This window comes from Entelurus aequoreus, linkage group LG13 (assembly GCF_033978785.1).
Source record: "Entelurus aequoreus isolate RoL-2023_Sb linkage group LG13, RoL_Eaeq_v1.1, whole genome shotgun sequence".
Taxonomy (NCBI): domain Eukaryota; kingdom Metazoa; phylum Chordata; class Actinopteri; order Syngnathiformes; family Syngnathidae; genus Entelurus; species Entelurus aequoreus.
The window spans coordinates 66,671,326-66,736,413 of record NC_084743.1 but is presented as its reverse complement, the minus strand read 5'-3'; the positions used below and the strand labels follow the sequence as shown (position 1 = coordinate 66,736,413).

The following is a 65,088-nucleotide window of genomic DNA, read 5'->3' as shown; positions in this document are numbered from 1 at the left end:
GATTGTCACACACACACTAGGTGTGGTGAAATTTGTCCTCTGCATTCGACCCATCCCCTTGTTCACCCCCTGGGAGGTGAGGGGAGCAGTGAGCAGCAGCGGTGGCCGCGGCCGGGGAATCATTTTTGGTGATTCAACCCCCAATTCCAACCCTTGATGCTGAGTGCCAAGCAGGGAGGTAATGGCTCCCATTTTTATAGTCTTTGGTATGACCTACCGATCTTAGGGCAGACACTCTAACCACTAGGCCACTGAGTTAAGAGCTCCGTCACAGGACCAAGGAAGCCCGTCAATTTAGGGTACTACTGTATGTTTAGCCTCAATATCCTTGAGCCTATATCCTTTTATCTGCTCATTGAGTATTATTTACACTTTTTTTCCAACATTGTCTTTTCTTTTGGACTTGAAGTGTGAACTAAACTGAACGTTTTGGTGTGACTGAATTATCTGCAAATACGCGCTTTGAATATAAGCTTTGCATCTTCCTACTTCTTTTCGGTATGTCAAATTGGGTAAATGTAACTATGTGATCTTATATAAATAAATTAATTAATTACTTAATGTAACATGTTAAACAGCTTGAAAACACATACATCATTAGTATAACCATAACCATGTTTTGCATTTTCATTGTTTACTTATGGGAATAATTATTTTCATACAATTAAATTGTTAACAGAACCTTTGAAATGGATTAATTAGAAAAAACGTAGTACCCCTGTATCTACGATATATTTTATTAAAGGAGAACTGCACTTTTCCTGGAATTTTGCCTATCATTCACAATCCCTATATAAGACAAGAACACATTTTGTTTCATGTATTTTATGTCGTAAAATACGGCTCCTTCGAGGTAATGCAACTAGTGGGAGTACACTCTTCCACCTATAAAGCCCTCTAAAACAACTATCGTAACAATACTGTAACTACATCTCGTGACCTAATTATTAACAACGTATTAGCGATATTGTTATTATAAGCGCTAACGCAGGTGATTTATTTTTAGTGGCACCGTGGTCACAGACAGCTAACTAGCACACCGGCTTGACATATTGAGCCGGTGAGCTGCTGCATCGCCTCTGAGTTGGTGAAAGTTAATTCAAGAATATAAATCCGGCCTGTCACCTGGATAGTAGAAGGATGTGGCAACAAACCGAGAAGTTGGTCAACTTTGAAATCCAACTTATACCCGGAGATGGCGAGAAAGCACTTTTTTTTCAGCCTGCGTGAGGATTATGATTAATTCTTCATCTAAACGGGAAGATATGAACATCTCATCAGTCGACATCCAAGTGAGAGCAGACATTGTACAGTAAGTGATCATTTTATTATGTTCGTAGTATGTGTTTCTTGTTTAGCACTTAGCAATACTGCTACACAATGCTTGTGTTTTTCACTAAAGCTGGAGCTGCTTAACACACAGCTTGTAAAACTCAAAAATATAATGTTGTGGATCATCATTTGTCCGGAAGGAGTCTTTGTTGTCTCACATTAAGTCTGCATGATTAGTAGTAGGGCTGGGAATCTTTGGGTGTCCCACGATTCGATTCAAAATCGATTCTTGGGGTCACGATTCGATTCAGAATCGATTTTTTTTCAATTCAAGACGATTCTCGATTTAAAAACGATTTTTTTTATTTTTTATTATTATTATTATTATTTTTTTTTTTTTTTAATGAAAACAATACATAACAATACCATAATAATGCAATACAATTTCAAAACAAAACCCGACCCAGCAACATTCAGAATAGCAATAAACAGAGCAATTGAGAGCAATTGAGGACACACAAACATGACACGGAACAATCTAAAAGTAGTGAGACAAAAATGAATATTATCAACAACAGTATCAATATTAGTAACAATTTCAACATAGCAGTGATTAAAAATCCCTCATTGATATTATCATTACAAACATTAATAAAAAAAAAATATACAAAAAATGAACAATAGTGTCCCAGTGGCTTACACTTGCATCGCATCTCATAAACTAAATGTCTAATGATAATGTCAATGAGGGATTTTTAATCACTGCTATGTTGAAATTGTAACTAATATTGATACTGTTGTTGATAATATTCATTTTTGTTTCACTACTTTTAGTTTGCTCTGTGTCGTGTTTGTGTCTCCTCTCAATTGCTCTGTTTATTGCAGTTCTGAGTGTTGCTGGGTCGGGTTTGGTTTTGGAATTGGATTGCATTGTTATGGTATTGCTGTGTATTGTTTTGTTGGATTGATTAATTTAAAAAATATATATATATTTATAAAAAAAAAATATATAAAAAAAAAAAAATCGATTTTAAAAAAATGAGAATCGATTCTGAATCGCACAACGTGAGAATCGCGATTCGAATTCGAATCGATTTTTTCCCACACCCCTAATTAGTAGTGTTGTTTTTATTGAAGGGAAAAGTGAACATTAATTAATACGCCACCGTATACTTCAGTTTTAGTTTATTTCGAACATGCATACAATACAATGTAATTCATCACATATTTCCAGTTGTTTCGTTACAGCACGTCCGAAAAAGAGTAGGAAGAAGCTGAGCTTATTTAATCCTACCCCTTTTCATACCATAGCAATTTTATCCTATGTCCTTGTTCTCTGTAACATATCAGTGAACAAATAAATAATAAACAAATAATATACCATAGTAAGTAAACAAATATTACATACATGAATAGAGACATCAGGCTGCCGATATCATCGGCCTATAAATGCTTTAAAATGAAATATCGGAAATAGTCTGTATCGGATCTGAAATTATCGGTATCGGTTTCAAAAAGTAAAATGTATGAGTTTTTAAAACGCCGCTGTACGGAGTGGTACACGGACGTAGGGAGAAGTACAGAGCGCCAATAAACCTTAAAGGCACTTCCTTTGCGTGCCGGCCCAATCACATAATATCTACGGCTTTCCACACACACAAGTGAATGCAAGGCAGACTTGGTCAACAGCCATACAGGTCACACTGAGGGTGGGCATAAAAACAACTTTAATACTGTTACAAATATGCGCCACACTGTGAAGCCACACCAAACAAAAATGACAAACACATTTTGGGACAACATCTGCACCGTAACACAACATAAACACAACAGAACAAATACCCAGAACCCCTTGCAGCACTGACTCTTCCGGGACGCTACAATATACACCCCCCCCCCACCTCAACCCCGCCCACCTCAACCTCCTCATGTCCCAAATTCCAAGCTGCTGTTTTGAGGCCTGTTAAAAAAAATAATGCACTTTGTGACTTCAATAATAAATATGGCAGTGCCATGTTGGCATTTTTTTCCATAACTTGAGTTGATTTATTTTGGAAAACCTTGTTACATTGTTTAATGCATCCAGCGGGGCATCACAACAAAATTAGGCATAATAATGGGTTAATTCCACGACTGTATGTATCGGTATCGGTTGATATCGGAATCGGTAATTAAGAGTTGGACAATATCGGAATATCGGATATCGGCAAAAAAGCCATTATCGGACATCTCTATACATAAATAATCTTTGTCTCAATTTTAAAAAAAAAGGGGTTCAAGATGTTCATCATAATTGTTGTTCTGTGTACTTTGTGAACACCTGTGGTTTGAACAGTCTCTTAAACCGAATCATATTGGTGCTTTGTTTGATTTCTTTGGTTAATCCATTCCATAATTTAATTCCACATACTGATATGCTAAAGGTTTTAAGTGTTGTACGAGCATACACATGTTTTAAATTACATTTTCCTCTACATGAGAAAAATATGTAAAGATAACATGTTATTAAGAATGTGCCTGTTACTACATTACATATATACTTACAGCACATATATAAACAATGATGGAGGCTTTTGGATGTTTTTTGGAGCGATTTATAGGCAGCATAGATCGAATCCTATTACCTCCATTGTGAGCTGACCTTTGCTAGCGTTTATTTAAGAGTTAGAATGCATAAAAAACAAAAAAATATATGTGTTCTTGTCTTACATAGAAAATACGAATTTCCCCCAGAAAAGTCCAGTTCCCCTTTAAGCTGCTGGTACTGTGAATTGAACTATGATTTTCTCTATCACAATAGCATTGAAAGATATAAACGCGGCCCAGAGGATCACTGCATGTCCTCTTACATATCTAGAGGACCTGTATAAGAGACACTGCAACAGGAGCGCAAACAGCATCCTCAGGGACTCATCCCACCCAGGTCACCACTGGCTTGAACTCTTGCCCTCAGGGAGGCGCTATAAGACCATCAAAGCAAGGACAAATAGACTGAAAAACGGTTTCTATCCTAGAGCTGTTATTGCCCTAAACTCCGCACTTACCTGAACACTCACCACTTTATTACTTGCTTACCTCTGATAGAGATCTTCTGTGCGATATTTTTAACATTTGATTATGTTTTTACATTTTGAAATTGTTTTATTATTGTTGTTGTCTTAAGACTATTTTATGTAGGTTTGTTTTAAAAGCACTGAGCTGGATTGCTGTCCAATTTCGTTGTTTCCATACAATGACAATAAAGGTATTCTCATTCTGAACGCAAGAAACAGCATTGCTGCTAGTTTGAGTGCAACGTCATCATGGAGGCGGCGGCGGCGGCATCCCCCCAGGGGCGGGGAGCTCCGGGCTTTACGAGGTGCACATAAACGCATCACGGGGAGGTGTTTCCGCTGAAGCGTCGCCAGTCTGATGATCCGCGGAGCCGGATTTCTACCGTGTCCCTCCCTCCCTTACACCGCCCACTCCTCCTGCTCTTATTTCTCGCCGCATCCCTCTCGACTGCGGGGATGGAGAAGTGCTACAAACTAGAAGGGGAACACTGACGACCCGAGTCGCAAGAAGAACGCGAAGGGGAGAGGACCGTGAAGCGGCCGTGAAGCGGAAGCACAGCAACCATATGCTCGGTGTAAAAAAAAAAAAAGCGGCTGCTGACATTTAACTGAAACTTGTTTCCGACTAAACCACACCTTCGATTCATTCATCGTTTTTTTAAAATTATTATTATTTATTTTTTTAACGGCGTGCCTTCACCTGTTTGGCCAGTTAGTCGCTGACTGCAGCAGCCTGAAGACGCATCACGTGACGCGCTGCAGGTTGGGAGCACAATTCAATTACATTGTCAACTTGTTCAAACAGAAGAACCGCAGTACCGACCTTTTTCCCCACCCCCGGTACTCAGCCATGTCTGGACGGACCGTGACCATCCCGGACGACCGGGCGTTCGCCAGCTTCAAGTCGGAGTGTCTGTGCGAGGAGGGCTGGAGTGGGACCTACGACAAGTCGGGCATCACCGTGTGGACCCAGGCGCTGGAGGAGGGCAAGTCGGTGCACAAAATAAAAGTCAGTATTCACAACTTAAACATACAATGCCAGAATGTAGTAGTTAATTCATTATGATCTGTAATGAATTAATCTCGCCTAAAAATGCTAAGCAAAGATAGATACATAAGCCAATGGCGGGCCGTGCGTTTCCCACCTAGGCCTTCAGAGATGTCCGACTTCAATGCTTACCTCTCAAAATATCATTTATGTCACCACATGACCATTGCTGGAGAAATACTACACAACAGTGGTCCCCAACCTTTTTTACACCACGGACCGGTTTAATGTAGGCATTATTTTCAGGAACCGGCTTGCCGCTTGTGCTAGATCAGGGGTCAGCACCAAAAATGTTGAAAGAGCCATATTGGACCAAAAATAAAAAAATAAAAAATCTGTCCGGAGCCTTAAAAAAATTAAAAGCCTTATATAAGTGTTATAATGAAGACAACACATGATGTACGTGTCTATATTAGCTACCGTATTTCCTTGAATTGCCGCCGGGTATATAGTATGCGGCTGCCTAGAATTACCGCCGGGTCAAACTCGTTTCGCAAAATCATTAGCGCATGCTTATCATTACCGCCGGGTCAGAATTACCGCCGGGTCAAACTCGTTTCGCAAAATATTATTTTTATTAGCGCATGTCTAGAATTACCGCGGGGTCAAACTCGTTTTGCAAAATAATTAGCATATGCCTAGAATTTCCGCCGGGTCAAACTCGTCACGTCACGAGTGACACTTCACCTGTCATCATTTTCAAAATGGAGGAGGCTGATTTCAATAATTATAATCGCATAAAGGGAATGAATATGCTAAAAAGAACAGTAAGCAGCTATGTTTTATTAATATACCGTAGCTGCGTGTGTCCAATATGAGTCATTAATTGACTCCCGACTCCTGGTGGTAGGGGGCGCTAGTGATCCTTCTTGCGACTACTCGGCTGCAGAAGAAGTGACAACAAGCAGCAACAGTTAGCAGCGATCGTTTAATTTTTCCTCTCGCTTGCACTTTTAACATGGAGGATTACATATCTAAAATAAAACAGTTTTCTAAACTGGACTTTCAATCGAAGCAGGAGGTAATAATTAAAGGAAGATCTCCATCGAGACAGAGAGACTTTTAAAACTGAAGAAAGATAAGGAAGACTTCTATAAACAAGTTATCGATGCTTTTGTTCAGAAGGAGCTGCGCATGGACTTCATTTATAAGTAAAGGTAAGACCATAATAACGTTTTTTTTATTAAATGTGCTTTTCATGATGGTATCCTTACATCGCACTCAAATTTATAAGCGCAGGCCTAAATTTACCGCATGCTTTTGGTAAGCGCCGGAGTGAGAAGAGGGTTTTAAAATAATTAGCGCATGCTTACATTTACCGCATGCATTTGGTAAGCGCCGGAGTGAGAGGAGGTTTTAAATTAATTACCGCCCCGGCGCTAATTCAAGGAAATACGGTGTATTAGCCTACTATCAAAGGCTGACGCAAATCTTCGTTCACAGAAATGTTGTATTGTAATTTTTATGCTACACATTTTTGCAACATTGGAAATCATTAGTGAAATGGAGGCTTCTCACAGGATGAGATAACTCCTGGAAATGACTGGCTCAGAATGGCCAAAAGGTATAGATGTGTGTGTCAAGTTAAAGGAAACGGCAGGCTGTCTTCTTCTAATGGATTTATTACAATCTTTGCAAGCTGGGTAACGTTTGCTGTGGTCTGGAACAACATGGCACACAAACATGATGATGCAATGTGTACATACAACTAGCATAAACAGCATGTGAGCATTGATTAGCTTGCAGTCATGGACTGACCAAATATGCCTGATAAGCACTCCAGCAAATAAACAAAGCTCACCTTTGTGCATTCACGCACAGTATAAAAAGTTTGGTGGACAAAATGAGACAAAGAAGGAGTGGCATAAAACGCGTCTTTCTGTGGTGGCGTCGGAGAACGTTGTACATGTAAACAAACTACGATGAGTTCAAGGATCGCTGAAATTAGTAAGACAAAACGGTGCTTGCCAAATACTCTCATTAGGGAAGCATGTATAACATAAAAAGTGGGATTTCTAACAACTAGGAAAGTTTGTGTCATGTGTCATTCCTTACAGAAAATATATTAAAACAAAAAATATATTTTTTTCTTCATCTTTTTCCATTTTCACACATCTCTTAAAGAGGTCCAGTGAGCCACTACGGCGGCGCTAAAGAGCCGCATGCGGCTCTAGAGCCGCAGGTTGCTGACCCCCGTGCTAGATAAATACAGCAAAAATAAGTGCATGAAAAATGCAACTCACTTCCGGGATTCCGACTCGGGAGATGACCTGAAACAGTGCTTACGCTACACTCTTTGCGGCGATGGAGCGCAGCGGCATCGCTTCGGGATAACGAGTTGCGTAATCCACCAGGACTTGCACACAATGATATCCCCCGTGTGCTCGAGTGGAATGGTCCAATTAGGTCCATACCAATTCATTCGAAGGGGGCCTCCATGAGTGGTAATGGGCGAAAGGGCGCCTTGGGGGTGGCCGCCGGATTGACCAGCTGGCAGTCCGGGCAGGCAGCACACCAGCGGCGCACCTCTGCCCGGATGCCCGGCCAATAGAATCGGACCATTACCCGATTGAGTGTCTTATCTTACCCCATGTGGCCAGCCATGGTATTGATGTGCGCCGCCTGGAAAACCATTTCCCGACGGCGTTTCGGCACCAACAACTGGGTGATCTCCTCTCCTGTCTGAGTGTCACGGCTCACTCGGTATAATCTATCCCTAATGATTGCAAAATGAGGGAATACCCGCGCTGTTCCCGGGCGCACCAGCTGACCATCGATGGAAACCACCTGGTCCCAGGTCGCGCGCAGAGTGTTATCCCGGCACTGCTCGAGGGGAAAATCCTCAGTGGGGGCCAGGGGGGCTTCCCGTGAAGCCCCCTCCGTTTCCCCCTCGGCAGTGTCGGATGAACCAGCGTCGCCACTGAGAACTGCGCGGATGTTCCCCTTTCCTACAGGCCGTGAACGCACCCCTACACATTGTGTCACTAAATGGTTAAACCCCGTAATTAGTGGGAGCCCAGGGCTTGTTTCTTTTGCAATGAGATGCAGATGGAAATCAGCTTTTGGCTACAATCTGTCACATTTATATTTGATATGTTCATTAATGTGCATTTTATCATGTCACAACGTTATATCAAATATAACAAATGGCAACTTACTATGAGGAGTGTTATTGTACATCTATAAACAAGCTTATTGGTGTGTCTAGTGGGACAGGCAAAAGTTAAGTCGGAGAAAATGCAGTCTTTATAAATTATTTCATGTTTCTCTGCGGCCCGGTAGCAAATGCGTCACGGACCGGTACCGGTCCCCGGACCGGTGGTTGGGGACCACTGCTATACACAAACACATTTACGCACTACTGGGCATTGTACAAATCAGGTTATTTTCTGGCGAATTTAAAAACCAATAAACCCGCATTAGCAAATTAAAACATATCTTATGTGGTACTGTCAAAATCAAAATTGCAAAAAAACATTTTAAACGTTAAAAAATAAAGAAATAAAATATCTGAACTCACATTTCATGGACAGATGCGCTAGCTTCCGGGGTTGGCCGAGATGGTCTCACAAGATGTAGTTTCTCTTTAAATATCCTTCTTGAAAATGGCCTTGCAAATATATGCGTTGTCTTGTCTGATTATAAAAGATGCAGACGAGGAAAGTTGGCTGAGTTTTTAAAGTTTACTTCACAGTGTGCTCATCAAACACATCCCGCTGCTGGCATGTCTGCATTAAACAACCTAAACGGGGCTACTGCGCATGCTCTTTACTGCTGTGGCATGCTGGGTAATGGAGTTCTTATGTTACCTGGCTCATAACATCACTATATATCTGCCTTAGGCCATCTAGAAGGCCTTACTGACAACAACACGTGATCTGACTGGCTATTGCAACTGTCTATCACTGTTTGTCTTGCTGAATCTAAAGGCTTCTGGCAGATTTGGTACAGCATGGCAACATAAGCGAGCTGAATTCTGATTGCATAAAAACTATGAACTAAAAACAACAGCGCTGGAAGGAGCATAATATGACATGAAGAGAATATGAATACCTTTAGATATTTATTTATTTTTATTATTTTAAAAATTACTTTTATATTTAATTATGATCATGATTTCTTGTTATGTTAGGCCAGCACAGAAGGACTTGCAAAACTAAATTATATACAAAGAGCATGAAAGTAAATTATATTAAATGTACTCAAATATACTTACAAATGAGGCATAATGATGCAATATGTACATACAGCTAGCCTAAATAGCATGTTATCATATATTAGCCTAGTCATGCACTGACAAAATATGCCTGATTAGCACTCCAACAAGTCAATAACATCCACAAAGCGCACCTTTGTGCATTCACGCACAGCATAAAACATTTGGTGGACAAAATGAGACAAAGACAGAGTGGAAGATTTTACATGGAAACAAACTTTTGCGTCACAGTCCACACTACGGTGAGATCAAGAACCGCCAAAATTAGTAGGACAAGACGATGTTCACCAAATACTGTCATCATTGAAGCATACACACAAACATAATAAACAGTGGGCTTTCTAACAATTGGGAAGGTTTGTGTCATGTCTGTCCTCAAACAAAAAAACATACTAAAACAAAACAAAACATTTCCCCCCATCTTTTTCCATTTTCAATCCTTTTTTAGAAATGCTCAAGGGAGCCACTGCGGTGGCATTAAAAAGCCGCATGCAGCTCGAGAGCCATGAGTTGCTGACCCCCCGATCTTGCCATACTTTGATTGGTCAAAATCCCCTCACGTGACCAAAGGGCGCCATTTTGAGGTCAACTTTAAAACCGAGTTGGCACTACTCTCTCTACAGTATACAGGACTTTGTATCTGGAGCTAGAGTCATAGAGAAGTTTCTTAAGCGCAAAAATTGTGACTAAATTGGTGAAGTTGTATTTTAATTTGCACTTTAATTTTATTTAGGTTTATTTAAGAAACATATCCGCCCGTGTGCAGCCGTAAGGGACAAGCGGTAGAAAATGGATGGATGGATGTAACATATGTATTGTTATTTATTATTAATTTAGCTGTTTAGTTTACTTATTTATACATTCATTCATTTATTTTTGCACAAAATATTTGTATGTAAAGAAAAAAAATTGACATTTATTTATGAATCCCTTCTTATACAATATATTTAGTTAGTACTTATTTTTCTAATCATCCTGACCTAAGTCTAAAGTTTATGTGTTAAATAAATATTAATATTTGTGATTAACTCATGCTTTCATATTATTTCACAAGAGTGTAACTGTAAGTAGGTTAGATATAGTAATTTAAAAAAATTTACAGTAAGAGTAAGATTTCTAATTTAGTATCAATATTTGAGTGGGCCCCGGATTCCTCTGTAATGGAAAAGTTGGGCCCCAAGGTCAAAACGGTTAAGAACCCCTTCCCTAGACCAGGCGTCCGCAACCCGCGGCTCTGGAGCCACGTGTGGCTCTTCTGCCTCCTTGTTGTGACTCCCTCAGATTTTTTTTAACCCCAGAGCGAGAAAAGGTTGCATTTTTAAAAAGAGTTCTATAATTTCTGACTGACTGTGAGGCCGTGAAATCGCACAAATGAGTCCTCAGGCGCAAGAAAGGGAGGTGTTGGTTCTGCTTTTCGAGTGTGCAACCCCTCGGACAAGCTAACAATGAATACTTGCCAAAAAAGAATAAAGAAAACGAAAGTTAAGTTTCACATGGACAGATGTTTTTTCCTGTAAAATAAAAAATTAAAAAGTTGTAAACTTTTAACAGTTTATAAGCTGTGTTACGTTTCGCGGCTCTATACTATTCTTCTTTAGTGGAAATTGTGGCAAAATGTCCGTCTCTTTTGACAGTAAAGGTTGCAGACCCCTGCTATAAACAGATACTTAACAAGTTTTTATTACCGTGAACGGACAAGCAGTTTGCTTTATTTAAATGTTTTTAAACGTTATGCTTTTTTAAACAACTCAACACTAAAAGGACATGAACACGCTTTTAATGACAATAGAAAAAAATTACCTGCAGTGCGTTGGTGTCTTGCCAGATTTTGTATTTTGTAGGAATAGAGAATTGTTATTCTTGCTGTAGGAGCACTTGCATTTACAGGAGAGGCACTCTTCCATGCACACCTGTGAAGTGAAAACCATTTCAGGTGACTATCTCTTGAAGCTCACCGAGAGAATGCAGAGAGTGTGCAAAACAGTAATCAGAGCAAAGGGTGGCTATTTTGAAGAAACTAGAATATAAAACATGTTTTCAGTTATTTCAATTAGTACATAACTCCAGATGTGTTCATTCATAGTTTTGATGCCTTCAGTGACAATCTACAATGTAAATAGTCATGAAAATAAAGAAAACGCATTGAATGAGAAGGTGTGTCCCAAATATCAGTCTAACCACACTAGTATCTACTGATACCATACTTAGTATTATTACTGTTGACATTTGTATAGATCCGCCCACCTTTGTTTACATTCAAGAGTGCTTGGCTAGTGGTGAAAATATCCTCCTACGGTGTATATTGTTGTGTGTTTCGCTATTATTCGTCCTCCAGTGAGAATGATACTTGTAAGAAACGTAGTTTATTTGCAGAGGATTACAGACTCAGAAATGGCTTAGAACTGTAGAGGGACATTAGCCAAGAACGCTATGTTGAGGTGAAGGACGCATTCGTTTGCTTGTGGCTGTCAAATTTGCAGACACAGCTAGAATGTGTCATCAACATGCATTATCACCATATAATGATAGTATTAAAAGCTCTATTTTCGGCCACAATTATATCGTCTATATTGCGCAACCCAAGTATAAAGTTAGTTTAATGTGGGTCACGACACACTTGGAAGTGACGCCATTTCTCTACAGCTTGTTTAATAGATAATCGTCAAATCGTACACACCTCTAAAATGTCTTTTAAGTCTATTATACACTCACATTCACCCTATCCCCACTACTTAAAGCTGCTAACATCAGTCTCGTGACAGAGTGAGACCTCCTTTTCACCGTGGCTACGTATGATCTTTGTGCCGCATGACGGTACTGTTGTTGCTCTCAGTCAAGCACAAACAGTGACATTTACTATTTACTGTAGCCTGGCAAGGTGGGGCAGGGTTATTTATAGAGCACAATTGGTACGCGCGGCAATTCAAAGTGCTTTACAGATGCATTAAATTACAAAAAGGGGAATACAAATAAAATAATAAACAAAATCATGAATTAGTTCAACTAAAATCAAAGAGTGTCGATAAATACTAGAATGTGCTCAGAAAGAACCTTTATACACACTTAAGAGCTTTATCGAATAAATAGACATACAATATACTTTCCCTGAGGAGACATTAAATATTGTTCTTACTTGATGTAAATTGTGTTACAAAATGAGGACAGGAAGTGATTATGTGCTACTAAATTGCTATGAATTGGAAAATGGGGAGCAGTGTTTCCCATAAACTGCCAAGATACCTGTGGAGGTGGGGCCGTGGCTATGGGCGCGTCTATGGGCGTGGTCACCATGACATCATCGAGTAATTTGCATAATTTACTACAATGATATGATTTTCCCCAAAAAGGCTAAAAAAATGTATACTTACTAATTAATAATAACAGTTTTGTTTTAAACGTCCATCCATCCATCCATCCATTTTACAATATAAATACAACACTTTATGTACATATTTATATACAGATTCGAACAATAAGTTATTCACTGAAATATATTTATTAATTGTGGTTCTTACAAAAAATATATCTTATAAAATATAAAAGCTTAAATGTCTCTTAAAGCTCTGCCCCTTTAATTAGTGCATACTAAATAATTTAACTTTAGCCTACTACTACAACTATATTATTTACCAGCAACATAAAGTGAAACAGAGGCAGAGGTGTCCTGCCACAGTCAGTAACAAATAAACAGAAAACAGTAGTGGTCAAATACAAATAAGGCAACAAGAGAAGTATCCTACACTTCTCTTTTGTAAAGTAAATCTGAACAGCCTATATGGGCATCTACATCAACTACACTACCGTTCAAAAGTTTGGGGTCACATTGAAATGTCCTTATTTTTGAAGGAAAAGCACTGTACTTTTCAATGAAGATAACTTTAAACTAGTCTTAACTTTAAAGAAATACACTCTATACATTGCTAATGTGGTAAATGACTATTCTAGCTGCAAATGTCTGGTTTTTGGTGCAATATCTACATAGGTGTATAGAGGCCCATTTCCAGCAACTATCACTCCAGTGTTCTAATGGTACAATGTGTTTGCTCATTGGCTCAGAAGGCTAATTGATGATTAGAAAACCCATGTGCAATCATGTTCACACATCTGAAAACAGTTTAGCTCATTACAGAAGCTACAAAACTGACCTTCCTTTGAGCAGATTGAGTTTCTGGAGCATCACATTTGTGGGGTCAATTAAACGCTCAAAATTACCAGAAAAAGAGAACTTTCATCTGAAACTCGACAGTCTATATTTGTTCTTAGAAATCAAGGCTATTCCACAAAATTGTTTGGGTGACCCCAAACTTTTGAACGGTAGTGTATATAATTTGCCTGAGAAGCTGGACAGGACAAAAAAAAAAAGAGATATATATATTTTAAAAAAAATTTTTTTTTTGTGGCGGACGTAATTCTTTCGTGGCGGGCCGCCACAAATAAATGAATGTGTGGGAAACACTGCGTGTTAAAAACAAAGTCACAACAAACACACAGGGCGGCACAGTTTTAATGACCATGATCTTCCATAGTAAGGAAATGATGTAACAATCCGACCTAATAAATAAATCCTCTTATCTGGTAAAAGAAGTGAGTTGTGATGTGTCTAAAGCGCAAACGTTTGTCTTGGGAGGCGATGTGAAGAAGTGTGATGCCACTCCAAACGATTGTAGCAACTGTAACGCGCCATCTGACACATTATTTTAGAACTCACTTGTTACCATTTTGTTCTAAGAGAACAACCCAATTGATGCAAAATAGATGGAGATAGAGCTGTGAACAGGTTAGACAGGACTCACATACTGGCTTACCTGATTAAAAATGTCACACACTCATATTAAAGTTGGATTTAAGGTTAAACACTGCGTGCACTTTCTTATGGGTGTATCCGGGTGTGAACTCGTTTACCTTGTTAAATAAAGTGTGTGTGCACGCAGGGGCGTGTGTCTGTGTGCAAGGGTGTTATCTATGTGTGCGAGGCCAGCAATAGCAGGATTTTCTCAGCGTCCTCCCTTCTAGAATCTGCAGTGTAAGAGCCAGTCAGGGTTGTATAGTGTTCTCATTAGCCTTGATGATTCCTCCAGGTACTGTACATCCTGATGGTGCTTCAGCTGAATCTTGTTTGCATCAGGACTGTGTGTGTGTGAGAGAGCGCACTGTAAGGTGCTATTTATTCATGCTTTTATACAGGACAGGCTCAGCAAACAAAGAGAAGCATAAAGTACATAAAAAGTGCAAACAAACGCACATGGTCAGTGCTTCTATTGTTAACTGGCACTTTAATGTAAATGTCAGCGTAACGGAAGCTTGCATTTTTCATGATCAGTCAATCTGCTGTTTGTTTTGCCATCACAAAGATGAGCTTAGCTCCGTCGCTGGTTGTATTGTTTACCTTACATTTATACACAATCCATTGTGTGATGCTACTGTTAGTTGTCTTCCAGTAGGAACGGATGTACAAGTAAATGTGAATTCATTTGTTCCAGGCTGTGGTCAGGGTAATCGTTAGGGCTGCAACGATTAATTGATTCAATCGATTAATTTTATTACAAAAAGCTTTGATTTATATTTTGTTGCGATTATTAATCGTTAAATGAGTGTAGCTAGAAAAATAAAAAATAAAATCACGACCGCATTAAGGAGAGTAAAACAAGCTAATGGAAGGTAAGAGATGGTAAAACCATGTCCAAAGTAGATAGAAGGTTAAATAACTGTAAAAGAAGATAACAATGAAAATACAAGGTCATTAAAATGGAAATAGAAGGTGAAGAAAAGGTAAAAGTAAGTACCAAAAAGTAAAATAGAAGATACAAAGGTAAAACTATATTGGATGTAAAAAAAAAAAAGGTTAAGAGAAGGTAAATACACGGTGAAATAAGGTAAAATGTAAATAGAAAGTAAATAAAATGTAAAAGGAGGTAAAACAACTTAAATAGTGGGTAAACAAGTTAAATAAAAGGTCAATAAGGCAAAAAAAAAAGAAGGTAAAATCAAGTTAAATAGAAGGTAAAATAAGGTAAATGAGATAAATACAGGCACAACAATTCAAATATAAGTTAATAAAAGCTAGAGGATGGTAAACAAAAGGTAAAAGAAGTTAAAACAAGTTAAAAAGAAGGTAAATGAAAGTAAACGGTAAAATAAGGTAAATAGAAGGTAATGAAGGTTAAGGCAAAGAGAAAAATATTTGTATTTCAAGTTTTCCCCCTAAATACACATTGAGGCTATATAATATGTTTTTTCCGATTACCCGTTTAATCGAACAATTAATTAGTTAGATTAGATAAGTCGATTACTAAAAAAATCGATAGTAGCAGCTCGGGTTGTACGGTATACCGGTATTAGTATAGTACCGCGATCCTAAAGAATTATTATCATCACCGTCTCTGAAACGTACACAAGTTGTCTTGTATGTTCACTATTTTATTTAAGGACTTAACTGCAATAAAAAAACGTATGTTTAATGTACCCTAAGATTTGTTGTTAAAATAAAGCCAATAATGCAATTTTTTTGTGGTCCCCTTTATTTAGAAAAGTACCGAAATAATTTTAGTACCGGTACCGGTACCAAAATATTGGTAGCGTTACAACACTAGTAGCAGCCCTACATATCGTAAATAATCATATTCACCATGTTTAACGTTGTACTGTGTTTATTTTCTGAGATTCCAGTGTGTAGTTAAAGTTGTTGGCAAACTACAAAGAAAAATGTGACAAGAAAAAAAAAAGTTTTTAGTTACAGTGCATCTGGATAGTATTCACAGCGCTTTAGTTTTCCCACATTTTATGATACAGTCTTATTTCAAAGTGGAATACATTCATTTTTGTCTTTAACATTCTACAGACAATACCATGTAATGACAATGTGAAAAGTTGTCTTTTTTTTTCTACTTAAAAATGTTTTTAAGCAGTAGGAACTGGGAGACTAGCCAGGATAGAGGGAAAGATGAATGCAGCCATGTACAGAGACATTTTGGATGAAACCCAACGTTTCCCATCCAACCTGATGTATCTTGAGAAGTGCTGCAAAGAGGAATGGGCGTAACTGCCCAAAGATAGGTGTGCCAAGCTTGTGGCATCGTATTCAAAAAGACTTGAGGCTGTAATTGCTGACAAAGGTGCATCAACAAAGTACTGAGCAAAAGCTGTGAATACTTATGTACATGTGATTTTGTTAAAATTGTATTATTTTTAATAAATTAGCAAACATTTAAACTTTTCACATTGTCATTATGGGGTATTGTCTGTACACTTTTGAGGACAAAAAAATATTCTTTCCATTTTGGAAAAAGACAAAACAAAATGTGAAAAAAGTGAAGCGCTGTGATTACTTCTTGTATAATAGTATTTTGCTGCAACAATATATCGATTGACGGTGACTGAGATCTTTTTGCACCTAAAAAGCAAATTTGAACAATATTAAGATTATAAATACAACTTTTAGTTAAAAATGTTTCATATGTTTCATCTATATTGCTAAGTAAAGTAAAAGTGAAGAAAGTATACAGCGATAGTGACTTTGTAGGTACTACTTGAATGAAGAAGCCTTGAATTATGACTAAAGACTCGCACCGAAACTACCATAAATACAAAGTACCGTAAGGGCAGAAATGCTGACATAAAAATGAGATATAGTCACCACTGGATTACTCTGGATGTTAATTACCGGCACATAATTCCATGAAGATAAAAAAGGAACACTTTTGGACAACATTTGTAAGTTTTCTTTTTTTTTTTTTTTAAATAACAGTTCAGTCAACATTCAAGCCCTGGTGCTGTTTCAAAATAATATGTAAATGATACCCAACCCTAGTGATGACAACCCTAACATTTATTTGACTTTTAAGGCTGGTTTTCCACAGAAAATTTGTTTTGAACATTAAATTGGTGAACTTTTTGGTCATTCAAGGATGAGGCTCCACTGTATGCATCAGTTTTAGCTTGCAACACCACACCCATAGTGTTTATGTGTAAGCATAAAGGTGGCTTAAAAGGACTAGGGGTGTTGTCATGACCTATAGCGCCCAGGTCATGCCTTGTGTTGGTTTTGTGGGTGTTTTCCATAAGTTTAGTGTTAGGTCCTGTCCAGCGATCTTATTTCAATCAAGTCTATTAAGGTTCAGCTGTTGCAAACATTATTCTGCTTCTGAGATGTAAACGGTTGGCTGACTGCTAACATTCTGTTTGACTTTACTTTGTTGCCTGTTTTAGTTTTGTAATCACATAGTGCACTCTCAGCTGCACTAGCTCTTTGTTTTTGTAATTGAATTCTTGCCTGCTTGCTGTCTCCTGCTGTCCTCTGCATTTTCGATCACGACAACTACCGCTACCATGTGGCCCAGGCGTCACAGAAGTAATGATATGACAATTTAATACCGCAGTAATCAAAATGACCACAGTAGTCATTATTATCGTGGGTTTTGTTGAATGTGCTCAAAAAGTACTTAAACACACATCTTTTGACCCAGTTTTTTTTCAAATAACTAAAATAAATAGACACACTGTTAGAAAACTTACTGTTTTGCATGGTTTGTGTTTCTTATGTTTCACTGATAGTGTTTTAGTCTTAGTATTTTATCTGTTTTAACGGCTAAGCTTTTATAGTTTTAAACATTAGTTTGTACTTAAGCACTGTAATATGTATTTAAAGGCCTACTGAAATGATTTTTTTAAATTTAAACGGGGATAGCAGATCCATTCTATGTGTCATACTTGATCATTTCGCGATGTTGCCAGAGAGCGATTCGGACAGAGAAAGCGACGATTACCCCATTAATTTGAGCGAGGATGTAAGATTCGTGGATGAGGAACGTGAGAGTGAAAGATTAGAGTGCAGTGCAGGACGCATCTTTTTTCGCTCTGACCGTAACTTAGGTAAAAGGGCTCATTGGATTCCACACTTTCTCCTTTTTCTATTGTGGATCACGGATTTGTATTTTAAACCACCTCAGATACTATATCCTCTTGAAAATGAGAGTCGAGAACGCGAAGTGGACATTCACAGTGACTTTTATCTCCACGACAATACATCGGCGAAGCACTTTAGCTACGGAGCTAACGTGATAGCATCGGGCTTAACTGCAGATAGAAACAAAATAAATAAACCCCTGACTGGAAGGATAGACAGAAAATCAACAATACTATTAAACCATGGACCTGTAACTACACGGTTAATGCTTTCCAGCCTGGCGAAGCTTAACAATGCTGTTGCTAACGACGCCATTGAAGCTAACTTAGCTACGGGACCTCACAGAGCTATGATAAAAACATTAGCGCTCCACCTACGCCAGCCAGCCCTCATCTGCTCATCAACACCCGTGCTCACCTGCGTTCCAGCGATCGACGGAAGGACGAAGGACTTCACCCGATCATCCATGCGGTCGGCGGCTAGCGTCGGCTAGCGCGTCTGCTATCCAAGTCAAAGTCCTCCTGGTTGTGTTGCTACAGCCAGCCGCTAATACACCGATCCCACCTACAACTTTCTTCTTTGCAGTCTTCATTGTTCATTAAACAAATTGCAAAAGATTCACCAACACAGATGTCCAGAATACTGTGGAATTTTGAGATGAAAACAGAGCTTTTTTGTATTGGATTCAATGGTGTCCGAATACTTCCGTTTAACTAGTGACGTCACGCGCATACGTCATCATACATAGACGTTTTCAACCAGAAGTTTAGCGGGAAATTTAAAATTGCACTTTATAAGTTAACCCGGCCGTATTGGCATGTGTTGCAATGTTAAGATTTCATCATTGATATATAAACTATCAGACTGCGTGTTCAGGAGTAGTGGGTTACAGTAGGCCTTCAACTACTGTATTAAGCTGTTGCATCTGGTGATTCTTTAATGATTGACGTGTCGATGCAAATTTTTATTTAACCTGCCCAAAAAAAAAAACTTGAGTATTCCTGTGTGGACAGGGCCTTAGTGTCAGGAAACCGACTTGTCACTTGTCTCACCTCCCTGGCACACAAACAGGAGACTCCCAGACTTGTCCCCGCTGACACAGAGGGGAGCCTCTGATTTACTCGCTGGCTGACTCAATATTTTTTCTCTCCCTGTTTTGTTTTTGCTCACAAGTGTGTTATCAGCACCCAAGGGAGCAAGTGATGAGAGATGACAGCTTGGAGAGAGGGAAAGAAGAACATGTGGTTGTGATGGCCCATGAGCCGACTGGAGTGGATGTGCAAGGGTCAAATGTCGTTTGATATAATGTCTGTGGGTAGTGGGTGAACAAAGGGGCCATGTTATCAAAAACCAACTATTTTTACCTGTTGGTGCCTGTTTTTAAATATGTGGGATTCCGATAAGTCCTGAACTTGTAAAATCAAACCATGGAGGGATGGTGGAGATATTTGTAAAACAATCTTGCCATGTTCCATACTTGCTCAAAATGAGCCAAATTTGAGAAAGTTGTGACGTATTTTGCCTTGTTACATCAGCAGATATCTCCATATATGGAAGAGGTTTATCCGAAGAGTTTGTGCGAGTCCGCCATTTTTATTCAGTTGTAATCAATTAGTTCCTTATTTTTCTCTATCCTCTTGTTGTGGAGCAGACTGGCTTGTACATGGACATGCATGCTAAAATCCTCTGCTGTAGCGTATAGGAACATATAGTTCTAACTACCGATGTAACGCTAAACAGTATTTACGATACCTGCGTTAAAACTACCCACAGTTAGTATTACCATTTTAATTTAAGATGATCGAAAATCCATGATAGACAACTGCACTTTGATAAACATACGGACTGACTGGATCCAGCTCAGTTGCTTAAATGCTAACATGATAATTAAAGCTGCAAGCAGCGTTGAATGGGCCCTCGCTTCCTCGTGCAGGAATGCTGAACGCATGCAGTCACGTCATTCCAAATTTCACGACCCAACATAAAACATTCAGGAAGATTGGAGCATGTGGAAAGAAGTTGTGACTGTTATAATTTGCCACCAAAAGGCGGAGATATTGTTGTCAATATAGATGTCTAGTTATAATCAGTTCCCGACCTTAAAGCCTCAAATCGGTTTGGAAGTACAGTTGACCATTTGACGTCAAGTAATGACAGTTTGATGGCAAGGAACAGTTTCTTTCCACCAGGCTGCACCTATTTACAAATGGTTACGAATAGGTACTGATCCATCCAGAAATTCAAGGTGTCATCATCATTATTTTAACCAATTGTTACCGTGATCTGACTTTGTGGAACCGAGTTACAAATGTGAAAAGCTTTGTGGCGAACCATCAAATCAAAGTTTGGCGCCATGCCACACCCACATTTTATGGCCTGGGCAAAATTCCTTCTCAATTTATCATCTTCCATCTAACTAGTATCTGTCATTTTAACCATGGTTCATTTGGGCAAAGTCCCAAAGAGGAGTTCGTTAAAGTACGACCCCTGTTTTTGGTCTAAAAACGGACAACGGAAACCAAGATAGCTAACTTCCTGTTTGTTTTCAATTATGGGTTCTTAAGATTTTTACGCGTTTAATGTCATGATAGACGTTTACAGCAATTTTCGTGGCGATACGTGAAACTAGTGGCAGGGTCTAATTTTTTCTAAATTTCAATTTTTGACATTTCGTGTTCAGGACCTTGGAAAAAAATTTTTTTTTGGCAGGACCGGACGCGGCTTGCAAAATTTGGTGAGTTTTTGTGCATATGATTTTTATTTTTATTTAATCCTCTTGGCCCCCTTGGGAGCATAGGGCGTCTACCATGGATCTCCACCTCACTCTCTTCTGTGCGATGGTCTTCGCTTCTTGCCAGGAGATCCCCATCTTGGTCAGTTCATCAAGAGTGGACCGCCTCCAGTTGAGTTTTGGTCTCCCTGGCTTATTTTTGCCTTGAGGGTTATAGTCCAGGGCTTGTCTTGCTATGTTTCTCGGATCCTTCCTAAGTGTTTCTGCTTTTGATTTCATTTTGAATTTGCTCTTGGTTCATGCGTCTCCACAGGTCTACATTTGATATCTTGTTGGGCCACCAAATCCTCAGTATGTACCTGAGACAGTTGTTAATAAACACTTGTAGTTTATTGATGATTGATTTGGTGGTTTTCCAGGTTTCACAGCCATAAAGAAGGACAGATTTTACATTTGTATTGAAGATACTGATTTTGGTGTTTCTGGAGAGCTGGGAAGAGAGCCATACAGGTTGGAGAGTTCCAAAGGCATGTCTTGTTTTGCTGATGCGCAGCTCGACATCTTTATCTGCTCCTCCATCTGTGCTGATGTTGCTTCCCAGGTAGACAAACTCGACCACATCTTCCAGGGGGTGCTCCTCGATTGTGATAGGTTGATAGGATTTGGTGTTGAGCCTCATGACCTTGGTCTTCCCAGTGTTTATCCTGAGGCCTAACTGTTTACTGTGTTCATGCAATCTGGTGATCTTGCGTTGAATGTGTGTGTGTGTTCCTGAGATCAGAGCCAGGTTGTCAGCAAAATCAAGGTCTTCTAGTTGTTCAAAAGGGTTCCACTGTAATCCTGTCCTCTGGCCATCCACTGAAATTTTCATTGTCCAGTCGTTGGAGATAAGGAAGAGGAGGGGTGACAGTAGACAGCCTTGCCGTACTCCTGTTTTTATAAGGAGGGTGTCCGAGAGCTTACCATTTGAGATGACTTGACCTATATATCCATCATTTGTGCATATGAAGTGCCTCTAAAAGGCGATCCAAGTGGGAGAATCATGTTAAAGGAAGCAATTCAAATTCCTTGTCCCATTAAGAAACAACATACCCTATACTGATATAAACACATTTCTGCCAGAGCAACTAAGCTATTTAGTTGTGCACATTGAACCTACAGGCTGTGCTCTCTTAGGATAGAATGATCGTTCTATGCTCAGAGGAATAGAGACGCAGTGTTTTTACACTGCGTTCAAGGACAGCAGCACAGAGAAGGACGCCACAACGCCCGGCAGAAATAATACATAGTAACAATTACAGATTTTATTTGTTCTGCACTTTTCATTTAAATAAATCTTAAAGTGCTACAGTACAAACTATTATTTTAAACAATAAAAGCTTAGCCATTAAAACATCAAATACAAAAGACTAAAACACTATCAGTGAAGCATAAGAAACACAAAACATGCAAAATAGTGGCTTTTCTAACAGTGTCTATTTATTTTAGTTATTTAAAAAAAACTTGGTCAAAAGATTTCAATGTGTAAGATCCATCCATCCATTTTCTACCGCTTGTCCCTTTCGGGGTCGCGGGAGTGGGGGTGGAGGGGTGGGGTGGGGTGTCGTTGGAGCCTATCTCAGCCGCATTCGAGCGGTAGGCGGGGTACACCCTGGACAAGATGGTCTATAAAACACAATCTATGCACAATTTTAACCAAAGCACCACCATTACATAGTTAGTGTTTCCCATAAACTGCCAAGATACCTGTGGCGGTGGGGGCGTGGCTATGATCGTGGTCACCATGACATCATCGAGTAATTTGCATAATTTACTACAATGATATGATTTTCTCTAAAAAGGCTCAAAAAATGTATACTTACTAATTAATAATAACAGTTTTGTTTTAAACGTCCATCCATCCATCCATTTTACAATATAATTACAACACTTTATGTACATATTTATTTACAGATTTGAACAATAAATTATTCACTGAAATATATTTATTAATTGTGGTTCTTACAAAAAATATATCTTATAAAATATAAAAGCTAAAATGTCTCTTAAAGCTCTGCCCCTTTAATTAGTGCATACTAAATAATTTAACTTTAGCCTACTACTACAACCACATTATTTACCAGCAACATAAAGTGAAACAGAGGTAGAGGTGTCCTGCCACAGTCAGTAACAAATAAACAGAAAACAGTAGTGGTCAAATACAAATAAGGCAACAAGAGAAGTATCCTACACTTCTCTTTTGTAAAGTAAATCTGAACAGCCTATATGGGCATCTACATCAACTATATGATTTGCCTGAGAAGCTGGACAGGACAAAAAACTAAATAATAAAATATTATTATTATTATTTTTTTAAAATTTGTGTCGGACGTAATTCTTTCGTGGCGGGCCGCCACAAATAAATGAATGTGTGGGAAACACTGACATAGACGACAAGGATGTGTTTTAAATGTAGAAAAAAATCATATTATGACCCCTTTAACATACCTTTTTTTTTTTTACCTGGGCAAATAATATTGTTTATTAAATGCCAATAACTGCTGTACAGGTTTACTGATACAGTATCAACAAATATGGAAGCAGTCTTCCATCCATCCATCCATTTTCTACCGCTTTTCCCTGTTTAAGACTTGACAACCCTAAACACATGTTGTTTTTCTGTCCGTCTATCTTTTGGTTTGTCTTACTTCAACTTTCTCCTCGGCTTCTCTATTTCCTACTTGTTGTTCCAGCCGTGGAGTTAACTGAATTAAAATGTAACGAAATTAAGCTGGTGTACTTGGCGGGCTGTTTGTCTCCACTTTGACCAGGATTCTCTCAAGCTCCTCCTGTTTCATTGAGCCTGTGAAGCGAATTTTTCAATACAGTCAATACAGCTGTAGCCCCTCTTGTTTTGAATAAACAACTGACTACACTAATAAGGAAAAAAGCTTTACTCTTGCATTCGAAATGATACGCCCAGATACTTTTTTTTTGCGTGACTTCACAGCATAAAATGCCTGAATTTGCGACAGTTTATTCTGAAAGTTGTGGCAAAAGTCGCGACGTTTTGAGGTTTAGTTTTCTTTCAATAAAACAAAAACGATATTCCAGGTATACTGTCTATACCAGAGGTCTTTAACAGTAGGTCTGCGACACCCAGGGGGTCTGCAGAGGTAGTGCAGATTTATAATAAAAACACAAATAAATAATTACATAATTTATGTCAGTATTTAACATAGCTAGCAATTACTGCTTTTGTTATCACCTAGCAATTAGCACACCTGTTGTCAGCCAGCGATTTACGTACCAGTTGTCAGCTAGTGATTAGCTCTAGTGATGGGTTCCATTCACTTGTGAACTGATACGGTACCATTTATCTGGTAAAAGATACTGGTGGTCAATGGTATATATTTTCTTTGTTAATACTGTAAATATTTATTGTTTTTGAAAATAAAATCTAATTTTGTAAAACAGCGTTTAAAATGAGCTGATTAGGATAACTGCTCTGCAGCTGTTATATCTTGTTTTATTTCGAAAATTTTGAGTCTCAATTACAGTTACAAGTCAAGACGTTAGATAACAGTAGTGAATAGTTTATGGTGTATTGGCGAGTCACTTCAGTCTTTGCTAGTTAGTCTTTTGTTGTGCCCTAAAAAGTGTTAATACAGTAAATATTGTACTTATCACGCACCGTCTGTTTGATTGTGACGTGCATCTTCGTTGTAGTTTTCATTAACAAATTTGGAGGTGTTGACATCGCCATGTAAAATCGCCAATGCTAATCAGTAACATATCAATAGCAAAGCCAATATACATTAAGATCAAGTTAGCACATTTTTGGAAAAGTGGAACCTACCTTTTAACTTACATTGGAGCGTGTGGAAGTTGCCTCCCAGTTGTCAAGACTTGGTCTGTGGCGTGGTTTGTTCTCCCGTGGTGCAAAGGAATTGGACCAAACGTGGCGTGCAGGTGAGGACATGTTTAATATATTAACTCAAAAAAGGCTCAAAAGGGGATAAACAAAAAGCGCTCACAGCGGGGGGAAAAAAACTTGACTATGAAAACAAAAGGCGCGCACAATGGCGGAAGTACAAAACTAGACTATGAAAACAAAACACTAGCACAAAGGCAAAAAACTATGAACAATAACAAAACTTACTTGACATGACAAGAGGGGCAAAAGGAAGAGCAGCATGGATCATGAGGGTGAACAGAGTGATGTCGCCACGCCGACTGCCTGGCAACAATGGCCTTAAATACTGGTGACATGATTAGTGAAAATGTGAGACAGGTGCGTGACATGAGGATGTGAAACAGGTACGTGACAAGACAGGTGAAAACTAATGGGTGACCATGGAAACCAAACCAAACAAGGAAGTGCAACCAGGAACTAAAAAAAGAGCCCAAAACCCAAGCAAAACAAAAACATGATTAACACAGACATGACACCAGTGGGTTCTGCTGATCACACACATGATCTGGAGACCGGCGTTCCGGGTTTAACAAGGTTTTATTTGTCATCAAGTTTATCGCACGATATTCGACTTTTCAGTCCAACTCCTCCGTGTTCCGCGTGCTTCCGTCTCTCCAAGCCCCTCCTCCTGCTCCCGGCCGCTACTGATAAGAATAACAGGTGATTAGACTACTAGCCCCAGCTGGGCAATCTAATCACCTGTCAGCTGTGTTCCAAAGCCGGCCCTGGCACACCCCGCTCCTGCAGCAGGCGCGCCAACCACGCCCCCTTCCACAGAGCGTTTTTGAGCCATTTACTTTATTGGCATTGAAAATTGCAACATTACCTACAGGTAGTTTGGCTGAGTCCGCTCTCAGTGCTGCTGGAGTGATTGCCTAGTGCCGAAGCGCGATACACTGACTGAGTCGGCCACCAGGCGTGACCGAGGTACCATTACATGGCACCATTGGATTTTACGTGAAACGGTGCCCCGTAGTACTGGCGGGATTCGGTCGTTGCCAAAAATGTACCAGATTCAGTACTCATCCCTAATTAGTAGTGGTTAGCTAGTCATTAGCGGCGCTACACTTATTATTTATCAATAACTATTAGGAGCAGTTTAATTTAAAACAAATGTTTACATGATATATAAGTAGGGGTCCCTGGCCTGGAAAACACAGAAGACACCTGGTCTTTACCTAACAGGTGTTTTCTATTCAGCTACAGTTTTAATGAATGGGAATGCAGAAAATCTCAATTTCAAATAACTTAATTGTAGAATATAATGATTGAAATTTGAGACATTTTTTTCTCGCTTTAATCCACCAAGGAGACAAATGAGAGTTGAATGTTCTTCAAACCCCTCTGGGCTGGTTTTTAATTATGTCACTTGGCAGTTAAAAGTGCCCTTAATCCATTTTCCTATTTGTTCTTTACAATGTTTCACTTACCTCCTCTTCTACTCTCCTTTTACTTCTTGGACTCTTGATATACTATATATCCTTGTCTTAAGTGTGTCTTTGCCTTTTGTTTTGCCTATTATTAACATGAAATCCCTCTGGTGCTTGTAACTGTGGTAACAGCTCCACTCTTAGCTTGTGTTTGTATTTATTGCATGTGTTCTAAGGTAGAACTCCCCAGTGGTTTTCAGACACACCCTGCCAGACATGTTCTGCATGTAGCTTTTCAGATGTGACTCCTACTACACAGTGTTTAATGTTCTAAGGTTTGATGAGGTTCATAGTCAGGAAATCTTTTGTTGCATTGACTTATTAAGACCTTAAGACATCAGTAACTCAGCTCATTAGGTTGTCGCTGTTTACCCATCTGGACAATCCCTTATGGTCCAAAATATTAACTTGGGTTTTGTTGTCCAAGAGCCATGGTGCTGCCAGAATGGTGGCTATAACCAGTGATGAGCAAGCTACCGTATTTTTCGGAGTATAAGTCACTCCGGAGTATAAATCACACCGGCCGAAAATGCATAATAAAGAAGGAAAAAAACATATATAAGTCGCACTGGAGTATAAGTCGCATTTTTTGGGGAAATGTATTTGATAAAACCCAACACCAAGAATAGACATTTGAAAGGCAATTTAAAATAAATAAAGAATAGGGAACCACAGGCTGAATAAGTGTACGTTATATGACGCATAAATAACCAACTGAGAACGTGCCTGGTATGTTAACGTGAAATATTATGGTAAGAGTCATTCAAATAACTATAACATATAGAACATGCTATACGTTTACCAAACAATCTGTCACTCCTAATCGCTAAATCCCATGAAATCTTATACGTCTAGTCTCTTACGTGAATGAGCTAAATAATATTATTTGATATTTTACGGTAATCTGTTAATAATTTCACACATAAGTCGCTCCTGAGTATAAGTCGCACCCCCGGCCAAACTATGAAAAAAAACAGCGACTTATAGTCCGAAAAATACGGTACTTGGAAAATGTAGCAAGCTAAGCTACAAGTTACTAAATAAATAAATACATACTCTCGATTAAATGTAGCTAAGTTAAAGTTAAAGTACCAATGATTGTCACACACACATTAGGTGTGGTGAAATTTGTCCTCTGCATTTGACCCATCCCCTTGATCACCCCCTGGGAGGTGAGGGGAGCAGTGGGCAGCAGTGGTGCCGCGCCCGGGAATCATTTTTGGTGATTTAACCCCCAATTCCAACCCTTGATGCTGTGTGCCAAGCAGGGAGGTAATTGGTCCCATTTTTATAGTCTTTGGTATGACTCGGCCGGGGTTTGAACTCACAACCTACCGATCTCAGGGCGGACACTCTAACTACTAGGCAGGGGAAGCTATCTCCAATGAATTGTAGCAAGCTACACTACAAGCTACACCAGGCCTGGGCAATTATTTTGACTCAGGGGGCCAAATTTAGAGAAAAAAATGTGTCTGGGGGCCGGTACATCTGATTTTTAGGAACACTAATACAAAACCTCACAATAATGTCTGATTGATTACGTTTTTTTACTGAATGAGACACCCAGTATGTACATGTGGGATTTACAATATTAACTATGACTAATAAAACACCGAGTTTGTGACGGTTTCTAATGAGAATCGACACCATACATTTTTGTGTGTATTCATATTTATTACAGCTACTTCATTAAGCAGTCAAGGTAATGCTGAGTTGTAGTTTGGAATGTCACACATTTCCCACTGATACATGATTTCCAATTCACTGAAAGGTTAAGAACCATTTCTGAAATGCCCCCACTGTATTATTAATGATGTTTAAATTTCATCCATCCACAATCACATGCTTACAATGCATTAATTGCAATTGGGCTATTGGACATCCTAAGAATCTAGCTTGCATGTTAGGCTAATTTGAGACTTTAAACAATCCAGAGGTATAAATGTCCATGAGTTTCTATTAGGGAAGTTCTGAGAACAGTTTCATGCTGCCGATACAATCATCCATGAGTGAGATCAGCTGACACCAATACAGATCACATGTGTTAACTGTAAATTTCAAAATCTATTTATGCTGAGTGCTTGGCACTTGCGGGACAGCCCCAGAAGCCTCTGTCCCATGTATACCGTATTTTTAGGACTACAGAGCGCACCTGGATATAAGCTGCACTCACTAAATTTTAGAAGAAAACAATTATTTTCCTATATATTAGCCACACCGGACTATAAGCCGCAGATATATACGTTGTGAAATTGGTTACTTAAATGTTATGTAAATGTTTATTTATATACCTTAATTGTTTCCAAACAGTGTCAGTAACATGGAAATAAAACAGCTGATCAGACACAGCAGAAGTCATTGTCATGGACCCACCAGCTGCGGAAGCTAGCTCTCCAATTAGCTAAACAGACTCAATAACTCCACGGTGACGTCTCTCTGAATTTACAGAGGAATTTATGAGACTGAAACAAGACAAAAATAATGCTATTGTAAGTTAATAATACTAACGCAGACACTCGTAGACGTTTTAGCTAATTAGCTAATGTAAAGGACGCTAGCTTTATTACATGACGATAGCACGTGCAAATATGCATGAAAATACTTCTACAAACATCACACATGGGACGGTTTAGTAAACAGTTTTAGTTATATTCTAAGACTTACAAACGTTGCTTGGAGTGATTAATGAAGAATCCTTTCGAGCAACACCTGCAGTGAGCAAACTCGTCCAAAAGATGGTGCCATAGCACAAGAAATAACACCTTTTACACTTTAATGAAAATTATTGAACACAAAAAAAAAATCCATAAATTAGCCGCACCATTATATAAGCCGCAGGGTTCAAAGCGTGGGACAAAAAGTAGCGGTTTATAATCCGGAATTCACGGTACACTGACAATACGAGGAGGAAAGGTTTGGCATTAGCAAATGTTAGCATTTAAGCTAGCGAACTGGCACCAGTCAGCCTGAGTGTTGATCAAAGTGCAGTTATCAATCAATCATGTTTTTTTCAATAGTTTTTATCTAGAACGGTAATACTAACCGTCGGGAGTTTTACCGCGGTTATCATTATTACCGTTTATCGTTACATTCCTGCTTAGCACTTATTTGTTGGTGTTAGGGCTGCACGATTATTCGACATCAAGGTTTAAATTAGTGCGATTACGTAACCACAAGAAACTGAGGTTTTTTTGTTTATTTTCTTCGCCGCCATCGGAAATGTCCATAAAAAAACAATTCCTTGTATCCACCCCGATTACACTTCCTCCTTTTCTCTCCTTTCCTGCGTTCCAGTGGTTTCATGCCCCCATCTTCCGGTCCCGCCCTCCGGTCCCACGGCGCGCAGAGGATTTTGGAAGATGTAGTTTATTTTTAGACCGGTCAATGCAAAAGCGCCAGAAAAAAACTACACTCATTCCGTCAGCTGTCACGGCATTATTGTAAGGATTTGGAAACCGCAATACCGCAGTATCTACAATTCCGTTACAGCCCTTATGTATACTTTTAATTGTTTTTTTTCTTCAGTTTAAGATCATGATGTGGACAAAATCTCTTAAGTTTGTCTGCATAAAGCTAAATATTTTGTACAGTAAATGATTGCTTATTGTACTAATGTGTGGCACCTTGAAACAAGAATACTGTATGTTGATTGACAGTGTAAAAGTAACAGGTCTTCTCTCATTCGTTATTTTCACAGTTTTATGCATTTTTATGGATAAAATATAAAAATCGCAAATCGAATCAAAATTTTGGCGACAAAAATGGCAATTACGTTTTTTTTCTCAAAATTGTGCATCCCTATTGGTGTTGTTTCAAGCTAGTTTAGCTGTTAGATTAGCTTTGAGCCTGCTCTCGACTTGCTTTTTGGTGTGTAATAATAATAATGATAATGGATTAGATTTATATAGCGTTTTTCCAGACACTCAAAGTGTCAGGTTCAAAAACTGTTGACATCTATTAAACAAGACAAGAAGCAAGGAATTAAACAGAGACAGAATTAGATTTGGCTCAATGAGGAGAAACGCGTACACCTGTACCCTTGCACAGTGTTCCACGCTCTGACGAAAGATTGTACGCCTCCTCTTTTATTTGGAATTTCCCTGATTACATGGCAACAGCTGTTTCTAAAGGGACGGGGGTCGCAAACAGCCATCGCCTTTGATTACAAACAATTCAAAGAAAAGGTCGTAAACAGCCGTTGCCCTCGGTCACAGAACAGTTCAAAGAAAAGGTGCCTGGAACTTGGGCAGGTCCTGCTTTCTCTCCGCTTTGTAGTTCTCGGGTCAAGACAAAATCTTTCTGTGGATTATAATACATCAAAGAAACAGAACACCTTCATGTTGCTTCCTATCCTACACAGTGGAGTTTTACAAGCCTTCTTCTTGGTTGGGTCAAAGACAGCTTTTGTCTTCTCGCCAGGAACTCATGGCAACACAAAGTTTTGTTATAACTTAGATACAATTAATCTAACACAAAGCACTTTACAGTGAGAACTGAGAACACATCATTCACTTCACTTCAGATTCACCCGTGACGGTGGTAAGCTACATTCGTAGCCACAACTGCCCTGGGGTAGATTGACGGAAATGTGGCTGCCAATTGGCAGCTACGGTCTCTCTGACCACCATTCATACACCAGTGTGAGCGGCACTGGGAGCAAAGTGGGTGAAGTGTCTTCCCCAAGGACACAACGGCCGTGACCAGAATAGCGGAAGTGGGATTCGAACCATGAACCCACAAGTTGCTGAACGGCAGCTCTACCATTTGGGTCACGCCGCCCCATTTTTAGCCTCATACTCCAGTGGTAAGCTACTTGATAATGATATTTAAGAAACTAGGAAATGCAGTTTATTTGCCACAATACATGTGATTATTATAAGTCCCGGGGAGCGGCTCCACACTGTGTATAGCTACTCATGATTAGCTGTTTGTCAGCTGGAGGACTAAAAAGGTAATGTGTGTCAGCCGGAAGGTATCGGCAGTTGTGATTGGTATTAAAAGGCATACTTTTTCAAGAAAAATTGTCAATGTTTTCCTGCCTGATTGCTCTTTGCTATTGTCTCTCTTTCTGATGCAGTGTCGGATGATCTGTAAGGAGGTGTCAGCTGAGACCATGTATGATGTCCTGCATGACGTTGAATACAGAAGGAAATGGGACACAAACGTCATTGAGACCTTCGATATCGGCAAACTTACGGTCAACGCGGACGTTGGTTATTACTCATGTATGTTTCAAAGTTGCCTTTTACAGCCAATCTAATTTAGTTGGCATATAAAATGCATGTTCCTTGTGTTTGCCAACAGGGAAGTGTCCAAATCCACTCCGTAACAGAGACTTCGTCACGCTTCGCTCCTGGTTGCCAATAGGGAAGGATTACATCATCATGAACTACTCGGTGAAACATGCGGTACGTTCACGCACCGACACACACGTCCAGATAAGGTTGGCCTCGGCTTTGCGGCTTGTGTGTGTGCAGAGATACCAGTGCAGCGAGATGCAACAAATGAACGCACATCGGCCAAACTGGTTAAAGGTTGATGTAGTTCAATAAGCTTTATGCCGCATGAAACGTCCTATAATATAAGGAAAATGTTATGTGTGCATTAGGGTTGTACGGTATACCGGTATTAGTATAGTACCGCGATACTAATGAATCTTTTTCGGTACTATACCGCCTCTGAAAAGTACCGGTCCGCCACCCCAAAATGTAAACAAACGCCATTGGTGGATCTACACCTAACATCCACTGTAATGATACCAAGTACAGTAGCGTATCTAGTCGATACTACTATGATTACGTTGATATTTTTTGGCATCACAACATCGTTCGTTAAAAAAAAATGTATATTATGTTTATAAACTCAAGAAATATGTCCCTGGACACATGGGGACTTTGAATATGACCAATGTATGATCCTTTAACTACTTGGTATCGGATTAATACCCAAATTTGTGGTATCATCCAAAACTAATGTAAAGTATCAAACAACAGAAGAATAAGTGATTATTACATTTTAACAGAAGTGTAGATATAACATGTTAAGAGAGAAAATGAGCAGATGTTGACAGTAAATGAACAAGTAGATTAATAATAATACATTTTCTACCACTTGTCATTAATAATTTTGACAAAATAATAGAATGGAAAATGCCACAATATGTTACTGCATATGTCTGCAGCTAAATTAGGAGCCTTTGTATGCCTACATACTAATACAAGACAAGTTGTCTTGTATGTTCAGTATTTTATTTAAGGACAAACTTGCAATAAGAAACATATGTTTAATGTACCGTAAGAGTTTTTGTTAAAATAAAGCCAATAATGCAATTTTTTGTGGTCCACATTATTTAGTAAAGTACCGAAAAGCAACGAAATAATTTTGGTACCGGTACCGGTACCAAAATATTGGTATCGGGACAACACTAGTGTGCATGTATATATGCATAGCTGCCAACTCTTCCGGAAATTGCCTTTGTCAACCGACATCCTGATTCAATTAAAAATCTCCCGGACTGTGACGTTATTGGGTGCATATAAAATACTCAAGTTTGTCAATCAAATTGTGAAAATGATACATAAATATTGTGTGAATGTTATATTAGACTTTGCAAGCTTGATATAATGTCGGGAGATCTACTGGATTGTAAACACCAAATGTCAGCGACTGTATAATACACGTATGTACCTTTGGAACTAATGTCTCCAGGATGTGATTGCGAAAACTAACATCAAACGGATTACTTTTATAAGCCTTTTAACCTAAATATTTTTTTTTGCTGATATTAGATCGATATTTATTATTAGACCTTTTGGTTCTTTTGGGTGGCCCTAGACTTGTGTGTCTTGAATGTACAGAGAGAAGATTAGGTGGACTCTATAACATCCACAATGCTTCAGTTGTTCTACTTTCAAAAGCCATTCTCATGTACAAGCAGGATGATTATCTGCAACCACGTGAGGGGAAACAAGAATGAAACCTCCCTTGAGTTCCATTTTCTGACATGGACAATAATTATTGAGTGCATGTGCAACAGTTATTGCCCCTGTGTAGGTCCGCAACAGAACCAATTATTGCCAAATGTCTGGATTATTCTTGCAACTCCAAATGTGTGGTTGTGACATGCTCAACAAATAATCAAATCAATTGATCAAATCAATTGATTACATTGTTTGTAGACTACAAAAAAATCATTCTTTGTGACCCTTAGACCATTATAGTTAATCTTTTATTTTATTTTCTGTTCTTCCTATTTGCCGTTCTGTTTTCTCTCCCACTTCTATGCAGTTTAACTCACTAACGTAATGTTTACAGAAGGATAAGACCGCTCATGTGACTATTAGCTGTTGACTCCCACCTTGCCTTCCGCATTCCTGCATGGAAAAATGCAAAAGTCAGAGAGCGTGAATGTACTGTATCAGGTGGTCTTTTAGGCTGCAGTTCCACAGCCAGATTTGGGACGGTCGACACTAAATGATGGTGTTCAGAGTGGGTCATCAGGAATTTGAGAGTAAGTGAAGTTATAGAATTGCAATTCACACGTTAAAGCGTTCTGAAGATCAAGAATAACTTGTTCCATTCGGGGGCAAAAGCCGAGTTCCATTTGGGAACAAACATCTATCCATCCGTCCATCCATTTTCTACCGCTTGTCCAACCATTTGTATAACATTTTGTCTTCTCAGGGTACTGTAATATAATAGAGATGAAACTTGGAACAGTGAAACCTCGATTTACAAACTGAAATTGGTTCTTGAACATGGTTCGCGAACCGAAACGTTTGTATAGTGAAACAGAGTTCCCCATAGGAGCTAACGTAGACATTGATAATTGGTTCTAGCCTCAACAAGTCTCTATTTAAAAAAAAAACTGCACACTTTGCAAACATATATATATATATATATATACATATACACTACCGTTCAAAAGTTTGGGGTCACATTGAAATGTCCTTATTTTAGAAGGAAAAGCACTTTACTTTTCAATGAAGATAACTTTAAACTAGTCTTAACTTTAAAGAAATACACTCTATACATTGCTAATGTGGTAAATGACTATTCTAGCTGCAAATGTCTGGTTTTTGGTGCAATATCTACATAGGTGTATAGAGGCCCATTTCCAGCAACTATCACTCCAGTGTTCTAATGGTACAATGTGTTTGCTCATTGGCTCAGAAGGCTAATTGATGATTAGAAAACCCTTGTGCAATCATGTTCACACATCTGAAAACAGTTTAGCTCGTTACAGAAGCTACAAAACTGACCTTCCTTTGAGCAGATTGAGTTTCTGGAGCATCACATTTGTGGGGTCAATTAAACGCTCAAAATGGCCAAAAAAAGAGAACTTTCATCTGAAACTCGACAGTCTATTGTTGTTCTTAGAAATGAAGGCTATTCCACAAAATTGTTTGGGTGACCCCAAACGTTTGAATGGTAGTTTATATATATATGCATATACATATGTACAGTATATTTATATGTAAATATATATAATCAAACCAACATAACAAGGGGGTAATTATCCAAACAACACAACATTAGAGCAATCTTAAACGTCAACACACATACACACAGACAAAAGTCTCGTTGGTGTGCACCAAAACGTTAACCACCATGTTGCTACAAAAAAACCAAAAAAAACCCGAATAATTTTACCTGGTGTCTGCAAATATTTGTTTCATTGTTAAACACTCTGGGAGTTTTTGAGAAGTGACTTCACCTTACAGTCACCGCTAGGGTTAGCACAAACCAGCAGTGTGGGGCGATCCTTCATCGGCTTGTGTCCCGGTAGTGCCTTTTCCTTTGCTAGATAGATAGATAGATAGTATCCATTGGATATGTACAGGGATTCACTATGTCTTCAAGGAAAACATAAACAAGATAAAATATAAGTTTATAAGATCTAATAAATAATAATAATAATTAAAGATAAAAGATAAAGATAAAAGATACGTTTAAAAGATCTAGAACTACAGAGCTACTGGAAATTCAGCCGCCTTCCACAGTACAAGCCATAAAAAAAACTGTAATAAAGGTCCGCTATAGCATGTTTTTTGGTATTGCTAGTTGCAGACCAAATCCCCTTTTGCTGATAAAATCCTTGAACTTAATGTGCCGCAAGCTGGAGGCCAACTACTTAAAACGTTAGCTCAAAGCTATACAGCGAGACTGCGAGAGTTTGGACAACATTTAAATCGTTTCTGATCACACAAAGTGATTTCTAAGGCAGACTGACACAGCTCTGACTGGCGCAAGGTAGGACAATTGTGGAAATAAACAAGTCAGAAGTGCCGCTCGCCGTCAAAGCTCTTCGAAATAGTCAGGCCTGTGTGTAAACACTAAACAGGATGTCCCTTAGGGGGCCCCACCTCTTCGAAATTGGCGTGCCCGCGTGAACAGGAAAATGACAGCCCTCGATGACTTCAAGCGGCATGCAAATTGAACAAATGAAGACTTCGTACGTTAAGACGTGGTTCGCACAAAGAGCCATATTTGGCGTGGTGTAAAGGTTCGTAAACCGAAAAGGACGCAAATAGAGGCGTTCAGAAATCGAAGTTCCACTGTACCATTCACTGAAACACACAACTATTATTGATGTATTAGCTGGAAACTTAATCAGCGCTGCTGGTCACTGAGAAAAAATTTAAAAAATAGACAGCAAAAACGAATCAAATGATGTTTATTACATGAAAGGAACAAACATTCTGTACCTGCAGATGAGAGTCGTTTCTTTCCAACCTTCAAAATGACCATTGTTAAGTAGATGAGTGATGACTGATAGAAGTTCATTACACGGCCACTAGCAACTCCCCGCAATGAGCAGAAGACCCACACACATGGTCATTGATGGTCAAGCGTCCTCTTTGGTCGGTGGTTCTAGATGCATCCATACGTGCTTACAACTAAGTAGGATAAGTGTCTTCATCCATATTCGCAGAAGCCTGACAATGAAGCTTTCTTTTGAATTACTGTAGGGGTCAAAACCATGTAAGAAGATGTCTAAGATTGTCAATGAATCAAGTAATTTAGGGTGACTCATACGGTAGAGCAACCACCCGGAGACTTGAGTGTTCCTGGTTCGAATCCAGTTTTCGGCACTGCTGCGTGTCATTGGGCAAGACACTTCACCTTGCTCCCAGTGCCACACACACTACTTTAAATGTAGCGTTGTAGATCATGTGTTTCACAATGTAAAGCGCTTTGAGTCACTAGGGAAAAAGTAGTATTTACCGTATTTTCTGGACTATAAAGCGCACCTATGAATAGGACGCACCCACTAAATTTAGGATTTTTTAAAATATATATTAGTCGCACAGGTCTATAAGTCGCAGATACTGTATATACGTTGTGAAATGATTTATTAAGACATAAATGTTTATTTACGTGCCCTAATTTATATACAGTGTATGTAAAACGGCTGATCAAACAAAACAGACTTCATCGTCATGGACCCACTAGCTGTGGAAGCGAGCGCTCCAATCAGCTAAACAAACTCGATAACTCCACGGTGACCTTTTGGTAAATTTACTAGGGAATTTGTGAAACTAAAGCCATACAAAAAGAAGTTAATAATACTAACACAGACACTCGTAAACGTGTTAGCATAATAGCTAATGCTAACCACGCTAGCTTCGTTACATTACGATAGCACGTACAAATATCAGACATGGGACAGTTTAGTAAGTATGAATTGTTTTAGTTATATTGTAAAACTTACAGATGTTGCTTGGAGGGATGAATGAAGAATCCATACGAGTAGGGATGCTATAGACCGGGGGTCGGCAACCCGCGGCTCTAGAGCCGCATGCGGCTCTTTAGCGCCGCCCTAGTGGCTCTCTGGAGATTTTTCAAAAATGTATGAAGAATGGAAAAAGATGAGGGGGAAAAAATGTATTTTTTTGTTTAGTATGGTTTCTGTAGGAGGACAAACATGACACAAACCTCCCTAATTGTTATAAATCACACTGCTTATATTAAACATGCTTCACTGATTCGAGTATTTGGCGAGCGCCGTTTTGTCCTACTAATTTTGGCGGTCCTTGAACTCACCGTATAGTTTGTTTACATGTGTAACTTTCTCCGACTTTCTAGGACGTGTTTTATGCCACTTTTATTCTGTCTCATTTTGTCCACCACACTTTTAACGTTGTGCATGAGTGCACAAAGGTGAGTTTTGTTGATGTTATTGACTTGTGTGGAGTGCTAATCAGACATATTTGGTCACTGCATGACTGCAAGCTAATCGATGCTAACATGCTATTTAGGCTAGCGATATGTACATATTGCATCATTATGCCTCATTTGTAGCTATATTTGAGCTCATTTAGTTTCCTTTAAGTCCTCTTAATTAAATGTATATCTCATGACACATGTAATATGGCTTTTAACTTTTTGCGGCTCCAGACAGATGTGTTTTTGTATTTTTGGTCCAATATGGCTCTTTCAACATTTTGGGTTGCCGACCCCTGCTATAGACGATTAGAAGACGGAACGGCACTTGCACTTCTGGTTCAAATCTTTGAAAAGCAGTAAATGCGGTAGGCATTCACCCAGTAGCACCTAAAGTCGTCAAACTCGTCCAAAAGATGGCGCCGTAGCACAAACAATAACACACCATTTCAGTCTCTTTGCATGTGTTTAATGAAAACTATGTGCATTATGGCCGTCAGCGAAGAAAAATCCATAAATTAGCCGCACCTTTTTATACGCCGCGGAGTTCAAAGCGTAGGGAAAAAGTAGTGGCTTATAATGTGGAAATGACAGTAAATATAATTCACAATTCACCTAATTTAGCGATAAATGAAAAGGAACTCGCTAGGTGGAAGCAACAAAATTAGGAGGAAAAAGATCGTAAAGACAAATATCCCTAAGTGGGAACATTAACGCTTCCAACCTAATGGGCAACATTAACCCATCAACACTGACCAACGAGCCAGGGTGCCAAAATTGTTGGAAAGTTTGTTGTAGCCTTTGAACTGACATACTTCCTGCATTCTTGCCTGCAAGACCTAAAAACACTTCCCAATTGTCAGAGAGCCAAACATGTCTTGTTAGTTTAGCTAAAAGCAAGTAATCATTAACCAGTACGCAGCAAAACTGAGGAGGTACTCTTATTCCCAATCGCTATCAGCATGAATTCCTACTATGTCACCCATTAGATGAGCGAATGTACCTAAAATAGATGTGAAAAGATAAAGTACGAGATTCTTGTTTCCGAGGTTCTGATTGCTTCTCCATGGCCTCGCTGTGGGCTTGTTACAGTTCGCCCAAGTTATTAGTAGTCTCCTTCATCATCCTGATGAATCACATGTATGAAATATTAAATATAGTTACAGGGGATATTTAATTATAGTAATGCCTTGTCGCTGGTTTTGCGTGGCCTAGATTAGGACCAGTCTCTCATTGACTGACAGCTTACACAACCCAGTTTTAATTAGTGAGCGTCAGCTTTAAAGAAACAGAATTGGGTGGAGGCAACACTTACCAGATAACTATTTCAAGCTGTTATTGTGCTTGGTTTGTGGACGTATAACAACTCAAGTTGTTCAGATGACGTGTGTGCATAAATAGTTGTTGCGTTAAAACTCAAGACAAGTTTGAAGTCACGTGACTTCAAACTTGACACCTCGTTGGCTGGGTTTGAGACAGAATCAATTGCTTCCGCTCTGCATTTTTCTGTACTAAATGTTTTTACACTGAACTTCTTTACACATATTTTTTATACGCTGAATTTGAAAACACTGTATTTTTGCAAAATTATTTTTTTAAGACACTAATTTCGCTTACAAATTTGTATTCATTGCGGTGAGGTGGCGACTTGAATGCAGCTGGGATAGGCTCCACGAAAGGGGACAAGCAGTAGAAAATGGATGGATGAAATTCTCATCATAGTTTGATGTGGGAAAAAAAATCAGTTCACAAAATTCAAATGCAAAAAATGTTGTAATAACGACACAAATTAACCGCCATGCAGGCCACGTGGGTAATTGCCAAGGGCGGCTGTGCAAGGGTTAATGAGGTAAAAATAAAAATGTTTTTAAATATTTTTTGTTAGGGGTTTCTCGATACAAGTTTTTAAGTATTGGCTGAAACCGATATTGATTCGACACAATATCAGCTCCAATCATACATACCGTATTTTTCTGACTATAAGTCGCAGTTTTTTTCATAGTTTGGCCAGGGGTGCGACTTATATTCAAGAGCGATTTATGTGTGAAATTATTAACACATTACCGTAAAATATCAAATAATATTAATTAGCTCATTCACGTAAGAGACTAGACGTATAAGATTTCATGGGATTTAGCGATTAGGAGTGACAGATTGTTTGGTAAACATATAGCATGTTCTATATGTTATAGTTATTTGAATGACTCTTACCATAATATGTTACGTTAAGATACCAGGCACGTTCTCAGTTGGTTATTTATGCGTCATATAACGTACACTTATTCAGCCTGTTGTTCACTATTCTTTATTTATTTTAAATTGCCTTTCAAATGTCTATTCTTGGTGTTGGGTTTTATCAAATAAATTTCCCCAAAAAATGCGACTTACAGTGCGACTTGTATATGTTTTTTTCCTTCTTTATTATGCATTTTCAGCCGGTGCGACTTATACGCCGGAGTGACTTATAGTCCGAAAAATACCGTACTTATATTATTTTTGTATTGTGTTAGAAAAGGTTTGATCAAGTGAAATTACTCAGAGAACAATGTTAGGTATATGAAAAACCATTGGGAATGGACATATGCTGTCTTTAAGTCAAAGTGGGGTGATAATTGTTTTTGGCGATGCCTCGTAGCTACAATAATTAAGTTAAGCTCCTCACGCAGTAAGTCGAATGATGCGAACATGTTTTACTGGATACTTTCTAACACTACTGCATTGGAGACTTTGTATGTGGAAGTAATATGCAACTATGTTTTTTAGGTACTTGTTTATTATATTGACAAATGTGTTTTAGATTGCAATATTCAATTAAGGACACGTATTGCGAATGTCGAGCTTGCCTGCTATTGTGTGCTTAGCTGTTGTGTAGCTGCTAGCTTTTAGTTGCCAATAGCCTACCATGTCTACCTTTTGTAAATATTTTGGACCGAAATACAAAAAAGACCAACTTTGTGTGCTTATTGGAGGGCGTTTAGATGTTGACTGGCCGGCCAGCTTTGCACAAGTAAACCCCCGTGATTGTAGAGTTATGTGGATATCAATCAGACCGATATCAATATCAGAACCTATTGATTTGTGCTTATCTCTGATTAGTTCATTAGGTCGGGATATGTGTCAGATGAGCGCCCTCTACAGGTGGGATACCCCATACTACTTATACAAATTGGATAAAAAAAAACAAATCTTGTGGCAAGCTTGGGTCACACAAGAAATTGTCAGAAGCAATTTCTGCTTTAAAATGTGCTATTTTAGTTGCTATTAGCAGCTTAGCAAACATGCATGAAAAACAGGGTCATCAGCTTGAACCACGATCTCGTTCTCAATCAACACAAACGCAATTTACTATGAATTGATTAACGTGGACCCCGACTTAAACAAGTTGAAAAACTTATTCGAGTGTTACCATTTAGTGGTCAATTGTACGGAATATGTACTGTACTGTGCAATCTACTAATAAAAGTTTTAATCAATCAATCAAAACACGCTACAATATGTCATCACTGCGAGAATTGTGAGTGAGTATGAGTTTAGTCTTGACTCTTAGTCGAAGCCTCGACTCGCTACAACCACCATTGCTTGACGGAGAACGAGGTAGTCAGAGAAATCCCTTTGAACGCGTCTGGAAAATGTGGGATTTTGTGTTGTGTCTTACAGAAATATCCGCCTAAAAAGGACATGGTCAGAGCTGTATCCATACACACCGGCTACATGATCCAGAGCCAGGGACCCAACCACTGTGTCCTCACGTACATGGCACAGATAGATCCACGAGGTAATTATCCATCATCACACACTGTTGCATTCATGTTGTCACCTTTTAGTTTGGGCCGCAGCGTACTCGGGTGTAATACAGTTTCCCACCACTTGTGGCAGTAATGACTATATCAAACAAACAGAAGAAGTCTGAAGCTAAAGTCCAAGATAATTTTCTCAAGTGCAAAAATTATGACTACATTTTAATTTAATTGACATTTTAGTGAAGAAACAAATGTATTATGATTATTTATTATTAATTTAGTTAGATTTTGTTTATTTTAGCACTGCGTAACTGTATGTACGTACATTTTTTTGTTCATCAGTCCTTTATTTGATTAATTTTTCGAATACGCCTCACCTAAGCCCAAGGTTTATCTGTTAAATAAATAAGAAATATTTGTGATTAATCATTTGACAAGGTTGTAAACCATAAGTAGTTTAGATATAATTATTGAATAATTAGTGTTAATATCTGTCGTACAAATAAGTTGGGTCCTGGGGTCTGAAAGGTTAAGAACCCCTGCTCTAAACTCACTATTTTGGATGTGTTGGTATTTTGCACTAACGTACTGGTTCTGTCCCGTTCTTACTTTGTCTCTCTTTCCAGGTTCTTTACCCAAGTGGGTTGTCAACAAGTCTTCCCACTTCTTTGCTCCTCGCGTAAGTTATTCACACGCTAATACAGATGCAGAAAAAAGTGTTTTATTGACTCGTGTGGCAGTTTTAGCCGCGATACTCTCTCTTCATTTGTCTCTCTTCCTCTCCCCGAAGGCCTCTTTTTTTAAAGCCTCTTCACATGGGAAATATTGCACAATTGATCCTGTGTAAACTACATAGACAGAATGGCACGCCGTATAAGCGACAGATGGGCTGTTGGAAGCGATAAGGAAGGATGCACGTTCCGTACGCTAACAGTCGTGTTACAAGGGATGAGTACCGCTCACGTTTGAACCGATACAGTACCAATTCCCGGTACCTAGGAATCGATACAAACAAACATAAGGGTGTAATGGATTAACTTTATTTTTAATAACAAAGTCAAAACAACAACAAACTAGCTGTTCTGTCATTTTCAGACACGTACACACACTGTCACTAGTGCTATTATGCACTCAGTTTAAAAATCCAAATTCCTTAATTTTAACGGTCAGGTTAATGATTAGGAATAAAAAATAAAATGCACTTTACCTTGTTGGCTACATGTTTGATACTTCCTGAATGTTTCAAATAAAGCTGGGCGATATGGCCTTTTTTTAATATCTCGATATTTTTAGGCCATGTCACGATACACGATATACAGTATATCTCGATATATTGCCTTAGCCTTGAATGAACACTTGATGCATATAATCACAGCAGTATGATGATTCTATGTGTCTACATTAAAACATTCTTGTTCATACTGCTAGCACAGACCCGCAGACGTGAGCACATCATTCTATATTAGCGTCCCTTCACTGGCTCCCTGTGCGTTACCGAATCAATTTTAAACTCCTTCTATTTGTTTTTAAATTTCTAAACAACCTCGCTCCAACATATCTCTCCGACCTCCTTCAGCCTTACTGCCCCACCCGATCCCTAAGATCAGCCGATCAGCTGCTACCGACGGTCCCTGACACAAGGCTGAAGCTTAGAGGTGACAGAGCTTTCGCCGCTGCTGCTCCCAAGCACTGGAACGACCTACCTCTGAGTGTTAGACAGGCCTCCTCTCTTCCTGTTTTTAAATCTCTCTTAAAAACATACTTCTATTCCATGGCTTTTAACACTGAGTGATATCCATCCTGCTATGGCGCCCCATAATACACCTGCTGTGAACCTGTTTTTATGTTCTATTTATTTTAGTTATTTTTTTAAAATCGTGCTCTGTTTGTGTTGTGTTGTGTTTGCTCGTATTATCTTTTAACCTGCCCATTGTACAGCACTTTGGCTACCCCTGTGGTAAATTTTAAATGTGCTTTATAAATAAAGTTAATTTGATTTGATTTGATACTGCATTGATATATGCTCATTTTAAACTTTCATGCAGAGAGGGAAATCACAACTAAGTCAATTGACCAAAAGTGTATTTATTAAACAGTTATTAAGCAGTGGCACAAACATTCATGTCATTTCCAAAACGGAAAGTGCAAGATTGTCAGAGACATTTTAAAACAAGCTATGAGTGCACTTTTGTGCATGATGTCACTAAGATGACATATCAAAACAACACTAAATTAAAGTGCACTTTTTGTAGAGAACGCCACTACAATAGTTTAAAACAAATAAAGTGCACTTTTGTGCATGATGTCACACAAGATATTTCAATAAGTGTCAAATAAAAATGAGCTGCATAATAGGAAGTCAAATCCTTCGTTATGTGGTAGGTTCCTGTGGACGTTATCTCCTTCTGTTGTTGACTATTTTTTTCATACGGTGTTGATGTGGAAATGGTTGCTTGGGCATTTTGTTGGTGTGGCACCGAACGGAGATGTTGACATGCAGAGTTTCAAGCACTCTTCATTCCCTAGCAGGTGACTTTTCAAATGATGCTACAAATTAGCAGTAATGCTACTTTTGGTAGCAACGCTTTTGCCCCACACTTGACAAATTACGGTTGTATGTTCGACATATTCCCGCTTGAAGCCAAACCACCGCCAGACGATGGACCCCCTGCTGTTTTTCTTGGGAATTAATTCTTCTTCCTTCATTTGTTACCAGATTCGCACCTTCTTTCTCTCGTATTACCACTCGCACCACAGCTAACGTTGCCCATGTCGCTACCTCTCTGCTCCGTGAGGGCGTATACGTATGTGACGTATGTAAGAAGGTGCGCTTGTTTTATGTCTCTGTGAGAAGGAGAGAAGGTTTATAGTCTGAAAAGTACGGTACATCTTAAAGTTCTACAGTACAAACAAATATTTAAAACAATAAAAGCTTAGCCATCAAAACAGATGAAATACCAAAACTAATACACTATCAGTGAGGCATTAAAACACAAAACATGCACAATATTGTCTCTATTTATTTTAGTCATTTAAAAAAATTAACTTGGTCACTTATTGTGGGAATAAGTACTTTTTGAGCACATTTAACAATACCGCGATAATAATGACAACCGTGATATGAAATTTTCATATCGTTACACCCCTAACTGTATGTATCGTCATCTTTGCAGGTAATGAAGAAGATCAACAAAGCATGTTTGAAGTATTCCGAGTGGAAGCAGAAACACAACCCGGGATTCAAACCTTGGCTCTACCCTGAACAGACTACATTACCCAGCATTCCACTGTCGGAGCTGAGCATTCAGCATGCCGAGAGCCTGGAAAATATTGACGAAAGCTCCCTGGCTGAGGCCCATGAGAGGGATGACAGTGACTAGCGCACTGAAGTCAAACCCGGGTCATGTATTCATACACACACATACACTGATGCAGGGATGCATGCATGCCTGTTACACAATTACATGTAGATGAGGTTCATTTCACACACGCACAGACACCCTGTACTTTTCAATATATATCTTCTCATACTCTCAAAACATGTATGGAAGCGTTCATGCAAACACGCTCCATATTGTTTTGCATACTGCATGCACCCACTTGCATTGGGCTGTAAGTACTTTTGTCTTTTACAGCTGGGTAAATGTTTGTGAAAAGAGTTCAAACAAAGTCTGCAAACAGGATCCAAAATAGATTGTTAGGGGAAGAAATGTTTTCTGCAACATTTACTGTTCAAATGTTTACACACTCTACCTTTCATTCAAAGCGAAGCCAAAACTATGTATTCCACAATGTTTTTGATTCATACACAGTACATTTATACACTCAGAAAGGCATACATGTACAGTCACTTCTACCATTCAGTGTACAACCCCTGGCAATAATTATGGAGTGTTAGAGGATGTTAAAAATATTATGTAGTCACTCAATTCTGAAGAGTAATTTTGGAATGATCAAAAAACACTTTGTTGAACCACTTCTGGCTTTTATAACCAATCAATATCCTTTATTTAACCAGGTGAAAACTCATTGGGATTGAAATCTGTTTTTTTCAAGAGTGACCTGGCCAAGAGGGCAGCAAAACAAAGTACCAGGAATACATATAACAACAACAAAATTCAGCAGCATTCACACACCACAGTTAAAAAAAATTATTACTTACATATATAAGCATAAAAACACGTTATAGGTTAAAAAAATAATATAAAATGTTTTTTGTAAAAACTAATGAAAAACAAGAACAATGCCCAATAGTAGGCCTCTGCGATATTTCCTGGATATATAATCTCTGATTATTCACAAACAACTTGATATATGATTTTTCCCGATGTTTCCCCCAACTTTTTAGAGAAACCATTGAATACAAATAAAGACAGAGATCATTCAAAACTAATGTTTGCTTTATCTGATCAAAAACTAGTAGATCAAAATGATCACATATATATATATATATATATATATATATATATATATATATATATATATATATATATATATATATATATATATATATATATATATATATATATATATATATATATATATATATATATATATATATATATATGTATATATATATATATAAATATATATATATATATATATATATTAGGGCTGCAACAACTAATCGATTAAAACGATTATTAAAATAGTTGCAGATTAATTTAGTCATCGATTCGTTGGATCTATGCTATGCGCATGCGCAGTTTTTTTTTTTTTTTTTTTTTTTTTTTTAATTAAGAATTTTTTTTTTTTTTTAATAAACCTTTATTTATAAACTGCAACATTTACAAACAGCTGAGAAACAATAATCAAAATAAGTATGGTGCCAGTATGCTGTTTTTTTTTTCAATAAAATACCGGATAGGATAGAAATGTCGTTTGTCTCTTTTATCCGATTATTAATCGATTAATCGAAGTAATAATTGACAGATTAATCGATTATCAAATTAATCGTTAGTTGCAGCCCTAATATATATATATATATATATATATATATATATATATATATATATATATATATATATATATATATATATATATATATATATATATATATATATATATATACACACATACAGTATATATATATAATGTCATGGTATGAACATTTCTTATCACAGTTATTGTGACAAAAATGATCACGGTTATCATTATTATCGTGATATTCTTAAATGTGCTCTACATTTTCAAAAAGTACTTATACTGAAATCTTTTAACCAAGTTTTATTGAAAAGAGACAACACATTCCAAATGATTTCCTTTGTAGCAGAAACATTATTGCAGAAAAAAAAACACTGTTTCATGGACCTCAAGTAGAAATTGAATGTGCATATGAAAGCAACAAAAGCAATATAAACAAAGTAATGTGGCAGAAGAAAAAAAAAACAAATGTGAAAAATTTGCAATATAGTACTTTATGAACACAAAAGAGAAATAAAATAAAAACAAATGTAAGAATTTTTCAAGGGGGCACCTGATGCCCGTAACTACATTTGTTGCCCATATAGATAAAAATTGTTTTCATAGTTTTGTTGGCCAACAAAAATAAACAGGAGTGATACCTCCCACACCTAATACATAATCTTCACAGCTTGCGTTCAGTTCGATGAGATGACAAAACATTTTAGCTAGAATTTACGTTATTTGAACATTGATACAGTTAGCAGTTAAATAAAGGATGAGTGAGCATCCCAGTAAACAATCTAAAGCAGGGGTCCCCAAACTACGGCCCGCGGCCCCCCAGCATCTAAAGTCCGGCCCACGGGAAGTCCCAAGTTTTTTTTTTTTTTTTTTTTTAAATCTTTCATTTCTAATCCATTTTCTACCGCTTGTTACTCTCGGTGTCTCCTAGCCGCTCAGGCAAATCATATTGTCTACAAATTAATTTTCCCATCGATAATGTGACAATGTTAAATGACAAAACGGATTAACTCGCTGGAATATAAAGACAATGTGTGTGTATATATATATATATATATATATATATATATATATATATATATATATATATATATATATATATATATATATATATATATATATAAGGGTACAGCCCGGCCCCCGGCCACATTTTTTTTAACCCAATGCGGCCCCCGAGTCAAAAAGTTTGGGGACCCCTGATCTAAAGACTTTATAAACAAGTTGTGACAACGTTCCCTACACAACGCCTGCTGCATGTTTCCTTACGTCATTAATTCTCAGTCACAGCTGATGGATGCTGTATTGAGATAATGAAAGCAACATCAAATAGTTTTCTCCTTCGCTGTATACTTTTAGCGTGAGACAAATGCGTCTGTCTCCAATATTGTCCACACCTGTCTCCATCTAAAAACAGCAGTGCGCTCTTAAACACGCGCCGAGACTCCACAGAAATGAAGCGAGGGAACATGAAGTTAAACCAAGCGCTCTGCTCTCTCTACTCCGAGGGGAAACCTCTGTAGCAAAGTCCGTAGAGTTGTTTTCCGCCATTGTTTTTTCAAGCATAACGTCGCTGCTGTGACGTTGTTTCCAGGAAGTAGGCACTGTTGCCCAAAATGACCGTGTTTCAGTAATTAAACATTTAAACGGCATTACTAACAGTCCTTAATTTGACCACGGTTTATCATTATACCGTTTACTGTTACATTGCTAAAATTTATATATATATATATGTATATGTGTGTACATATACTGTATAGGTACATCCGTGTGTATATATATATACATATATATATATATATATATACGTGTCTGTCATATATACAATCATACAAATATAAATACAATTTATAAATAATTAATATAATTGGATAATAAGAGTTTGTGAAAGTTCGACTCCTACTTTGTTTACTTCTGTGACGACCTCCTTTAATGCTTTGTAATCAGAAATATCAAGCAGCTAAAATGCGCCAAACATGGATAAGTGTGGAGAGAGTGCTTGCCATTTTTCCCATCATGCATTGCAGGGCATTTAAATTAGTGTAGTGTTGAATTATGTGTTGGGGTTGGAAGTTTTTTGTGTTAATTTATCTGCGCCATGAGTGGGAAAGGTTGTTTTGGTTTGGGTCACACATAAAAATGCCTTAAAGAAGTTCGATAATCCTCTCCTTTGTTTCACTTAACATCTCTTGTTGGAGGCATGATTCATGTCAATCCACCTGGTGCAACAGCTCTCCAAATTGTGAACACACCTTTTTAAATGCAGACAAATGAACAGATTTAATGTGATGCCTTGGAAATTCAAATTTGCAGGCTGATTCCATAATTTTTTGCCAGTGGTTGTAGTTGTTTGTAAGCACATGATAAATATGCAGGCAGCTGTTAATCCAAGACATACCCTTAAAAACATACATTCTATCCTTGTGAGGATTTATCAACTCAATGCCTTATCCCAAAGCTTAATCTTAGCTCGACCACAACCATAAAACCTGAACAGAGCACTCTGGACTGATGGGTGAAGGGCATGCGCAAGAGCCTAAATTCTTTCCGAACGCATCAAAGTGATGCAAACTAATCCAATTTACTAGTGCTTAACTACGCTTTTAATATGAGAAGCCAAATGATTCCTTGAAATATTCTTACCAGCGGTTTGAAATCGGAGTCCTCACAAAGATAGAAAAACACGCACTCACACAGCTGTAACATAACACATGCATTCTTTCTTTCTCTACTCAAGTGATGTATGAATGTAAGTTTAGAAATTTAATACAGATTCCTATTGAGGTTTTCAAACTTCCACTGAGATTTGAGTCATTTTTTGAAAATATATTTATGTCAAGTGGGACGGTTTCCCAATGGTACCGTTCCAATTAGAAGTTTACACTCATCATGGGAATGAATTTCATTTCGCACCCCAAATTATTTTTGTTCTTTTTCCAAGGCAGAATGATGATACAAGCACATCTTCAATGATTTTTTTTAAAGCAATAACTTGTTGTGAATTGATCAAAGTAATTTTTTATACACATAATGTATATGTGTATAGTATATGTATATACAGGTATATAGAAAGATAGATAGATAGATAGATAGATAGATAGATAGATAGATAGATAGATAGATAGATAGATAGATAGATAGATAGATAGATAGATAGATAGATAGATAGATAGATAGATAGATAGATAGATAGATAGTACTTTATTGATTCCTTCAGGAGAGTTCCCTCAGGAAAATGTATATTCCAGCAGCAGTGTACAAAATTGTAAAAAGTAAAAAGTAAATAATGGGGGTATAAATGGAGACAAAATAGAAAAATATTACAATATAAATACATTAATTAAAGTCAAATACAAATAAGGCAACAAGAGAAGTATCCTACACTTCTCTTTTGTAAAGTAAATCTGAACAGCCGATATGGGCATCTACATCAACTATATGATTTGCCTGAGAAGCTGGACAGGACAAAAAGAACAACAACTATATATACCATATTTTCCGGACCATAGGGCGCACCGGATTATACGGCGCACTGCCGATGAATGGTCTTTTTTCGATCTTTTTTCGTATAAAAGGCGCACCGGATTATAAGGCGCATTAAAGGAGTCATATTATTATTATTATTTTTCTAAATGTAAAACACTTCCTTGTGGTCTACATAACATGTAATGGTGGTTCTTTGGTCAAAATGTTGCATAGATTATGTTTTACAGATCGTCTTCAAGCCGCTTTCTGACAGTCGCTTACGGATGCGCCGTTTTGTGGGCGGTCTTATTTACGTGGCTCACCTTCGGCAGCGTCTTCTCCCCGTCATCTTTGTTGTAGCGGTGTAGCGTGCAAGGATGGGTGTGGAAGAAGTGTCAAAAGATGGAGCTAACTGTTTTAATGACATTCAGACTTTACTTCAATCAATAACGGAGCAGCATCTCCTCATCCGGAAACAACAACAAGGCCGGAAATGTGTCCCGTGAAAAAACGTCCGGCCGGAACTCTCTAATAACTAAAGTTCCTTGGGTGAATAATGTAAACTCACTACACCGGTATGTTTTAGCGCTTCCATGGCGAGTTTACTGACAGATATAAGTAAGAATTTTACACTACTTTATATTAGAAATGGCAACAGCGGAGGATGAATGTCCCATAACAAGAAGATAGAGAAAAAGAAGAAGCTTATCGACTACGGTGTCGGCACGGACTACAAAGGTGGACGCGATGCAAATTTTTTAGGATTTATGCAGATCCCAAATACAGATCAGCAGGTACCAGAAGGTAAGAAAAGTTGCTTTTGCATAATATTGCAAAAAAGCCGTGTGTAATGTTATATATTTTCAATGGAACATATACAATGTTGGTGTTGTTTACTTGAGTCATATTGCCATCATATTGCAGTCCATATGTATCTCAATCAATCAATCAATGAATATTTACTTATATAGCCCTAAATCACGAGTGTCTCAAAGGGCTGCACAAGCCACAACGACATCCTCGGCTCAGATCCCACATCAGGGCAAGGAAAAAACTCAACCCAATGGGATGACAATGAGAAACCTTGGAGGGGACCGCAGATGTTACTGATACTTCTTTCCTACGCTTTTCAACCCTGCGCCTTATAAAACGTCTGGTGCATATGTATCCTCCTGAGAACCATCGTCCTCTGTAGTGGACATTTGCTGCTATATCCTCCTGAAAACCAACCTTCTATGCGGTGGATGTTTGCTGCTATATCCTCCGAAGAAGCAGCGTCCCCTGCAGTGGACATTTACTGCTTTATCCACCCTGAGAACCATGCAGTGTCCTCTGCACGACATGGCTATTTTTTTATTTTGCAAAAGTAATTTCCACTGCACAGGGCACTGGTTCTCAGACGGATATAGCAGCAAATGTCCACTGCAGAGGACACTGGTTCTCAGACGGATATAGCAGCAAATGTCCACTGCAGAGGACACTGGTTCTCAGACGGATATAGCAGCAAATGTCCACTGCAGAAGACACTGGTTCTCAGGAGGATATAGCAGCAAATGTCCACTGCAGAGGACACTGGTTCTCAGACGGATATAGCAGCAAATGTCCACTGCAGAGGACACTGGTTCTCAGGAGGATATAGCAGCAAATGTCCACTGCAGAGGACACTGGTTCTCAGACGGATATAGCAGCAAATGTCCACTGCAGAGGACACTGGTTCTCAGGAGGATATAGCAGCAAATGTCCACTGCAGAGGACACTGGTTCTCAGGAGGATATAGCAGCAAATGTCCACTGCAGAGGACACTGGTTCTCAGACGGATATAGCAGCAAATGTCCACTGCAGAGGACACTGGTTCTCAGGAGGATATAGCAGCAAATGTCCACTGCAGAGGACACTGGTTCTCAGACGGATATAGCAGCAAATGTCCACTGCAGAGGACACTGGTTCTCAGGAGGATATAGCAGCAAATGTCCACTGCAGAGGACACTGGTTCTCAGACGGATATAGCAGCAAATGTCCACTGCAGAGGACACTGGTTCTCAGGAGGATATAGCAGCAAATGTCCACTGCAGAGGACACTGGTTCTCAGACGGATATAGCAGCAAATGTCCACTGCAGAGGACACTGGTTCTCAGGAGGATATAGCAGCAAATGTCCACTGCAGAGGACACTGGTTCTCAGACGGATATAGCAGCAAATGTCCACTGCAGAGGACATTAGTTCTCAGGAGGATATAGCAGCAAATGTCCACTGTAGAGGACATTGGTTCTCCGGAGTATATATTAGCAAATGTCCACTACAGAGGACGCTTGTTCTCAGGAGGAAATAGCAGCAAATGTCCACTACAGAGGACATTGGTTCTCCGGAGGTTATATTAGCAAATGTCCACTACAGAGGACACTGGTTCTCCGGAGGATATAGTAGCAATTGTCCACTACAGAGGACACTTGTTCTCAGGAAGATATAGCAGAAAATGTCCACTGCAAAGGACACTGGTTCTCCGGAGTATATATTAGCAAATGTCCACTACAGAGGACGCTTGTTCTCAGGAGGATATAGCAGCAAATGTCCACTACAGAGGACACTTGTTCTCAGGAGGATATAGCAGCAAATGTCCACTACAGAGGACATTGGTTCTCCGGAGGTTATATTAGCAAGTGTCCACTACAGAGGACACTGGTTCTCCGGAGGATATAGTAGCAATTGTCCACTACAGAGGACACTTGTTCTCAGGAGGATATAGCAAAAAATGTCCACTGCAAAGGACACTGGTTCTCCGGAGTATATATTAGCAAATGTCCACTACAGAGGACACTGGTTCTCAGGAGGATATAGCAGCAAATGTCTACTACAGAGGACATTAGTTCTCTGGAGGATATAGCAGCAAATGTCCACTGCAAAGAACATTAGTTTTCCGGAGGATATAGCAGCAAATGTCCATTACAGAGGACACTGGTTCTCAGGAGGATATAGCAGCAAATGTCCACTGCAGAGGACATTAGTTCTTAGGAGGATATAGCAGCAAATGTCCACTGTAGAGGACATTGGTTCTCCGGAGTATATATTAGCAAATGTCCACTGTAGAGGACGCTTGTTCTCAGGAGGAAATAGCAGCAAATGTCCACTACAGAGGACACTGGTTCTCCGGAGGATATAGTAGCAATTGTCCACTACAGAGGACACTTGTTCTCAGGAGGATATATCAGCAAATGTCCACTACAGAGGACATTAGTTCTCAGGAGGATTTAGCAGCAAATGTCCACTGCAGAGGACATTAGTTCTCAGGAGGATATAGCAGCAAATGTCCACTGTAGAGGACATTAGTTCTCAGGAGGATATAGCAGCAAATGTCCACTACAGAGGACACTGCTTCTTCATTAGTGAGTGATGATTATTTCAGCCTCCATCCAAGTGGAATACAAACGTTCTGTCTTGTGGCTTTAAATGTTTTTTTTCCCCCCAGCTGCCTTTTTTCCCAGCCCAGCATGTTCACCGCCTAATAAAGTATGGATGAGGTGTGCAGACGCACGAGTGCTCGTTTTGTGTGTCAGCAGCCATCCACCCTCACCCCCCCCCCCCCCATCTTCATCTTCATCATCATCCTCATGTTGTGGCATCCCCGTGTTGTCTCCCAGTCGCCTCCGCAGGAGGAGGAGACGGAGAAGCAGCCAGCATCCCTCTCTCTCTGTGTGTGTGTGTGTGTGTGTGTGTGTGTGTGTGTGTGTGTGTGTGTGTGTGTGTGTGTCATGCTGCCACCCCTGCAGTATCCTGGCTCACCAGAGCTGATGTGTGTGATGACTCATAACCACCCCACCTCCATCTCCACCCCCCACCCTTGCTTCGCTTCTCCATCTCCCCTCATTTCTTTATCCTCATCTCTATTTACACCATGTCTTATTTCATTCCACATCTCAATCCACTTTCTCTCCATTTTATCTGGTTTATAATTTTGCATTAACTGTTAATGCAAAATTATAAATATATATATATATATATATATATATATATATATATATATATATATATATATATATATATATATATATATATATATATATATATATATATATATATATATATATATATATATATATATATATATATATATATATATATACATACACACACACATACATAATAATATTATATATAATATATATAATATATGTATATATATATATATTATATATATATATATATATATATATATATATATATATATATATATATATATATATATATATATATATATATATATATATATATATATATATATATATATATATATATAAGATGTTGTTAATGCAAAAATCACATTTTCAGTAGACCCATAATAAATTCATAAAATAACCAAACTTCATTAATGTTTTTTGTGACCAACAAGTATGTGCTCCAATCACTCTATCACAAAAAATCAAGAGTTGTAGAAATTATTGAAAACTCAGGACAGCCTTTACAAGTGTATTTACACTTTTGACCACGACTGTATATATTATTATAAGATGATAAGTAAATATGTTTATATGTATTCAAGCACCGTTGTCATACCAGCACACATGAGGCGGCACAAAATTAGTACACAATGTACCAGATTTACAACATAATTTATAAAGAAAGGTATAAATAGAATGGGTTATAAAAAGCATAGGTTAATATGTATATATTATAAATAGAATAGTGTATATATTATTTAAAGTGTTTGCACAATACCTGTCTACAGTGTAGTCTGGATATTGTATGATTGTTAATCCCACTGTGAATATCAAAATACGATGATTAATTTGCACTGTGTCATAACTACATGTATGAAGTTTGCATTAAAAAAAAAACTGTGTGAAAATCAGATAAACAAGGAGAAAGTTATGATGGATTAAATGTGCAGACACTTCATTGATCCTGTCACTAGAGGGAGATGTTGACCGGTTTAAGATGGCGGCCCCACGGCTCGTCAGTAGCGGTTTATGCGGCATTTCTATGTAAGATATGGTTGGACTCATATCTTATGTGTTGTTGCCCCTTTTCGGTTCATTTAGATAATACAACTGAATTAAAAAAACGCTGTCACTTTTCAAAGATGTTTGAACAAAAGTTTGGTGTTTGTTGTACTGATATCAGAGAAATAATTAGTTGTATTATGACTATTAAAAAATACATACAATAACATGTAGACCCTACCTGGTTAAAAATATACGGTTAGCGGGTCATAGCAAAATTATATTTACATTTGAATAATTGTCTCCTTTTAAAAGTCTATAAGTTAAAAAGAGAAGCTTTTAGAGAGTCTTAGCTCACTTTTTTGGTTAGAGTGTTTTTCTGGTTTGGTGTTTAGCCGCTTCACCGGTCATGTGACCGCACGGTGTCACGACAACGAAGAACAGCAATGAGTGCACTTGACCTTTCTTTCAAAATAAAGCAACAACCGCACCTACACGAGTGACCGCTTTAAATCTGGAGGGTGTACACGGAAGTTGTATCGTCGCTTTATTCCAGCATGCTCTCTGGTCTGTTTGCTCGGCCGTGAGAACATGTTAGCCCTTGTTTGGCGTCGCGGTCGGGGATGCTAAGTTGACTTCGCGACGGACAACTTTTGGTATTTCACTGAGCCGACGACTAAAACGGTAAGATGCTTTACAGAAATATGATTAAAACAAACAAAGCTTTTTAGGAACTTTCCCAAATCAGCTGATATGTTAATGTGTTGCGCTGGTGTCATGTCAGTGACACTACATTCATTCAATAACACAAATGCTATTTTTCTTTTTTTTTTATTCGAGTATGAAATAGGCTGCCCTGGTTGTTTATCCTCAAAAGTGGACTCTCAACTAGGAGCGTGTTGATCCCAAGTGGAATTTGTTGTTTTGTAAGCTTCTCACAATCTGGCAACACTTAAGTGATTTTTTGCTCTGTGGAGATTGGCTGAGATTATTTGGCTGATGTGTTAAAGTGCGATCACACGTGAAACTGTTTGACGATGATGTGATGTTCCCCAAATTAAACTCCAAATTTGTCGTAAGAAGTCATGAAAAAGAGGAAATATTTCGTGTTTTTGTCTTGTACAGTGGTGCCTCGGTTTTTGTTGTTAATCCGTTTTAAAACCAAATGATATAAAACCTGAAAAAATGTAAATCTATTGAACCCACCCCACAGACACAAAAATGTTCACACAAATACAGATTTTTTTTTTTATATATACAATGAATATAGTTTTACAGGACACAACCCAAAATGCTAGTGATGGGTAAATGACGCCTTTAATTGATTGAGACTTTAATTAGTAGATTGCACAGCATAGTACATATTCCGTACAATTGGCCACTAAACACCCGAATAAGTTTTTCAACTTGTTTAAGTCTGGGTCCACGTTAATCAATTAATAGTAAATGCGTGTATGGCCCTGCACTGATACTGTTAGTTTTACCATAATGGTCCATCTGTTGGATTAATTAAGTCACTAAATTTGACCTGGAAATAAAATGAATAGTGTGTTTATTTATATATATATATATATATATATATATATATATATATATATATATATATATATATATATATATATAAAAGTGGCTGCTTATAGTCCGGAAAATACAGTCAAAGTAATACATTAAGGAGTATATTAATAAATTAATATATATGTGTGTACCGTATTTTTCGGACTATAAGTCACAGTTTTTTTCATAGTGTGGCCGGGGGTGCGACTTATACTCAGGAGCGACTTATGTGTGAAATTATTAACACATTACCGTAAAATATCAAATAATATTATTTAGCTCATTCACGTAAGAGACTAGACGTACAAGATTTCATGGGATTTAGCGATTAGGAGTGACAGACTGTTTGGTAAACGTATAGCATGTTCTATATGTTATAGTTATTTGAATGACTCTTACCATAATATGTTACGTTGACATACCAGGCACGTTCTCAGTTGGTTATTTATGCGTCATATAACGTACACTTATTCAGCCTGTTGTTCACTATTCTTTATTTATTTTAAATTGCCTTTCAAATGTCTATTCTTGGTGTTGGGTTTTATCAAATAAATTTCCCCAAAAAATGCGACTTATACTCCAGTGCGACTTATATATGTTTTTTTCCTTCTTTATTATGCATTTTCGGCCGATGCGATTTATACTCCGGAGCGACTTATACTCCGAAAAATACGGTATATATAATTTTTAAAATAGTTTTTCGAAAATTAGTAAACAATTTAGAATCGAGATTAATAAGAATCGTGATTCAGATTTTTTGTGCACCCCTAATTCTTTCTCAGGTGTAACATTTCAAAAACACTTTGTTACATGTTCAAGATTAAGGCGAAAAGGGAATACTTACTGAATACTAACTAAAAAGTATATTCACTTCTGAATTGTGAGTCTTATTTATCCAATTCTGAATCACTTCATGGATTTTAAAACTCAATTTTTTTTTTTTGGGAATCAATTTTAAAAAATACATTTTACGTCATACCTCAGCAACCAATATAAATTTAATACCAAATAATTAAGGCTGTCAAACAGTTAAAATATTTATTGTGATTAATTGCATTTTGTTCATAGTTCATAGTCCGGGTTGATGATTTTAGGTTGTCCTGAAGAATTTGGAGGTTATTCTCCTTTTTCATTGTCCTTTTTAGTCTCTGTAAAGCACCAGTTCCATTCGCAGCAAAACAGGCCCAGAGCATAATACTACCACCACCAGGCTTGACGGTAGGAATGGTGTTTCTGGGATTAAAAGCCTCACATTTTCTCCTCCAAATGTATTGTGGCCAAACAGTTCAATTGTTGTTTCATCTGACATGCACATGGACAAAGATAAGACCTTCTGGAGGAAAGTTCTGTGGTCAGATTAAACAAAAAAATACCTTTTTGGCCACAATACCCAGCAATATGTTTGGAGGAGAAAAGGTAAGGCCTTTAATCCCAGGAACACCATGCTTATACCGTCAAGCATGGTGGTGGTAGTATTATGCTTTGGGTCTGTTTTGCTGCCAATGGAACTGGTGCTTTACAGAGAGTAAACGGGACAATGAAAAAGGAGGAAAACCTCCAAATTCTTCAGGACATCCTAAAATCATCAGCGGAGGTTGGGTCTTGGGCGCAGTTGGGTGTTCCAACAGGACAATGACCCCAAACACACGTTCAAAAGTGGTAAAGGAATGGCTAAATCAGGCTAGAATTAAGGTTTTAGAATGGCCTTCCCAAAGTCCTCACTTAAACGTGTGGACAGTGCTGAAGAAACAAGTCCCTGTCACAAAACCAACACATTTAGCTGAACTGCACCAATTTTGTCAAGAAGAGTGGTCAAAAATTCCACCAGAAGCTTGCCAGAAGCTTGTGGATGGCTACCAAAAGCGCCTTATTGCAGTGAAACTTGCCAAGGGACATGTAACCAAATATAAACATTGCTGTATGTATACTTTTGACACAGCAGATTTGGTGACATTTTCAGTAGACTCATAATAAATTCATAAAAGAACCAAACTTCATGAATGTTTTTTTGTGACCAACAAGTATGTGCTCCAATCACTCTATCACAAAAAAATAAGAGTTGTAGAAATGATTGACATTATGTTCTTTACAAGTGTATGTAAACTTTTGACCACGACTGTATAACATAAACAGTGGTCTTTCTAACAATTAGGAAGGTTTGTGTCATGTTTGTTCTCCTACAGAAAATATTTTAAAACAAAAAGGTCCAGGGAGCCACTAGGGCGGCGCTAAAGAGCCGCGGGTTGTTGACCCCCGGTTTAATGAGTGTAACCAATAAAAATGTGTAAAACCCGGAACTTTAAATATACAAATGTAGTTTCCGCACGGTCGCTGCAGGAGAGCGCACATGAACGTGTGTGGCTGCCGTGATCTGTGTGGTGGCGAACAGCGGAGATTTTTTTTATTTACTTTTTTTATTTTTTCAATCAATGCACACATTTTAATGTTGTTGATGAACAAGAAATATCGTTGTTTCTTTTGACTATTTTCCTGAAAATACGCTTTGTGGCTTTATAGTGTGTTTTATCCCATTAATCTGTTACTCGAACACACTAATCGGTAGATTACTCGATTACTAAAATGACCACATGACACACTCACATTTCCACAGATTAGCAAATTTTAGCAAGTTGCTATGAAACCGACAAGGGGTAGGATTAAATAAGCTCTGCTTCTTCCCACTCCTTTTCAGACATGTAATGATAAACTGGAAATGTGTGATGCAATTGTTACATATTTGAAATGAACTAATACCAATATAACTAAACTATGAACAATAACGGGTGTCCAGTTAGCACGGGGGTCAGCAACCCGCGGCTCTTTAGTGCCGCCCTAGTGGCTCCCTGGAGCATTTTTTAAAAAAGGATTGAAAATGGAAAAAGATGGGGGAAAAATAATTTTTTTGTTTAAGTATGTTTTTTGTTTGAGGACACACATAAAACAAACCTTCCCAACTTTTAGAAAACCCACTGTTTATTATGTGTGTGTGTATGCTTTACTGATGAGAGTATTTGGTGAACTTCGTTTTGTCCTACTAATTATGGCGGTTCTTGAACTCACCATAGTGTGGACTGCGACGCAACAGTTTGTTTACATGTAAAATCTTCCACTCCTTTGTCTCATTTTGTCCACCAAATGTTTTATGCTGTGCGTGAATGCACAAAGGTGGGCTTTGTTGATGTTATTGACTTGTTGGAGTGCTAATCAGGCATATTGCATCATTATGCCTCATTTGTAGGTATATTTGAGCTCATTCAATATCCTTTACTTTTACCCTCTTTGTATATAATTTAGTTTTGCATGTCTCATGGCACTTTATCTGTATGTAATATTGGCTGCATTTCAGATGGTTGTTTGTGTGCCATGTTGTTCCAGACCACAGCAAACATTACCAAGCTTGCCAAAGATTGTAATAAATACATTAGAAGAAGACAGCCTGCCGTTTCCTTTAACTTAGACACACATCTATACCTTTGGCCATAAAAAGCCAGTCATTTCCAGGAGTTATCTCACCTTCTAAGTAGCCTCTGATTTACTAATGGTTTGAAAATTTAAATTGTAACATTTCTGTCAACGAAAATTTGCTTCCTCCTGCGACACATAGTCATTTTGAAAGTAACATAGACACTTATATTATGTGTTGTCTTCATTATAAGACTCACTGTATATACGGCTTTTAATTTTTTGCGGCTCCAGACAGATTTATTTTTTGTATTTTTGGTCCAATAAGGCTTTTTCAACGTTTTGGGTTGCAGACCCCTGAGTTAGCATAACGAAAACAAACACGTTAACCAGAATGTGAGGCTGACGTGCTTAAACACCAAATATAAAAATACACCCTTATGACCCTGAACTAAGTGTTACCAAAGATGGAGTGCAGTAGCTACAAATATGCCGTAATGATAGTAAATATGATCTAAATGTGCATGTGGTTTTTTCAGTTATGTTGTAAAAGCTTTTTAGAAAGGATTCTGCTTTGTATCTCGGGGTCATGTCAAGAATTTTTGTCAATGAAACCATTTTTTGTCTATCCGGGAGACTGACAGAGAATACATCTGTTTTTGTCTTTATTCTCATCACTTTTCTCCCCCTTTTCCACTCCATTTGTCTCTTCCACTCAGTGGCTTACTCATGACTGAGTCACTTCATTGAGAGGAGGCGGTATGTTACTGGAATCAAGGGAGAAATCCAGAAGTTTGTACTTTATGTCCATGCAGGTTAGACATTAAAAGGGGTCATGTTATGATAATTTTTTTCCCACATTTCAAACACTTCATTGTGGTTTACATAATGTGTAATGGTGGTTAAAATGTTGCATGGATTATGTTTGACAGACCATCTTAAAGGCACTTTCTGACCGTTTCTCCAGGTTTGCGCCGTTTTGTTGGCGGTCTTATTTACTTGCCTCCACTTGGACTGCGTCTTCTCCCCTGTTGTAGTTTTTAGTGCTTCCATATGGAGTCCACTGACAGATACCAGTTAGAACTATACGCTACTTTGTATCAGAAATGGCAACATTGGAGGATGCATGTGCATGAGTGCTGCACGATTTTGAGAAAAAACCTTGCAATTCCAGTAGCGATTTTTATATTTGCTACATATAAATGCATTAGGGCTGCAACAACTAATTGATTAAATCGATTAAAATCGATTATAAAAATAGTTGCCGATTAATTTAGTCATCGATTCGTTGGATCTATGCTATGCGCATGCGCAGAGGCTTTAAAAAAATAATTTTTTTAAAAAATTTTTTAAATTTTTTTAAAATAAATCTTTATTTATAAACTGCAACATTTACAAACAGCTGAGAAACAATAATCAAAATAAGTATGGTGCCAGTATGCTGTTTTTTTTCAATAAAATACTGGAAGGGATAGAAATGTAGTTTGTCTCTTTTATCCGATTATTAATCGATTAATCGAAGTAATAATCGACAGATTAATCGATTATCAAATTAATCGTTAGTTGCAGCCCTAAAATGCATACAACTGCAAAAATAACGAATGAAGGAAGACATGTTACTTTTAGACTGGCAATCAACATATTTTTGTCTCAAGGTGCCACACATTAGTAAATTATACAATATGCAATAATTTACTTTAAAAAATATATTTGGCTTTATGCAAACCGATAAAAACTATTCAATGTTAAGATGTAATGTAACTAGAGATGTCCGATAATGGCTTTTTTGCTGATATTCCGATATTGTCCATCTCTTAATTACCGATTCCGATATCAACCAATACCGATATATACAGTCGTGGTAATTACACATTAATATGCCTAATAATGTTGTGATGCCCCGCTGGATGCATTAAACAATGTAACAAGGTTTTCCAAAATAAATCAACTCAAGTTATGGAAAAAAATGCCAACATGGCATTGCCATATTTATTATTGAAGTCACAAAGTGCTTTATTTTTTTTTAACATGCCTCAAAACAGCAGCTTGGAATTTGGGACATGCTCTCCCTGAGAGAGCATGAGGAGGTTGAGGTGGGCGGGGTTGGGGGGGGGCGGGGTTGATGTGGGGGGGGGGGGTGTAGGTGGTAGCGGGAGGTGTATATTGTAGCTTCCCAGAAGAGTTAGTACTGCAAGGGGTTCTGGGTAATTGTTCTGTTGTGTTTATGTTGTGTTACGGTGCGGATGTTCTCCCGAAATGTGTTTGTCATTCTTGTTTGGTGTGGGTTCACAGTGTGGCGCATATTTGTAACAGTGTTAAAGTTGTTTATACGGTCACCCTCAGTGTGACCTGTATGGCTGTTGACCAAGTATGCATGGCATTCACTTGTGTGTGTAAAAAGCCGTAGATATTATGTGATTGCTTATTGGCGCTCTGTACTTCGCCCTACGTCCGTGTACCACTACGTACAGCGGCGTTTTAAAAAGTCATACATTTTACTTTTTGAAACCGATACCGATAATTTCTGAACCGATACTGATAATTTCCGATATTACATTTTAAAGCATTTATCGGCCGATAATATCGTCAGCCCGATATTATCGGACATCTCTAAATGTAACCATAATATATATTAATAATGCAAGTAACCTTTTAATAATACAATTTGACATTAATAATACATTAGTAGTACAAACTTTTTTTTTCCATTACTGTACAATTGTTTACCATTGTACTGTAATTGGAAGGTAAATACCTTTTGTTATTCTAAATAAATTAATAACAAACAAAATAAAATGGACTCATTTCTGTAAGCAAATATTGAACATTTTAAAGTGCGTTTTTTATTCCCTGTTGGAAAAACTAGGACAGACCTTGTCGTTTTGTTTTTTTGCCATCACGTGATCACAGCATTCTCGTCCGTTCGTCCGTGTTGATGGGCTCATATTGCCCATCCGATTTGAAGCTGAAATATTACCACAACGGGACATTTGGCTTTTATAATCATATCATCAAAGTATGAATAAAGGCACGATTGTTTTTATAAATATCTCCGCAATACCTCCAGGGTTTGATTTCACATTTTTGCGATTTATACACTTAGACTTAGACTAGACTAGACTTCCTTTTTATTGTCATTCAAATTTGAACTTTACAGATAAGAATGAAATTTCGTTGCATTAGCTCATGGTAGTGCAGGATAAAGAAATTAATAAGGTGCAGATATGAATAAATAGATTACTGTACAGATAAATATATTGCACTTTTGCATATGCATCCACGTTTATGGATGTATGTTATATTGTCTTTTATATTCCAGCGAGTTAATCCATTTTTGGGGGGAATTGAGGGAATACACGTCCAATAGGTAAGAAAAGTTGGTTTTGCACAATACTGTAGGTCCCCTTTTAGAACTATTTTGATATAATTGGATCCAATCAGGATGTGACCATTAACCGCTCAAAGGTGCCATATGTAATATGTGGCCAGATATGATACTGTAATCTCGGTCAAAATTCTGTAGTTCTCTCCCTGACTGACGGTGCCAGATACGCAGCCAAATCCAGCTCGATCGACTGGGCTACTCCAAGGAACTTCGAACTTCCACTGCCTCTTACTAGTGGTTGAGGTGCTGGGACCATAATAGCTGAAAAGACAAGCGTTTTGTCAATAACAAATCTCTAACCAACAAATTTTACACAGAAATTAGGCTATTTTCAGGAAGAAGTACGTCATGACTGCGTACAATATCACAACAAATGGCAATCATGTGGTTATTGTCAGTACTATCAAAAAACAAAGACTAAAACAAACTACAACCAACGCTAGCAATGGTTGTGCTGGTGAAAGTAAGTATATGTACGTCCAAAACTAAAGGTATGCCTATAGGCTACACAAATGAGGAATTCTTTTAACATGTGATTTGGCTGTCTCCATATGTTTCACATTGACATGATGACAGTCGTGCTAATGTTGAAACCCATTTCGCCAGCGTATCAGCAGATTGAGAACACAATAGGCACTGACACTACTCATATCCACATTTTATTAGTGTGGAGGGTATGCTAACTGCTATGGTAGAATTCTTGAATGTAATCAGGGTTGGGCGGATTGATACAAATATCGACAGTAATGATACCAAGTACGTATATTGTAAGATCAGTGTACACATTTTATATTATTACAAAATCTTTTTTTGTCATTGTTTACAAACTCAGAAAATAAGTCTCAGGACACAGGAGGGCTTTTAGGGCAAAAACCATGGGATTTATACAGAGCCAATAATAGTTTTTGATTATGTTTACTTTTTTTTTGCACAATTCACTTTATTTTGATCAAAATATTGTATATTGTATAATAAATTATTCAATATTTAATTGATATTGTTACACCGTCATCTTGTGTTTTTGTCTGATTATAAATGTGATCAAAAATGTAATCATTCAATGATTAAAAAAAAAATTAAGAATCAGCATTGGTATGACTAATGTTGTATTGCCAAAAACTAATGATCGAAACAACAGAAAAATACAGTAGGGAGGGGACTCATATGGCATCATTCCCGGGTGGCTCTCCCGTCATTGCAGTCCGCGGAAAATGATGGAAAGCGCCACTCTACAAAGCAATGGACGCTGTGGTCAAAGTTGGAATTGCCACAAAACACATTTTAAGATATTCAATACTCTACTGCCATCTGGCAGCTAAAGTGGATAGTGCACTCCCCCAATTTGTCACGTTTCATGTGTCAGGTAAACCGCGACCAATGGGGCATATGAAACCCCTTCTAACTGTATGTGATTATAAATGAGATTAAAACAATAAATCAACAAATAGATTAATAATAGTTTAAACGCAATACATCACTGCATACGTCAGCAGCAGGCTTTGTAACATGTTTTGAAATGTTTCTATCATCATTTATTTGCCAATTAAATATTGTGATATATATCGTGATTGCGGGAGGCTACAATACACGAAACCCAACACCAGTGAAGTTGGCACGTTGTGTAAATGGTAAATAAAAAGAGAATATCATCAAAAGGTTTAGAGAATTTGGAGAAATCACTGCACGTAAACGGCAAGGCCGTGACCTTCGATCCCTCAGGCGGTACTACATTAAAAAGTGAGGTCAGTGTGTAAAGGATATCACCACATGGGCTCAGGAGCACTTCAGAACACCACTGTCAGTAACTACAGTTTGTTGCTACATCTGTAAGTGCAAGTTAAAACTCTACTGTGCAAAGCGAAAGCCATTTATCGACAACACCCAGAAACGCAAACGGCTTTGCGGGGCCTGAGCT

At 38.1% G+C, this 65,088-nt stretch overlaps 2 protein-coding genes across 7 annotated transcripts in view; both read left to right on the top strand.

Moving 5' to 3' along the window:
- The first annotated feature begins 4,679 nt into the window (after nt 1–4,679).
- Nucleotides 4,680–45,962, top strand: stard10 (StAR related lipid transfer domain containing 10). 2 transcript variants are annotated; one of them, XM_062068691.1, is made up of 7 exons: nt 4,680–5,087; nt 5,174–5,334; nt 31,685–31,832; nt 31,912–32,015; nt 41,431–41,548; nt 42,140–42,192; nt 44,687–45,962. In XM_062068691.1, the coding sequence occupies exons 2-7, from the start codon at nt 5,176–5,178 to the stop codon at nt 44,891–44,893; spliced, it is 789 nt and encodes a 262-aa protein (XP_061924675.1). In that variant the 5' UTR covers nt 4,680–5,087; nt 5,174–5,175; the 3' UTR covers nt 44,894–45,962. The 2 variants fall into 2 exon arrangements, with proteins under 2 accessions (XP_061924675.1, XP_061924676.1); XM_062068692.1 differs by having other exon boundaries at nt 4,680–5,334.
- A 9,421-nt stretch (nt 45,963–55,383) lies between these two features.
- LOC133663604 (arf-GAP with Rho-GAP domain, ANK repeat and PH domain-containing protein 1) overlaps nt 55,384–65,088 on the top strand; it is a 142,772-nt gene continuing 133,067 nt past the window's right edge. For 4 of the 5 annotated variants that reach the window (XM_062068201.1, XM_062068200.1, XM_062068198.1 and 1 more), the window contains exon 1: nt 55,384–55,516. The gene's annotated coding sequence lies outside the window, so the exon portion shown is untranslated. The remainder of the gene's footprint in view (nt 55,517–65,088) is intronic. The other variant, XM_062068203.1, reaches the window with a different exon arrangement.

What these genes read in the sequence shown, in the direction of transcription:
- stard10 (XM_062068691.1), top strand. Translation starts at nt 5,176, where the DNA reads ATGTCTGGACGGACCGTGACCATCCCGGACGACCGGGCGTTCGCCAGC. An exon ending in ACTACTCGGTGAAACATGCG is followed by an intron (nt 32,016 to 41,430) that starts GTACGTTCACGC and finishes TGTGTCTTACAG; the next exon opens with AAATATCCGCCTAAAAAGGA. An exon ending in GGCACAGATAGATCCACGAG is followed by an intron (nt 41,549 to 42,139) that starts GTAATTATCCAT and finishes CTCTCTTTCCAG; the next exon opens with GTTCTTTACCCAAGTGGGTT.